Source organism: Spinacia oleracea, chromosome 6 (assembly GCF_020520425.1).
Source record: "Spinacia oleracea cultivar Varoflay chromosome 6, BTI_SOV_V1, whole genome shotgun sequence".
Lineage (NCBI taxonomy): Eukaryota > Viridiplantae > Streptophyta > Magnoliopsida > Caryophyllales > Amaranthaceae > Spinacia > Spinacia oleracea.
Window position 1 is genome coordinate 41,245,947 of NC_079492.1, and position 72,089 is coordinate 41,318,035.

The 72,089-nt window shown below is 37.5% G+C and overlaps 3 protein-coding genes and 2 long non-coding RNA genes across 8 annotated transcripts; 2 read left to right on the forward strand and 3 right to left on the reverse strand.

Moving 5' to 3' along the window:
- Positions 1 to 15,289: 15,289 nt before the first annotated feature.
- Positions 15,290 to 24,792, reverse strand: LOC110793281 (putative nuclear RNA export factor SDE5). Of its 2 annotated transcripts, none has more exons than XM_021998141.2 (12): positions 24,488 to 24,787; positions 22,249 to 22,966; positions 21,846 to 21,871; positions 20,325 to 20,387; positions 18,877 to 18,950; positions 18,125 to 18,336; positions 17,239 to 17,321; positions 17,072 to 17,128; positions 16,339 to 16,406; positions 16,151 to 16,269; positions 15,985 to 16,049; positions 15,290 to 15,746 (listed from the first exon to the last, which is right to left on the reverse strand). In XM_021998141.2, exons 2-12 carry the CDS (start codon positions 22,955 to 22,957, stop codon positions 15,630 to 15,632), a joined length of 1,593 nt encoding a protein of 530 aa, XP_021853833.1. In that variant the 5' UTR covers positions 22,958 to 22,966; positions 24,488 to 24,787; the 3' UTR covers positions 15,290 to 15,629. The 2 variants fall into 2 exon arrangements, 1 of the variants encoding a protein (XP_021853833.1); XR_008923421.1 differs by having other exon boundaries at positions 15,671 to 15,746; positions 17,072 to 17,121; positions 24,488 to 24,792.
- A 3,087-nt stretch (positions 24,793 to 27,879) lies between these two features.
- On the forward strand, positions 27,880 to 40,863 carry LOC110793276 (uncharacterized). 2 transcript variants are annotated; one of them, XR_008923536.1, is made up of 4 exons: positions 27,880 to 28,061; positions 28,487 to 28,652; positions 28,741 to 28,828; positions 40,483 to 40,863. It is a non-coding gene; the product is annotated as an uncharacterized lncRNA (long non-coding RNA). The 2 variants fall into 2 exon arrangements; XR_008923535.1 differs by having other exon boundaries at positions 28,487 to 28,639.
- A 3,554-nt stretch (positions 40,864 to 44,417) lies between these two features.
- LOC130462697 (uncharacterized) lies at positions 44,418 to 46,005 on the reverse strand. Its single transcript, XR_008923374.1, has 2 exons — positions 45,401 to 46,005; positions 44,418 to 44,778 (listed from the first exon to the last, which is right to left on the reverse strand). It is a non-coding gene; the product is annotated as an uncharacterized lncRNA (long non-coding RNA).
- Positions 46,006 to 49,277: 3,272 nt separating this feature from the next.
- LOC110777285 (glycine-rich protein DOT1-like) lies at positions 49,278 to 50,576 on the forward strand. Its single transcript, XM_021981890.2, has one exon. It carries the CDS (start codon positions 49,315 to 49,317, stop codon positions 50,308 to 50,310), a length of 996 nt encoding a protein of 331 aa, XP_021837582.1. The 5' UTR covers positions 49,278 to 49,314; the 3' UTR covers positions 50,311 to 50,576.
- Positions 50,577 to 51,263: 687 nt separating this feature from the next.
- Positions 51,264 to 61,831, reverse strand: LOC110777281 (uncharacterized). 2 transcript variants are annotated; one of them, XM_021981889.2, is made up of 5 exons: positions 61,281 to 61,831; positions 56,232 to 57,168; positions 55,600 to 56,124; positions 52,449 to 52,895; positions 51,264 to 51,913 (listed from the first exon to the last, which is right to left on the reverse strand). In XM_021981889.2, the coding sequence occupies exons 1-5, from the start codon at positions 61,766 to 61,768 to the stop codon at positions 51,605 to 51,607; spliced, it is 2,706 nt and encodes a 901-aa protein (XP_021837581.1). In that variant the 5' UTR covers positions 61,769 to 61,831; the 3' UTR covers positions 51,264 to 51,604. The 2 variants fall into 2 exon arrangements, with proteins under 2 accessions (XP_021837581.1, XP_056689118.1); XM_056833140.1 differs by having other exon boundaries at positions 56,232 to 57,198; positions 61,281 to 61,824.
- Positions 61,832 to 72,089: the final 10,258 nt, after the last annotated feature.

The window sequence follows — 72,089 nt, forward strand, 5'->3', positions numbered from 1 at the left end:
GACGATAATTAAACAATTAAGAATCAAGATATTAAAGAATCTAGGGAATAGGTTCACCAACAAATAACAATCCAGGACGATAAACAATCACGATATTCAACAAAATAATTAATTAGACTAGCATGCTCTCTCGAATCGATACTAATCATAGACTTAGAATTAACGGGCTCTCGCTACGTATTAACTCTAATTCCACTTATTGACACAAGCCTAAACATCAAATTGCATCTCTCGAATCTTAACTTGATAATGCATGACTATTACAATTAAATCTGCGCAAATCTAATTGCATAGTGAATTAAACCAATCAATAGGAATCAATTATAATGCCAACAATCAAAATCATTCAATCATCCCTTCATATTATTCATGGATTCCCAACCCTAGAAATTAGACTACTCAAGCATATTAACAATAAACAAATTGATAATCATAATTGAAAACATTATTAAAGCAATACAATTGAATAAAAATAAGAGCAATACCTAATTCAAGAACAATGGAAAATGAAAGCTTCGATTTTTGTTGAGAGTTAAACTAAGTGGTTGCATAAATTTTGAGAGAAAACTAAAGCTCAAGGAAAATAAACTAAGGTTCAATACTAGAAATAAAAGGTGCCACTAAAAATAAAAGGGGCTAGTATTTATAGTTCGCCCAAAATAAAGCCCAAAACCATAAATAAAAAAACGCGAAAAAGCATCAGGGGTTGGCGTCGCCCGATCGGGCGAAAGGCTGCCCGATCGGGCATTCTGCTCGATAGTCGGCCCGATCGGGCGAAATTCCGCCCGATCGGGCGGTTGCCAAATGTCCAGAACACCGCCCAGAATGACCGCCCGATCCAGATCGGGCGCCCATCCGCCTGATCGGGCGCGCGTATAAACTGCACGATCCTCTATCTTCAAAACGCCATATCTCCTTAGTTATTTGTTGAAATTAGGCGAGTGACCACTCGTTGGAAAGCTATTGAAGTCTAGGATCCAACCCAATTTGAATTACTTTATTTAAAGTTGTAGAACTAGAGTTATGATTAAAATAGTGGACTACAGTCATTTTTCTACTTCTTTCGTTATTCGCTTTGGTTCAAAACTCTTCCAACTTAATGTTTGTGCTGAAGGAAATAATGCCCTTGGTCCAAGTATGCATTTAATGTTAAGTCTAATAAATGCGGTTCAGTATTAATTAACAAGTTAATAATTCAGTGAGATCAAGTGAGCTGAATGGCTAGCTAGAGGCCGCTTCAGTTCAAGTGGAATTAATGATATTAATCCACAACTTACTCTTGACTGAACCCGTAGGGTTACACAAATAGTACGTAAACGGATCAAGTATTTAATGGCATTAAATACTCCATCTATGGATATTCGGAATCGGCGGATCTTGGTTTCAGTGGGAGCTGAGATCGTCAAAGGCAAGTAAATGAATACTCCGGAAACGATGATATTGCCGGAAACGGAAATATGGATCGTATTGGAAATATAAATATTATCCAAGTCGTAGATGTTTCCGGAAACGAAAACATGGTACATATCGGAAAATATTATCGGAAATGGAAATATTATCGGAATCAGAAATATTGCCGAAAACGGAAATATTGTCAGAATCGGAAATATTATCGGAATCGGAAAATAATTCCGGAAACGGAAATATTAAATATTTGTTCGAAACGGAAATTAATTCCGGAATCGGAAATGTTAAATATTGTTCGTATCGGAAATGAATTCCGGAATCGGGAATTTAATCGGAAGCGTATCGTACGAATTAGCATCGGACGAGGCTTGCTAGACGAAGGCCCAACACGAAGCCAGGCCGTCGCCCAGCAAGCCACACGCATCAAGCAAACACGCCAAGGCCTCGACCAGGCCCAACGCAAGGCCAGGCCCAGCCAAGGCTTGGCGCGTGCACACAGATCAAACGAATGGGCTGCAAGCATGGGCCAAGGCGTCGTGCGCTCAGCGTGAGCCGCGAGGCATGCGCATGGGTGTGCGGTGCTCGTGCGGTGCTCGTGTGCGTGCTATACGAATCCTAAAGCTATCGGAATTCGTGCATTGATTAAATCTTAATCCTAAAAGATTAATTTAATTATTTAGAGTTCTAAAAGGATTCTAATTAATTAATTAGTATTCTAACAGGATTGGAAATCCTTTTCCATGGTTCTATAAATATATGCATAGGGTCATAAATTTATACACGAGTTTTTTAACAAGTATTCATACAATAAAAGCAGTGATTTTTGAGTAGAAAAATCAGTCACATTCTTGCCCATAATAGCCGAAAATTATACTACCTTAAGGGCGATTCTAGTTGGTCAATCTTAAGGCGGATCCGGACGTTCTGTGGACTATCTACGGAGGGACGACACTTGGAGTCCTAAAGACTTGTTCTTGTTCGGTTCGGGCGCAGCTAGGGAGGGCACGCTACAAAGTGTATGCACCTAAATTATGTGTAAATAATATGTTTCTTGGCATTAAGGTTTTCCGCATGATTTATGTTTTTTCATATGTATCATAACCTAACATGTGCTCTCGAAAGTACATAATCTCTTGTATTGATTCAAATGAGTAGGAAATGCACAAAAATATGTTAATTTCTACAATGATGAACCCGAAACTACAAACACACTACAAGGAGCACATTAGTACTAAAAATCGCTCCGAATAGCTCATTTGAGATCAAAAAGTACTAAGGGACGGGGGTAAAAACACTATAAAATATGAACATATCACAAACCTAACACCAACAATATTTGACAACATTTATCATACACCATCTCTAAAATGTCACTTTGCAATTAAAACGCCATATATAAAATGTCACTTCGCATTTTAAAAAAATAAAATAAATATTGTTTGGTCCCTTCATTAGCCACAAGTCAAGTCCTCCATACATGATATTGGGTTTCCATTTGGTGTTGATGAGCAACAATTCTAAAATGGTTTCACTCTCTCTTCTTTTCTCTCTCATCTCTCTAAATATTTTATTGTATTTTATTCAATACTATCTCTTGAACGCCAAAAATCAGTGTTTGATAAACATGTTCTTACTCCTCCTCCACTTTGTTCTCGTCAGTTTAATAGTACCACCATAGTTGTTATATCCAGCCTAGGGGTGCTTATGAGCTCACCGAACTCGCGAGTTACTCGAACCTGACTCGGTCAAAGCTCGGTCAAAACTCGACTCGAATCAGCTCGACTCGAGTTCGAGATCGACTCAAAAATTTAACGAGTCGAGTCGAGCAACTTGATACTCGACTCGAAAAACTCGAGAAGCTCGAATTATATATATACAATATAAACTTTATGAAAATACAAATGTTTTATTTTATCATTTTTATTCATCATTTTATGTTTTTTTGTTCCTTAAAAAAATATACTTGTTTTTTTTCTTACTAAAATGGATGACTAAATTATTAAGGACAAAAAAAAAAGTTCCAAATCGTCCATCTAAATTACACTATTTGGCAGTAAAAAAGTCTTCTATAGTTACTCCAACATTGGTATATAGATGAGGGAGGAAAGAAGGAAATAATTATATTCATTTTGTCCCACATAGGTAAATAAGTGGGGGAGGAAAGAAAAAAGGTTATATTATCTTTGTCCCACATTGATAAATAAGTGAGAGGGGAAAGGAGGAAAGGGTTATAAGTACTACTCTTTGAGTGTGAAAGTGTACAAATCACTTCCATTGGGCTTTCGTTTGGGCTAATGGATATAATGATTTGGGGTATAAACTTATTTTTTATAAGATTCGTATTTGATTTGAGTCGAGCTTCAGCTCAATTTTGGGTTTACAAGTCCGGTTTTGGGCTCGAGCTTGAGTTTTCAAGCTGATTTCGTGTCGAGTTCGAACTTGAGTTTAGTTTTTGAGCTCGAGTTTGAGTTTTCGAGTTGATTTTGAGTCGAGTTTGAGCTTGAGTTTAGTTTACGAGTTCGAGTTGAGTTTGAAAATTTTAAGCTCGCGAGTTTTCGAGTCGAGTCGAGCTTGACTATAAGTTTTCGAGTTCGAGTCGAGCTTAGCTAAACTCGAGCTTGACTCGGCTCATTAATTCCAGCCTTACTCTAAACCCCAATAATTTGTCATTCAATCTTTTATAATCTCCTCATGATCCAATTAAACTAGTAATCAAAACATATTTAAATCAAAGAATGGCTAATTGGAACAAGAAGAAACCAGAATATGTGAACGTATATGGCAGGAAAGAATTGTTAGGTTATGATACATATGACAATTCATAAATCATGCGGAAAAACCATTTAGCCAGGAATACATATTATTTACACATAATCATATAGCATAGTTTAGATGCATACTCTTTGTTGCGTGCCTTCCCTAGCTGTGCCCGAACCGAACAAGAACAAGTCTTTAGGACTCCAAGTGTCGTCCCTCCGTAGATAGTCCACAGCACGTCCGGATCCGCCTTAAGATTGACCAACTAGAATCGCCCTCAAGGTACTAGAATTTTCGGCACTCTTAGGTAAGAAATATGACTGAATTTTTCTCTCAAAACTCACTTTGAATACTTGAATTAATCTCTTAAAACTATGTGACCCTAGGCACGTATTTATAGAGTTATGGAAAGGGAATTGGAATCCTAGTAGGATACGAATTAATTAAACTTAGAATCCTATAAGAACTCTAATTAATTAATTTATCCTTTTAGGAATAGGAATTTAATCATATACCAAAACCTAATAGCTTTAGGAATCGTGCATGAACACAAACACACACACACACGGCAGCCACGAGGGCCGCCCATGCGCGTGCGTGCGAGCAGCAGCCCACGCAGCGAGGCCCACGCAGCCGCGGCCTTGGCGCGCGCTGGGCCTGCCTTGCGGTGGGCCTGGGCGCTGCCTTGGCTGGGCTTGTGGCGCGCGTTTGGCTTGCTGGGCGATGGCTCGACTTCGTGCTGGGCCTTCGTCCGGCAGGCCTCGTCCGATGCTAATTCGTACGATACGCTTCCGATTAAATTCCCGGCTCCGGAATTCATTTCCGATACGAACAATATTTAATATTTCCGATTCCGGAATCAATTTCCGTTTCGAACAAATATTTAATATTTCCGTTTCCGGAATTATTTTCCGATTCCGATAATATTTCCGATTCTGACAATATTTCCGTTTCCGGCAATATTTCCGATTCTGGTAATATTTCCATTTCCGATAATATTTTCCGATACGTACCATGTTTCTGTTTCCGGCAACATCTACGACTTGGATAATATTTATATTTCCGATACGATCCATATTTCCGTTTCCGGCAATATCATCGTTTCCGGAGTATTCATTTCTTGCCTGTGACGATATCAGCTCCCACTGAAACCAAGATCCGTCGATTCCGAATATCCATAGATGGAGTATCTAATGCCATTAAATACTTGATCCGTTTACGTACTATTTGTGTGACCCTACGGGTTCAGTCAAGAGTAAGCTGTGGATTAATATCATTAATTCCACTTGAACTGAAGCGGCATCTAGCTAGGCATTCAGCTCACTTGATCTCACTGAATTATTACCTTGTTAATTAATACTGAACCGCATTTATTAGACTTAACATAGAATGCATACTTGGACCAAGGGCATTATTTCCTTCAAGAATAATTGGGAAAAAAATTTGTCGATTGGTGATTGATGATCTTCATCATCCCTATTTCAATTATACTGGAGTACAATACATATTTACGTGTTCAATTAAGAAAAACGTAATAGAATTTGACATTATCATTTTATACTGGCTATGGATTTTTTTCTTGGCGTCGATCTTTATTTTAGCCTCCCCGTTTTCAATTCATCTACCTCTCATAAATATAACAAGATTAATTTCTCTGGTCAACAAAGAGTTGGAGGAACAAGATCTATGGAGCTACGTTGAAGGAAACTGTGCTTTTCATAGATTATTGAAATGTTGATATGACGATATGTGAGGACACGATCCCAGATTTGAATGAGAATCTTTGAGATTTGGAGGATAGAGAAAGTGAGAGGCAAAAGTGATTTGAAGATGAGAGATAAAGTGATGCAGAAGAGGAAGATAGATTAGGGAGGAGAGAGAAAGTGAGCTATGAGGAGGGAGAAAGTGAAAGGCATAACCGCAGAGAAGAGGGCTTTAAGAGAGAGAAAACATGTGGGTGACGGAGAAAACCAAAACCATTTTCCTAAAACAACTAAAGTAGTTTGGACATTTCCATTTATGTTTTGTCAAAAAAGCCCAAAATCGATTTAAATGGTTTTACCGAACAAATTAGTTTTTTTTTTTTTTTTTATAAAAAAAATGGAAACAAACGAAACCTTAATGATACGGGAATTGAACATAACCTAAGATTTTTTTTGTTTTGGTTTGGGTTGGCTACATCCTACATGCCTACATGTGCGCGTCGAATCCGGTCATCAGATCAGTATCATATCTTTTAAGGCCACGTCGAAATTGCATAATATCAGGTCAACGCTTCTATTCGAGTCAATCCGGGATGTTTTCATATATTTTTAAATTCGATAAAGTCGGGTCATATATTGTTTCAGATTTGATTTGGTTTCGGATCGGGTAATTTCGATCGGGTCAATCTCATGTTCAGATTAAACCAATTTTGTAGGTTTGATTTGGTTTGGGTCGATTTTGGTTCGGATATAAGTCTTATTCGGTTATAATTTTGACCAATGCACTGCATGTCTACAGGTAAATCTCATGTCCGAAGCCGATAAGTCTCGAGTTCGAGTCATGTTTGGGTCAGTTGATCTCGGGTTGGGGTCAAAGTTCAAGCACGTATCTCATGTTATACCTCGTATTTTTGCGTATAAATATAATTTATTATATTTATAAATCATTTTTATGATTTTTAGAATTTAAATCTCATTTAAATATTATTTAAATGTATTTTTACTAATTAGAATATTTATTTTTTTAATTAATTACGAAACAAATTAATATTCAAAGTTGGGAAATTATTTTGGTTTCGATTTTAAAAGGTTTGAATTAATTACAAAGTCCAACTCGTTTTCATGATTAAGCCCAATCAAAGAATCCAATTTGAAGTCTTAATTCAAACTCAATCCTTAAATGAAAGCCCTATACCCAACTTCCTAATCCTAGCTTCTAAGATTATAGAAGCCTATAAATACCCCTTGTATGTCAATTAGATCCCCACTTCATTAAACCCTTAATATTATTTTCTCTCTTTTCTCTCCTCTCATACCCAGCTCATCCCACTCCTCTCTTTGCTCTCTCCCTTGCGTCGTGCCCAGCCGAGCACACCCGCCCTTGCTCTCCCCTTCACTCGACGCCCATCGTTGCCCCTGCTCGTGTGCCTCGCACACTCATACTCCCTCTCCTCTCGTCGTTGCTTCCCCTCGTAGGCCGCGCCAAGCACCCGAGCACTCGTGCTCTCTCTCCCTCGGTGCTGCTGCCGTGCCCTGCTGCTTCTTGTTGCCCGCGCACCCGCGCACCTGCACAGCACAAGCAAGCAACAACATCATTTCTGTTGTGCCGCATGCACCATACTCCGTATATTTTTTTCCTTTTGCGCCCGATCACACTAATTCGTGATCGTACGGTGCCTGCTATAGGTCGTTCTGGTATAATTCTCTTCTTCTTAACCTATTTTATTCAAATTATGTTTTTAATTATGGATTTTTATTATTATTGAATTGTGATTGATTATGTTGTTGGGATTGGTCATGAACACCAAATTTGAGGATTTATGTGTTTAGATTATTGAAGGATATTTTGATTTGAAGTATTTTAATTTTCAGATTCGAATTATTAAATAAAGTGTTGATTTTTAAAGATTTAAATTGGTTTGAATAGTGATTTAGGGTTAGGGTTTTAATATTAACCTAATGACAAATTGATTAGCATAATTAGATGATGATTTGAATTATGATAATCAATTTTATTTTTCAGACTATTTTAAAGACCTAAAGTGTCAATTTCTAATGGTTTTTGGCATGAAAATAAATTAATTTTATGCTAGGGTTTTAGTTATTTAAATGAGGCTATTATTTTATTAATAAACGGCTAATTCTAATCAATTCAAGTGTTTTAAGAGTTAATTAATAAAGTTGCTGGAAATTTAATGAATAAGAATAATAATTGAATTTCATTATTTTAATGATAGGAGGAGATTTCTAATCTAGAGACTTGAATCACAAAGTGACCCCTGTACTTAGGTATTCAAGGTACGTACATGTATAGGGTGACCACCGTTTTCATGAGGATTCATGTGATATGTTATTATTTTGATTCATGCGAATTGAATGGTTATGGATTCATGTTTGATGTAATTGTGAACGAACATGGAATTGTATTACTATGGATGCATGTTTGATGTCGTGAACGAACATGTTTGGATTATTATGGAATTATGGTTTTTATTCAAGCATGTTTTGATTATCTATGATGGTTGAATTTAATGTCAAGCATGTTGTTCAAGTATTATATGCATGTATGGGTTGTTTCACATGCAAGGGATTATTTTGATGCTATCGTACGTAATGTCTAGCATATTTTGAGCCAAGTATTCGTGCTTCGTTGCACTATTTATTCTACCCTGTTTGCAGGGTATGTTTTGGAAGTCTATGTGAATTGAATTAAGGATTTTCCGTGCCTAGTGCACAACCCCCATGTTAACAGGCATGTCATGGAATCTCAATAGTATATTGAGAAGGAACAATGGGAGTATATCATTTGAGTCTTGAATGCTTAATCAAATTCCAATGGATTAAAAAAGAGTATTGTTTGGTTGTCTGTTTATTAAATGTCTTGTTGTGTGTCTTGAGTTCACCTTGAAAATAAAATATTAATAAACGTAAAGTGCAACCAGAACACGCTTCAAAACTCTTGGAACATATATACCGTGAGTATGAACAATAGGGGGAGTCTTGCCGGAAAACTTGTACTCCTACTAATGATACAAGACGTTGTTTCATTTCATTTACTGCTTTTATGCGCTGGAATTCCGTCAGTATAGTCCGACAATTGGGTTATATTTATTATTATTTATTTTGGTGGTTCCAACACCCTTCCTTTAATGAATATTTTCTTTTAAGGCCCGTTCGAAACTTATTCTTAATTAATCTATGAGTCAAGAATCGTGTCAAGTGTCGAGTTTTGCCTTCATGATTATTTGTTTATTAATTGGCTTTTGCATGTGGATTATTTTGCTGTGAGTGAAGCATATTAATATATACTAGGATTTTATTCTAGCTGCTTCATGTCTTTTTGGTCATGACCTTCGCCTCAATGACCCTATGATGATTCACCATTGCATTTGCGCTGTTGGGGAGTAGATTTTTAATAAGCAGGTTTATAGAGATAACTTGCGGGAGAAGTTATCTAGCATGGGATTTGTTTGAGCGATGTTTTCTCCTGCATACTAACTCTATTATTTTCTATTAGTCTAGACTATTAAAACTGATTAGTTAATGGATTTTTAACGGATTTGGTTTTGGGCTGTTATGGTTCCAATTGTATGGAGGTCATTAACTATTATTAAATGTTTTGAATGTTAGTTATATTTTCGCTGCGTAATTCTGGTATTAGCCTTAACCGTTATCACGGTGGCAGTAATACTTTAGTAATTCCTTTATTTTAAGTTGGAAAATGGTTTTATAAAGGCAAAGAGTTATTAGGGTGTTACATATTATATTCGGGTTAATCACAAATTGCATTCTTGTGTTCTACGGATGGAGTGACTCTCAAGTCCACTATCAAATTTGGATAACTTTATTATTCTAATACTTATACTTAATGCCAAATAAAGATTTTCGTCATTTGTTGTCGTAGCACACCTGCTCTCCTCATCCACGAGCAAAGGATCATCCCACACATTGATGCGCAAGCCGTTACCCACCCTACAAACAAGCCCCTCGCGAACTCTAGATGCTATGCCATGAGTGACTCGGACAAGGGCTCAAGAAAGCTTCAAGAACCGACGAGTTGGGGTAGTACTTTACTTTAAGCACACGGCTCAACAGTGAGCTTTCATTGTTGAGAAGTCTCCAAATTTGTTTATCCAACAAAGCGTCATTAAAAACATGCTATTTGAAGCCCATCTTGGGCCAACTGATGATTGGGACGAGTTGGGGAAAATTATCCCCCTCAACTTGACCCATAACCAAGATCTCTCAGTGAACTCCACTACCTCAAGCCCAAGCAAAATAAGCCCAAACAAAATGAACCCAAACACTCTTAGCCCATTCTCACTTAGCCCAACTTCGCCCTCTCTATTTATCACACCAGCTTTTAACCTCACCCAAAACACAATTCCAGTACCACCACCACCACCTAACTCCCCAGAATCTCAGGACTCTTTCTTTTCTTCGAACTCTACCCTTTCCCCAAGCTCGCTGTTCAGTTTGGAGGAGGAGATGAAAAGGTTGAGGGACCTTAATGTCGCCCCTGGTGATTCGGGATCTGGTGATGAGAAGGATGATCTATCTGAGGGGGAGAGCACACCCCGACAGGGGTCAAAGAAGAGGGGGTATGTTAAGAGGGCTACCTGCAGGAAGAAGAGAGTCTGTATTAGGAGAAGAGAATGGAACCCAACTGGAATGCTGGCTGAGAGAATGATGGTAGTGAGTAAGGGAGAGATAGAGGCACGGAAAAGGGTCACTTGGGATCTTAACATTGCAACTGAGATCACAGATCCTGCGGCGGGGGTAAGCTCTCAAGGAATGGCGAGAGAGGAAGATGAGGATAGAAAGAAGAAGCAAAAGAAATCCAAAATCTATCATGGGTTTTGGAGCAAGAAACTGGGACTTTCTGATGATGATCTGGACTGCTCAGGAGATAGTGGGGACTTGGAAGTTGAAGCTGCTCCCAAGACTTCGTGCCTGTTCTCGATGTGCTTTAATGGTTCCGTGGCTGGCCAGACCAAGCCACGGGGTATTTAATGAAAATCTGGTGCTGGAATTGTAGGGGAATGAAGTCCGTTGTAACCCCTACTCTTCCATTTATTAGTAGTGTAGTTAAATCTTTGCTAGTCGATGTTATTTTTCTGTCTGAAACAAAGTGTCCAAGCATAGACTTGGAAGCGTCGTTTTCTAGATTAGGATTAGTTAACTGGGCAGGGGTAGATTCAGTTAATGCGGCAGGGGGTCTCTTTTTATGTTGGTCCAACAATGTCAGTTTCAAGGTAGTCTTTTCCTCCACCAATATCGTGTTTTGTAAGGTGGAGGAGACCCCGGGTTCTTCTATGTATGTTTCTTTCGTCTATGGCTCACCGTACTTAGAACTTAGATCTTCAGTTTGGGACCTTTATGGAGGCCTAATTCAATCTCACTTAGGAAAACACTTATTAATTGGAGACTTCAACCAGTTGGAGTTCTCCACCCAAAAATTAGGGGGTAGTAGGTATATCAAAGGGGCGAACAAATTTACACACTGGAGAATGGAGAATAATCTGCTAGAAATTCCGGCTAAGGGAGTTCAGTTCACGTGGACAAACAACAGAGACAATGGTAAAGTGGTTCTTGAACAATTGGATAGAGGCTATTGCAATGACGAGTGGAGACAAACACACCCAAATGCAGTAATCTGGAACTTTCCGATCTTTCTTTCCGATCATGGGCCAGTTTTACTTGACACTTCACCTCAACCGGGGAAGACCAGGCACCCTTACAAGCTTGAGGCATGGGCATTATCATTACAACCTGTGACTGAAATTATTGATGAAGAATGGAACAAGCACACAAGTGGTTCTAGACTTTTTGTTCTCCAACGTAAATTGCAAAACATCAAGGTCCGCTTGAAGCATTGGTGTTTGAACTATAAAAAAAGGCATAGGTGTTCAATGGGATGACTTCGGAGATAAATTGCAAAAAGCTCAAGCCTCCATCCCCAATCTTGACGAGGCACATGTCGAAGCAGTAACAAGACAAGAGACAGTGGAGGCTGCGGTACTACAATGTGCGTACTGGAAACAACGTTCACGATCAAAGTGGGACTCTCTGGGGGACCAACATACCAGTTTCTTCTTCAAATCGGTCAAGGAACGAAGGACTTTCAACCGAATAGATGCCATAAAAAATAGCAATGGGGATTGGAGCTTTGATTCTGACACAATAAAGAGGGAGTTTGACTCCTTTTTCCAGTCCATCTATATACCCACCCACCCCCCCCCCCATTATCCCCACTAGTGCCCCCCCCCCATGCAGGTTTGTTAACTCTCTGCAACAATGAAGAAGCGTTGTGCCATGACTGGCTCGCCATCATCCCCCACATTTCCTTAGCCCAAACACAGCACCTCAATTCCCCTTTCTCAAACACAGACATAAAAAAAGCAACCTTCTCTATGCACCCATTAAAATCTCAGGGACCGGATGGCATACCACCTGCTTTCTTCCAAAAATCATGGGACACGGTGGGGGAGGAGGTGTGTGCAGCGGTTCATAGTTTTTTGGGAAGTGGCCACCTCTTACTGGAAACTAACCGAACCTACCTCACCCTCATCCCAAAGGTTGACAGACCAGAAACGGCCTCCCATTTTTGACCCATCGGCCTTTGTAACACCTCTTATAAGATCATATCGAAATGTCTTGTCAATCGGTTGAAAAAAGTGATCAGGGAGATAGTGGGTGACTACCAAAATGCCTTTGTCCCGGGTAGACTATTGGTGGATAACTGCCAAATTGCTCATGAGATCATCCAGTTCGTAAAAAAGAGGAAAAAAGGGCGAGTTTATGCAGGGGTAATGAAGATCGATCTCAATAAGGCTTATGATCGCATTCGGTGGGACTTTGTAGAAAAGGTGTTGCGAGCATACAGATTTCCGGAAATTTGGGTAAATTGGATAATGCAATGTGTTACGAGAGTCTCGTATTCGATTTTGGTAAATGGAGAACCATCATCTCCGTTCAAGCCAAAGTGCGGACTTCGCCAAGGAGACCCCCTCTCACCTTACATCTTCATTTTGTGTATGGAAGCCCTTTCTCATAAGATGATTCATCTACAGGCCATAAGAGCCATCCAAGGCATTAAAATCGGTAGGCATGCCCCAAGAATAAACCACCTTTTTTTTTGCCGACGATGCTCTATTTTTCTTCAACGCCACACCGGAGTCTTGTAAGTTGTTGAGAAGCACCCTCGATGAATTCAGCACGATCTCCGACGAGTTAGTAAGTGCGGAAAAATCCTTTATCATCTTCTCGCCCAATACACCCTCCTCTTTCGTGAACCACCTTAAGGACCCCTTGGGAGTCAAAGTAAAAAACGAGATGGGTCTCTACCTTGGCTGCCCGTTGGATGTCGACGGGCGATCCTCCACAAAGTTCAATTTCATTTATGAGAAGATCCTCAAACGGTTGTCCTCTTGGAAGTTCAATATGCTCTCTCAAGCTGGAAAATTGGTGCTTATCAATAGCATTGTGGTTTCTATGATTACTCATGTTCTGTCCCTCTACCTGGTCCCAAAGTTGATTCTAAAGAAGATCACAAGCCTCTTTCTAAAATTCTGGTGGAGCTCCTCTATTGCAAAGACCCCCATTTACTGGAGAAGTAGGGAAATACTAGAAAACCACAAAACAGGAGGAGGTCTTGGAATGAAGAACCTGGAAGAATTCAACTCAGCTCTTATGTACAAACAAGCCTGGCGTATCCACAATAACCCACAACTCCTGGTTAGCAAGTTGGTCGTGGGGAAGTACAGATCCTCACCTATCACTAGTGTAAGGTCCAACTCATCTCTACAGGGTGCTTCTTGGAGCTATAGAAGTATGTGCAAGGCAGCAGGGATTATGAGTGAAGGCACTCGTATGATCTTTGGCAATGGACAAGATACAAGCATCGATCAAGATATATGGGTGACCAAACATACGGTGCGGCGGAAGCGGGATGGGGAGACTCAACCATGCAAGGTAGCGGACCTCATTGCTCCTGATAGAAAATGGAAGTCAGGTGTGATTTGGGAAACATTTGATAAAGTAACAGCAAGGGAGATTTTGGCCATTCACCTGGGTGACGAGGAGAGGAAGGATGAGTTAGTTTGGAATCACACTAAGAGCGGCAATTATACTACAAAATCGGGATACAGGTTTTTGCTCGAGAGGAGACTTGATCACCAAACCTCCAAACCCTTTTGGAGGAATTTCTGGAAAATGGATCTCATCCCAACCTGGACAATGTTCTTATGGAAACTAATTAATAGGGCTTTGCCCTCGTGTACCAACCTCAGAAAAAGAGGATTGGGTGTTGATGATTTATGTTGTGTGTGCAGGATAGAAGAGGAAACTACCGAACACCTCTTTAGAGATTGCTCGGTTGTACAACACGTCTGGAGAGCTAGCTCACTAGGCATTAACTCAGGTTCCAGCACGGTCCCAATAGGCATATGGGTCTCTAATTTCTTAACATACTTGTGGAAGCATGATTCGGAAGAAGAAAGCAGAAGCCTTCGGTTTATTGCTACTCTTTGGAGCATATGGATTCACAGAAATGAGGCAGTATTCAAAGGAAGACCACCAGACCCTATGAGACTAATTGATAATATCGAAGAACAAATGACCAGAGGCTTGCGAGCGAGTAGTAACAATGTGACGGCCCCCCATGTCAATCTGGGGGGCGAACCAAGGGCACCCATACTGTCGGTTTTTTTTACAAGGGGGAACACATCAGGAACCAGCCCCATCACAATCCAAACAGACGGTGCATGGAAGAAAGGACGAGGAAAAAATACAAATTGGGTCGCGGCAGTAGGATGGCAAGCCACTGAGGGATTGAGGGTGATAAAGGAAGGAAGTCAACGTGTGTTTGCTACAACTCCTTTTCAGACGGAACTGGCAGCAGTTTGGTGGGCTCTCAAGGATAATCACCAGACCTATACCAAGATTGAAGTTCTCACGGACTCACTACAGGTTGTTCGAGCTTTCCATGAGAGGGAGGAAGTAAGCATCGAGGCGAGAAGACTAATTGAGGACATTAGGAAAATTATTAATGGTTTAGATTATTTCTGTATTTCTAAAGTGCCTAGAACTGTTGTTGCTAAAGCCCATGACCTAGCCCAAAAAGCTAGGAGGGGGATTAGCTTTGTTGTTGTTGTTTTCCTGTTGCCAAAAAAAAAAAAAAAAATCATGTTATTGGTTCATGTCATGCCTTACCTTCATGTGATGAACCTTGCCTTCTTTGAAAAAATCTACAATAAACTTGGACATAGCTTCCATGTATGCCCAACAAGCGCTACGCGTAAATGCGTAATACAGAGAAAGGGAAATGGATTCCTTCCTCTTCAAATCCTCTAATCCAAACATAATTGTAAGGAACTATCGTCGTATCTTCTAACCTAAAAAGCAATTACCAATTACTCGTATTAATGTGTTAACTTCTTTCATTACATGAGAAGCTTAAGATATACAAACAACAAATCCTATTTCATCTATTACAACTCTTATACTCAAACTTTGGGCACTTCTCATGCCATTTACTTACAGAGTGCAATTCAAGATATCAGTATTTCTTTGAAGCAAATTGGACGTATAAAACCTCGTGAAAGCTAATAAGTATCGATCTGTACAGAGCCTTCCACCAAAAAAAATCACAACCTTCAAGAAGAACCATCTTTGGGTTCTTCGTAAACGAGAATAAAACACAAGACATAAAGGCATTTGGTTGAATTCCATGAATAAAAAACGATGTATTGATTTCGCCCATTATTTTCTACCAAAGCTAAGGCTTTCGGGATTGATTTCGTCTAAGCGTATTAGTATGGTACCGCAAGTCTCATCTTCAATCCATTTAATGGCTTCCTTCTGCAATAGCTTTAATATCTGTCGAACAAAAAAACAGAATGTCACCTTATACATCATCTACGTTCATTTCATTCACGCTATATAGATAGTAGTACCACTTAATAATCGAGAAAAGAATTCTGCAAAGAGATAGTAGTACCACTAGATACGGAAAGCGTAAAGAATAAAAGGGACGGAGGGAGTAAAAACTAATGCAGTTATGAAGACTTTAGACAACCAAAGAATTCTAGGCAGACTAACAGTAATCGAGGTTTACCAGTCGCTTGCGCTTTTCAACATCTTGATCAACATTCCCAACAAATATTTTCAGATCACGGACAACTGAAACGGTAAAAACATGGACAGTTAAGGTCATAAGATCACAGCTACATCCTAAATGCATTGTCGTAACAAGACAAATACGGGGAAACTGATGAGCTTACATGGTATGCCAGAGAGTGTACGAAGCTGAAGTTTTACAAGACGTATTGCCTCTTTAGGATCGTGATCTTGCAAGTCAAGAGACATTTCCTGTGGTATCTCGCCATCCCCACTACTATCACTGAAAAAACAAAGGTGGCATAAAAAGAAGAAGGCACACTAAAAGTCCAACTATTTTAACAATATTCACCTGGTCTCAAATATTTTTGTGGCGGATTCTTCGTCAGCTTCACGTGCCTTATTGTAAAAGAACTGTCCCTGTATTCAGAAATAGATGGTAGAATCAGTGGCGAATGTTAGTTATGCTTTGGGTGGGCCTGGCCCCCCAGGCGAAAATTTTTGTAATGTATTTTTAGTTACGTCCCCTCTAAAAATTTGTGTAAATTACATACTATATTGCTTAATTTTTCTATTGGCCCCCCTCGTAAAACTGATCAAGATCCGCCAGTGGGTAGAATCACTAACTAAAGCCAAATGCATTTGGTTTTAACTATTTAACTATTAGAATTTAACAACCGCCATGAGAAAAACAGTTCCATTCTAGAAAGAGCCAAATTGGATGCCAGACAATTTAACCAATGAGTTGCAGTAACAATAATCACATCATCGCAAAAATACACACATTTAAGCATTTCAAACACTATGTTGGACATGAGAGTAGCAAAAAGTTTCAAGACAGAGGAGCAGTCCAAGTGTTGAAGAATAATATTTCAAGTTCAACACTGTTATATACTGCCTCCTTTCTGTGTGTATTTACTAACCCCAAAGTGCGTGATAAATACAAGTTTCATGTCGATGTAAGTGTTGCCAATTGTGTGAGAAGCTGATTAATTCTTGTCCGAGTACATTAGTACCGTAGTTGCATATTTTTAATACATCATTGATAAACATACACTCAACCTAGACAAAGAAAAAATTCCAACCTTTTCCCGAAGTACGGTTGCTCGACCACAATCACCCCTTGCAAAAGCTTCTGCAGCCTTTTAGAAAATCATAAATACTAATCAGAATCAAGCTTCAGTTATCAAACGAGTAGATTGAGTTTATCAAAGATTTCATGGTTGTCCTAAATTATCAACAGAAAACTTACAGCTTTATAATATTCCTTCATTGTCTCGCGGTGTTCTTTTACAGCTTTGCGAAGGATATGGTAGCTACCTTCTTCAGCATCATCTACATAACAGAATATTATGATATAAATAACACTGCATGTGTTGCCTCCAGTATCAGGTACATATCACACAAAATAAAGTTAAAAGGGCTTCTAACTTAACACACTGAGATGCTAAACCTTCCATCAGATAGCAAAGCTAAATCAAAATGAGGCAGACAGCTATTTAGCCTGTTTACAATTTATTATGTACCACCACTTGAAAGAAAAATTATAATGGGCGATATTTCTATTTTAGGCCACTGCAAACTAATAGAACACTTTCTAAGTTTAGCAAGTTCAACTGTTCAACTGTGTACTTCCTGTATTACCTTAGTGACACCCTTAAATAAGAAGTCCAAAAAGAAGCCAAGAAGAGTTGCATTTTTCCTCACTTTTTTTTAAAAATAAACCTTAATCGAACGTGACCTATTATTTAGGGACGGAAGGAGTAAATAATAAAATAATTAGAATATATATACTCTGTATCTTTCAACACAAACTAAGATGAAAGAACTAAGTTAGATAATGCACAGTTACACAAGGGAGACGCAATCATAAATTGGATAGGAAGATCATAGCGTCACATTTACTAAAGAGGGATTTTGTATGGATTACTCAATGCAACAAAGCCGGATAGAGCAGCAAAATATTCTTGGCAATGCATAAAGTTAAGTAAAAAGTGGCCATATGTGGATTAACAAGGTGAATGTGAATTCTAAGTTTTAAACTATATAAGTCCAAACATATATTCCTTTCCTCTGACAGGTTATTTGATGCAAGTTAGAAATGGATATTCATACAGATTATAGAATACGGAAAATACCTTTCATGTTGTCAAGGTTAGGACTTGTGGTCATAACACTGTCCTCAGAAACGTCCTTCAGAGGCTCAGGAACCACTGCCCTGGTTGCCCTAGATCTTGTAGCTGATTCCAGTACTTCCAGTACAGGAGAACTGACATACAAGTCTGCTCGTTCATATCTCTCACTGGTTTGCCTTGATGGGATTGAATTGGTTCTCGTGGTTCTCCCATTGCTGCACAGAACAACCAAAACTCGTTACTGAAGCTCAATAATACCTCTACTTTCCCAACGTGGAAGATGTACCCAGATACTACTCCCTACGTTCCTAAATAAGTGTCCACTATTCTATTTCGGACGTTCCCTAATAAGTGTCCACTTTCTACTTTTGAAAATACACTTCTCCAACTTTTCCATAAATCATGATTGTTTTTTCTTACACATTCTACACTTTTCCCACTTTTTCATCCCCACATCCACTTTTATTTGTACTTTATCAATAAACAATTATCTACTTTATCCCTTTCCCAAAACCACACTCACAATCATTGTTTTTCTTACACACTTTTCAGTTTTCTTAATTACCGTGAATTCTCTCAAAGTGGACACTTATTTAGGAACGGACGGAGTAGTTGATAACTTCACACTGTTAGCCTAGGGTCATTAAGCAACCCAAATCAGACTTCCCTGTGTTCAAGGAAAAAATAGAAAGGTGGGGCAACTTCATTCCCTATATTGACCTAAATAGTGGGTCTGGGGAGGATTAGGAGTAGACCTTCCAGCAGACTTTTGATTTTGCACTTGGTTCTCAGATGAAAGACTTTGTGAATTGGAATGCAGATTACTTCCCTGTAGATTGTAAGCAATTAAAAAGTCAAAGCATAGAATATGAATTCCAAATAGTCTCATTCATATAAGCAGGAAAACCATAATGGAAACTGAACGAGAGATGCTGTAGAAAACCACATTCTCAGTAATAATACAGTCATCGCAGCTCCATTAACATTGTCTATATGTAGGATTTAATTCAATAATCTTTCATGACTAGCTAAAAGTAATATCATCTGACATCTATTTTCTGAAATTGGACTTTTGAAAATGGTCCAAGAGCCAAGATACTAAACACACCATTGGATGCACATTTGAAATAGCTTACACTTATTGGCATTCCAACAGCTTTCTTATTTTCTTAGAGGTACTGGGTGAGCAATGCTTCGAAAAAGAGAAGAAAAAGGAGGGGAAGAACGTGAAAAGCTAGTGAAATCATCTATACGGAAGATAGCAAAAGATACTCCCATCCCACATCTACCCAGATGTCATTGCATTAACATGTACTGATGTGTATCTTACACTTTCCATATAGCTAAGATAGCTAATCCACTTAACGCATCCATTCCAATCAACAAGCTTAATCGATACAAGATCTAAAGCTAGTAATAATACAACTAGTGACTAGCTATAAGGCTACCCAACTAGCTTAGCTTACCTTTGTCTCTGCCAAATAGAGACTCATTACATTGCTTCTTAGTCTATAATGTCACAAAGAAGTTACTCATTCAACTAACTCACTGATCTTTTGCAACTGGATGTGTGTTCCAACTTATGAAGATAGTAACAGGGGAGAAGGACTTAACAAACCAGGGGTATACAAGAATGAGAAACAAAACTTAAAGCAGTTGGGGTCAAAGGATGACCGTTTTTCATACTTAAAGGAACCTTGATATTCTGGTTAAGAAAAGAAGATGATTCGACATGGGAGCTAAGATTTTGAGAAATAGAACTTTTCCTAAAAAAAGAAGAAAAGGGATAGTCCCTTTATTTCCAGAATGGTCAAGAATGAGTACCCTACTTCCTTCCTTTTTTAGCTTTTCCAATTGAAGACTTCACATAACAGCCTCCACTATCCAAACAAAAAGGTTGCATACATCGTACCCTCTCATTTCGACCAAAGACACACTGGATATTGTCATCACATCAACAACAACCTAAATACTAATTTCTCTTTCTAAGAGCATTGCATGCAAATAAAAATCAAGGGTTACAATTTTACAATTTAGCAATTCAGTTGCCAGTCTTTCTAAAATCCAATTCTCTAAAGCCTTAGCAAAATGTAAACATAGTATATCAATAAAACCTGAACACTGTTTTGGAAAGTATTCTCCACAGTCTAGTGTAGTCATTAGTCTGAATCAGTGGAAAAAAAATGTCAAATAATCTACTTACCTCAGACATCGTATTTCTTCTGTCGAGAGTTACAGCCATAAGATCTAACAATGTCTCCATGCTCTGCAATTTTTATCAAAACATACACATGAATTACCATTTAAAATAAAACTAAACATCATTTTGCAGATTTTGGGACATTAGAACAGGTATTGAGCAAGTAGTTGAAGAAAGAGCTAGACTAAACAGCCAGAAGCTTCTGCTACAAAAGCTTGGGATAAGCAATCCTGTAAAGTTAATTATGTCCAAGGGTAATTCAAACACAGAAGAAAAAAGAAATATTGGCCTTTCGACCCTTCTCTTGTAGAAATACTACAATTTTCATCCAATGATAACCAGCAGTAAAACGAGACATGACAGGTGACAACCCTTGCTACAAATCTACAATTAACAGTTCCACTTCTGTATAGTCAACCAGACCACAACCATGGCAGCATAAGCCTTTTTCCAACTGTTTGGGAAGTTTGGGTACTTGGTCGGTCAGCAGACCAAGACAGAAGACAATGGCGACCTAGATTTGTGTGTTACTTAATATGCTCATTTACCCCTCTTACTACGAACTGAGTACACCCGTATTACGTACTGCGGATTAGTATTTTGGAACACTTTGGACTAATTTAACATATTCAGGTTGCGAATTGTGTGCTCATACTTGTACCGTGTACTGAAGCGTACTGAGTACTTGGTAACACTGCTATAAGTAATCGACCCAAGTGCCACGAGTTATCTGAATAGTCATCATAATAACTTGGCAGAGTTGACACCTGTCAACAGCAGAGGTTCAATACAAGTGGTCAATCCCTCATTGACCTCCTTTTCATGCCAATAAATTGCAACCAAGGATAAAAATTGAGGCAAATCTCTTATTCCAGAAAAAAAATAGATGTGAATTTGCTCTCTACTTCCCTCGAATAACATCCAAGCTTAAGTTATGCATATGAGGGGGTTTTCCTCAAACTTATCCTCGAGGCCCGAAACTGTTCATCTTGCAGGCACCTGGTCATCCAACTAGCACCAGCATCAGCCCGTCCCCTGCACACTTTACCTCACTAGCCTTATGATTGTTTCAAACCCGAAAAAGAAAGTTTGATTTAAACTACCTTATGAGGTAATTATCTAAAAAATAGTTAAATGGTAGTTCTTTGAATAAACAAGGTAGTTTTCATTAAAAATTTCCTTTCCTATAAATTCTAAAATATTTAGGTTGATGTTAATTTACACCTCTTGAATGATCTATAAATTTTGAGATACGCATTACGCCTCCGCATGCAGTTCATATCATTTACTTTTGTGGTTGACAGGCATCAATAAAACGGGTGTTAATAACAGTTGAAACATCATGGATCCATGCTCAAGAACATAGAAAATGCTTCACAGTTACACAGAAAAAGAAAAAAGGTCAATTGTCCATGAAACTTTGGAAATGAACATGCATCATAATGACAGATGGATAGCCTTGTGGAGGAGAACGTAAATAGATAGAGGAGAAGAGGCATATATAACCTGACACGTAATTCATACCTTCTTCATGTCATATCCACAATGACCTGACATTCAGATTAAATAGTAATTAGTAGCTTCACATAAACAATTGCTCGAGTGATTTCTCAAGGGGACTGAACAAGAAGAGTTCGAAATATGCTATTGCAGAAGCCCAAAACAAAAACATTTCAATCATAGACATTAACAGCTATACAAAAATTTAAGACAACGTCCAATAAGTTACGTGTAATATACTCAGGGAAGTTAAAAACTGATAAAGATAGAAGATAGAGGGATACCTAAGAATTAAGATTAATTACAGGATTACGGTATACTGCTCAATTTGGGTTATTTCAAAACTTGATTCAGTGATGATGAACCAATTTGAATAACACAAGGACATCCACAAAAATAAAATGATAACTAGAAGAAGAAATGTTACCTAAAACTTCTCGAATAGCACTTCTTTCCAGTTGAGATCCGCGTCCAAGCATTTCAAACAAAAAATTCTCAATGTCATCATTCAAACTGACATCACTTGATGATGAGGATCTTTCAGAAGAACTCGAATGGATATCCCTTGAAAGTAAGGGTTCATTAGAAATATTAACAGGTATTGCAAAACTCTTTGCCTCTACTTTCAAAGGCTTTGTCCCAGTTTGAGTTCCATTTGATCCGGCAATGCGCCAAACACAATTTTTCTCACGAACATTTGAAACTGTAGCCACCGAAGCCGCCTTTACTTTAACAGGCGTTTTCTCGTCAGGAATTTTATTTGATCCAGCAATGCGCCAAACATAATCTTTCCCAACAATATTTGAATTGGTACCCACTGAAGCAGGATTTCTATTCAACTTTGACGCTAAAGAGTTGTTCCTATTTGTATAACGTGACTTGTCTGAGTCATTATAATTAAGAACTTTTGAAGAAGTTTCACAATTTCTCAATCCTTTATATACATGGTTTGCATCGGCAGATAGGCTTGTCTGCATCCCACGCAGAATATCACCAGCCAGGGTAGCATCTCGGCCTGCCTTGCAAAAAGCAGAAGCAATCTCCTCAAGAGAAAATGCAGAGCCAAAAGTATCAAGCAGACTTTTCAATAACTTATCTTCATTATCAATCTCTTTTGTAACCAGCGGAACCTCCATTCTGACAAACTTCAGAACCGCATAAAAATAATATTAACTAAGTTGAATAACAAACGTCAAAGAAAAATTTATAGAGTACTTCCTATTCAAACACAGACACTCTCATCTATAGTTCACAATTGCATATCAATAGAGCAGAAATGACACAGGAACCCATATGAAAACTAAAGAACTGAGCAACCACAAGTATTGTCATGAACTAACTTAGATGGAAAAATAAACATCTAAGTTAGTTTATTCTGATATCTCCGAAGACACAGCATTCCCACAACATATACAAACAGAAAACAGAAAACAGAACCTATGGTGGATGGTGCTAGACCATTTCTAACACTCCTTTGGACCACCCTACTCACTTTAAAAACATAGTGGTCAGAACAAGACTTGCGATGTGAGCGGGCTACAGAATCTTAAATGGGAAGTAGAATAACATGCCACTTAAGGAAAACAAGGAAAAGTTGGAGCAACAAGTCTTTTAGCCCTGACCAGTAAGTTACTATGAATTGCAACATAACATAATGAGAATTCCCGCACTCCCACATGTCAGAAGTAGGAAAAAGTCTGAGACACACCCCGAAAATGCAACAAAAGCCAACCAAATGTCCCAAGCAATCCCCTTACCAGTGAGTGTAACATCACAAAATCTTCATTGAAATAAAGTTTAAGGGAAAAATAAAACTAAAAGCAAACTCACCAAAATGGCACGATTACAATGAGATATCAGGCAATCAATTCAAGACTAATTATTTACATTTCTATTTGACTTGCTTACTCACCCTTCCTTTTATTCCTCTTCATCTTCATAGAGTATAATAAGTGGAGAAATCATTTAACCATTTATACTCAGAACATCATTAATGCTCCTTAATCAAACGTTGCAATGTCACAGAAAAGAATATAGCAAGTCAAAACCAATTGTCAACCTCAATATCAGTTATAATTCTCAACATCTCCAACAAATTTTCTGACTTCTATACACTAGTATTATCAACCATCAAAAATCAAAAGTCGTACATCTAATTATAACATACAATTATTAGTCATTGAACAACAATGCAGACCACCCCCAGGGCCAGAATTGGTTAAAGTCTTGGGAGTGATACCCAAAACCTCGGATCGAATCTCCTCTAAATCAAGACCATTGGTGGCTATTTATACACCAACAAAAAATAAGGCATTAAATTCATCAGATACTTTGTAATGAAGATGCCATACATACATACAATTGACATTTTATGCAAAACCAACCCATAATTGGAAAAACCCAAGAAAGGGAGAGTCCCACTTTTACAGTAACATATAATTGCAACAAATTATAACCAAAATAAGAAATCCAAATCCATAGTTAAAAAGAAACAACATACTTCATTTATTACAAAAAGAAATTCAAAAATGATTGAAACCCCTGATCATCAATTTCACATTTACTGCAACCATCTGTAGTAACTGAAAAACTGAAAAGAAAATGCAACAAAAAAAAACAGACAAAATGGGAAATTAAAAGAAGTGAATTTGAAGAAAGATGCTTACTTTCTGATACTAGGGCTCCAATCTTCAAAGCAAAATTAGTAACTTTGCGGACAAAAACATGTATTGAAATATTAAACCAACAATCTTCTCCAAAAAGAACAGAACTTTGAGGGTTTACTTGACGATTAGAGGATCAATTTGTTAGGCAAGAACACCAACTTCTGTTTTCATGATGAATTTAATTGGGGTGTTTAAACCTTTCTCCAACGATGGAATATTGCGACAAGTGGTGAAATATTCATGACAAACAGAAAGCTATAGAATCATGTTAGTGGTGTTGACCGCGATTGACTCACATTGACCCATCATAAGTTCAATTGTCCATACAAAAAGACGGTAACGGTAACTAGAGAGTTCAAAAGTTAACCCGCTGCGAGTCGGCTGCCAGTAACACGACACTAACCGGATAAACGAGTATCAAAATTTTAGTAGGTTTATTTAAGCAAGTTAACATGAGTTTAACCATTTATGTGTTTATTTAATAATTAGAATGTTTCTCTCAAAAAAATAAAATTAGAATGCATTCATGTTAATGCTTGAATGCTAGATGCCATTATGAGTTTATTTTTAATAATAAAAAAAACTAAAGTATTATTTTAAATTTTTAAAGTGGAGTATCGAGAAATGTTAGGATGGGGCTTGGAGGATTGTGATTAGGGATGGACATGGGTCCAGGACCTGGTCCAGTCCCGTTGGACCCGGCCCATTTTTAAGGGTCTAGGTCTAGTTATTTGAGACCCAATGGATCTGGGGCGGATCTGGACCATGTGTTTAAAAACGGGTCTGGGTCTGGTCTAATATTCTCAGACCCAGACCCGGTCCATATCTGGCCCATGTGCCCGGTCAATTATTAGAAATTAGAAATTGGCTAATTAGATACATTCATGCATTAGTATTTTGGCACTAATTTGCGAAATGTGATGTTTTATGTATCGAATGTAAATATGAGATGGTAAATGACGGTTAAATTAATGGCGCGAAGGTAGTTTCTAAGACAAAAATTTTAAAAATAAAAAATAACACTAGACCCATTTTTGACCGAGACCCATTAGACCCATTGGATCTGCGTATGGGTCTGAATTTTTCAGACCCAATGGATCTGGGACTGATCTGGGTCCGCCTAAAAAATATTGGTCTGGGTCTGGGTCTCACCAGACCCGGCCCAGGTTCGGCCCATGTCCATCCCTAATTGTGATAAAAAGTTTTAAAAGTTGCTAGGATAGGAATAGTTGGCTTAGGGTTTTTGATTGAAAATTCAAAAGTAATGTCTTTATTCGCATAACTTAAAAATAGGATAATTTCATATTTTGCCACCTTTTAAATTTTAGGATTTTGTATTTATCACCTTATAAAATGTAATTTATATACTTTTGGGTAAGACGGTCTACCGGTTAGACCACTTTTATGCACTGAAACCAATTAGTTATGCACTTTAACTAATTAGTTAACCACTGAATCAATTAGTTAAGTCTGAAATAATTAGTTATGCAACCGAACCAATTAGTTTTTGTTTTTTTTTTTTGATAGGAAGCTTGCGCGGGCATTTTATTAATGTAAATCAATTTCCGCTATAGTTGTTATACTTTGCGGAAAAGAGCCAATACAAACATGTTCTGTATGATTACTAGTATCCCACCTTGCCACTAAATGAGCTACCGTATTACATGCCCGTCTAATATGAGAAATATTAAAAGATTAAAAAAGCAAGCTATCTTGTCTAATGTCTCCGTAGATCAGATGGATTGGGGGAAAGACCCCTACTTGAACACTTCGTCTCATTGACCACATTTATAGCATCGATCACATTCTATCAATATACGATCAAAACCAAGTCGTCTAGCCATTTGCAAACCATACCGTACCGCCAAAGCTTCAGCAATCTCTGGAGTTGTGCAGCACTTACTACCAAACCAATTAGTTAAGCACTGAACCAATTAGTTATACAATGAAATTGATTAGTTAAGCAATGAGATCAAGTAGTTAAGATTTTATGAGTTTTAGTTAATAATAAGTTTGTTAAAAAATAATAAATATTCGACTCATAAATTTGACTATTTGTCTTTATACCTTAACTATTTTGTTATTCAATTAGTTATGAACTAGTCTTATATGCACGCTATGCGTGCGAGATTATACACAAATTAAAATTGTGTTATTATAATTAATCACCACAAATAATAAGCAAGAAAAAATGTTTACAAAGTTCGATCATCAAAAGAATTTTATTTCCTACGAAGTATATATATGAACCCTTTTTGAAACATTTTTCGATGCATTTTTCAACTTGAAGGCGAGAAAATAGTGCATTATACGCCCTTACCCTACCAAACAAAACACACACAAAGAAAAAATGTTACGTTATACAAAAATAACATAATATAAATTGACTAATATAAAACACTAATTCCGCATCGAAAAAAATAATTACCCTGTATTCTTAGTTGTTCCTCGATTACTGTAATTTAAAACATCATAGGTGCAAATCAGTGGAGCTCTGTAACAATATTTGAGAATAAAAATACAATTACATAAACTTACACCATATATGAATATCTATATCACAAAAAATATTAAGTTATGTAGATGAATAAATTAGTTATACAGTGATAGAAAATTAATAGTTCTAAGGTAACAATTTACACGCGACATTATTGTAAAGTAAGTATTTAAAATAAAAATGATTGAAATAAGAAATACAATTTTAAATCTCTTTGCATAATTATAAGACCCAATTCTACTACTCTCTCGAATGAAAACCCTGATAATCGTAACTCATTTAATTTAATATAATTGCATTTTAATTGAAAAGTAAGATTCACTGTTCAATCATAACCACACTTATTTTTGTTGGGTGACCTAGAAAGCTCCGTCAACTACAGAGACTCCAAGAACTCTCCGGTTCACTCTCATTTCTCTTTGGCCCTATTTGGTTCAATATTAGTAAAGGAAGGGAAGAGAAGAGAAAGGAAGGGAAGAGAAAGGAAAGGAAATAAAATATATTTTTCCATGTTTGGTACGATGAAAGAAAATGATAGGAATCCCATGTTTGGTACAACATTAGTAAAGGAAGAGAAGGGAAGGAAAGAAAAAACGTGTGTTTAAGCTTTAATATTTTGTTTGACAGATTTAATTTTTTCTTTCCTTCCAAATTCCTCCAATTTTGGGAGGAAAGGAAAGTGAAACTTTTATACAGTGAACTTTCCTTCCAATTCCCTTCATTTCCTTTCACTTCCCATATAACTTTTTGAACCAAATATAAGAAACGTTATTTTTCCTTCCCTTTCTTTTCTTTTCCTTCCAATTCCTCCCAACCAAATAAAGCCTTTGAGGTCTTTGTCTCTCTCCTCCTATTTCGTTTCTCTCTTCTGATCAACAAAAAATGGCGAATATCTGTTCCTCTCTCTCACCTCTTTATCTAATTCACTTGTACACGCGATGCTCTCCAACCACTCAGAAGAAGATCTGAACAAAAATGGCGAAAATAGGAGGAACTCAGCTATATCCACACTCTCTCCTCCTATAGTTCGCTTGTCTTTGCTATCTCAATTCGTAAGAAACGTCGTCGATTGCACAGGTATATTCCTCACCTATTCGTTAATTAACTTGTCTATGGTGTTGGGGTTTGTCTATGGTTCAAATCGCCTGATCTGTAGTTGATTTAGCGATTTTTATGATCTCTTGTATCTTGGTGTATACCTATTATTTTGGTCCATTTCATTATTTGGTTGGGGGAAATGATTGGGTTTTTTTGGGTTTTTCTCGGGTTTGTTCGAATGATTGGGGTTTTTTTAGGTTTTGTTCATTATAAGATACGCCCGAATGATGTTTTTGGGGGGTTTTAATCGTTCATTACTTCATGCACAATCTTGATTTTGTGGAAATGAGTTCAAGGTAATATCTACTCTGTCGAGTTCGTTTGGGAGTTGTTGATTATAAAATCTAATTTTTGTAGGATGATTTGATCTAATTTTTATTTTCGTTTACTGAATTTCGTGACAGGTTGTGCAATTGTGTGAAATTGGCAGAAGATTTGTGGGTTGAGGCAGCAATGGGTGGATTCCTTATTTTTGACGATCGTAAATTTGTTGATATTGCCAATAACGTAAGTATGAAGGGTTGATGGTCGTAAAATTTGCTGATATTGGCAATAACGTAAGTATGAGGGGTAAGAGATCATAATTTTCCTGTATTTCAGTTTTAATGTTTTCTTCTTTCACTTGCCTTCTCTGAGCTTACCACATTGCTTGTTTCAGAGGTATTTATGGCATTTTGGATTGGACTGACATAACCAATGCTCGCATTATATCAGGACCTGGGATTGTGGATGGACTGAAGTTCAAGGTATGATTTCTAGAATATGATTGGCTTTTAAGTTTTAATCAGAAATCATGTTTCCTCCTGAATTTCGTTGTTAAACTTGTGTTCCTCCCTGTAATTATTGCTCTTAATTTCATGTGAATCTTTACTTGTAGCTGTTTCATATCTATTCCCGTTTATGATTAGGTGATATTTTTTTAAGATGTTTGTGTTAGGTTATGATACATATGACAATTCATAAATCATGCGGAAAAACCATAAAGCCAGGAAAGCATATTATTTACACATAATCATTTAGCATAGTTTAGATGCATACACTTTGTTGCGTGCCCTCCCTAGCTGCGCCCGAACCGAACAAGAACAAGTCTTTAGGACTCCAAGTGTCGTCCCTCCGTAGATAGTCCACAGCACGTCCGGATTCGCCTTAAGCTTGACCAACTAGGATCGCCCTTAAGGTACTTAGAATTTTCGACACTTATAGGCAATTGTATGACTGAATTTTTGCTCTCAAAATCACTTTGAATACTTGAATACTCTCTACAAAATAATGACCCTAGGCCTTTATTTATAGAGGTATGGAAAGGGAATCGTAATCCTATTAGGATACGAATTAATTAAACTAGAATCCTAATAGAATTCTTATTTAATTAATTCATCCTTTTAGGTTTAGGAATTTAATCATTAGTCGAAACCTGATAGCTTTAGGATTCTTATAGCACACCAACACACACGCACGCACAGCAGCCCACGAGGGGCGCCATGCGCGCGCGCGCAGCCCGCGAGCTTGCAGCCCATTGCTGCGCGCGCTGCGCGCGCTGCCATGGCCTGCTGGGCCTGGCCTTGCGCTGGGCCTGGCGTGGCCTTGGCTGTTCGTGTGGCCCGCTTGGCTTGATGGACGATGGCCTGGCTTCGTGCTGGGCCCTCGTCCGGCAGGCCTCGTCCGATGCTTATTCGTACGATACGCTTCCGATTAAATTCCCGGTTCCGGAATTCATTTCCGGTACGAACAATATTTAATATTTCCGATTCCGGAATTAATTTCCGTTTCGAACAAATATTTAATATTTCCGTTTCCGGAATTATTTTCCGATTCCGGCAATATTTCTGATTCTGACAATATTTCCGTTTTCGGCAATATTTCCGATTCCGGCAATATTTCCATTTCCGATAATATTTTCCGATACGTACCATGTTTCCGTTTCCGGCAACATCTACGACTTGGATAATATTTATATTTCTGATACGATCCATATTTCCGTTTCCGGCAATATCATCGTTTCCGGAGTATTCATTTCTTGCTTTGACGATCTCAGCTCCCACTGAAACCAAGATCCGTTGATTCCGAATATCCATAGATAGAGTATTTAATGCCATTAAATACTTGATCCGTTTACGTACTATTTGTGTGACCCTACGGGTTCAGTCAAGAGTAAGCTGTGGAATATCATTAATTCCACTTGAACTGAAGCGGCCTCTAGCTAGGCATTCAGCTCACTTGATCTCACTGAATTATTAACTTGTTAATTAATACTGAACCGCACTTATTAGACTTAACATAGAATGCATACTTGGACCAAGGGCATTATTTCCTTCAGTCTCCCACTTGTCCTTAGGGACAAGTGTGCATTTCCTAATTCCTTTGTCGCTCGATGCTTGCTCTTGAACATAAGGTAAGAGTTGTCATCCTTATTATGTCCAGAGGTGTTCCTCGGTTTCAGAGTTCAACTGATCAAATAAACAGATAATCATAGCCTATGATTCATCCGAGCACGGCCATGCATTTCACAGTTTCTAGCTCTCCGAGTGGCCTTGTACAACTTTTAAGCATCTCATCCCGATTTATGGGAGGACAATCCCAATCTTGCGATCTTGAGATTAGACTTCGTTTGATAGGTGATTACCTGAGCGTTGCCTTTATAGCCTCCTTTTACGGTGCGACGGTTGGTCAACGTCAAAGCAACCAGTTCTCAAACAAGTAATCTCAAATCACTCAGGTATTGAGGATTTAGTGTCTAATAATTTAATGAAATTTACTTATGACAGATTTTCATCTCTTACAGTAAAGTTTCATCGGTCTTGTCCGATACTAGTCTTCCCAAAGTAAGTATCTATGCAAATGATTATGACATTGCCATGTCCACATAGTTCAAGAAACAGAACTACTAGTCATCTTGCATTCTAGTCGTCTAACGTTTTCTATGCGTCCAATTTTATAGAAAACTCCGACCAGGGACCATTTTCAACTTTTGACATTCAAGTTCACTTGATAGACATTTCTTAGTCACAGGACTGGTCCTGGCAGTCTATCTTGAATATATCGTCAAATTGAAGGGACTCATCATTTAATACTAAACCAAGATTAAATGGAATATGAAAAATACATTTCATATACGATAAATGTTCGACCCCAACGTTTTACAACCATGGGCCTTAAACCCATCTTTAAAACAGTTCATGGAATTTCAAAGCTATGTTTGATTTCCAGTGCTACAATGTGAGTGTTGCTTCTCACTTGTTGCATAGGTTTAGTTATCATGATTTGCCAATCTTAATATCCTTTTCATCGAATGTTTTTCGAGATATGATGATAAGATCTTTTGAGTTTGTTTATTATGTGATCTAGTCTTTCTTACTTCGATAGTGGTTCTACGCATTTTGCAATGAAGAACCATCAAGTTAGCAGACATGTGATCCACCCAAGTTCAATGAAGAACTCATTAATATAAACAACTCTGTTTTATTGCTTCTTAGGCAATAAGTACTTTTACTTCAACTGTTTAGGTTGCTAGTGATGCTTTATTTGGATTTGCTTATCCAAGCAGTTCACAGATATGTGGAAGACTTTCCAACTGTATCTTAGAACATAGAAATTAATATTTTAATTTCCCACGCAACAACTCATGGTCTCCGATCCATGTTGCCATTTCAAAACACGATGCTCTATAGCTCGTCCTTATCAATGGTTAACTCCAAAGGGTCTTGCTTGATCCTTTGCCAGTGTTTATGCGTGTAGCATCAATATTTAGCATATCTTTATTTCCTTGAATCAAGAACTATTCCTATGTACCTCTTCAAGTACCATAAGTATTCTTGATCTCAATCTAGTTGATCTTCACTTAGATCAATAGAGATTGGTATATGTTCGTCATGCCTAAAGTCATACGATACGTTTTTGGCGATCCTCATATTATATCATTCATGATAAATTCTTTTGCAGAATAATTCCCAATTGAATTCTATTCATGTAACTTTAGCTCATCTAGTTTCATTAGATACTAAATCAAGCTAAATTCTTTGACATATAATATAGGTTAAGAATCTTACTTAGATTCTTTGATGTTTAACTTAGTAAATGCTTATACATAGTTCAAACATTCTTTACTTAGATTTATTCACATGGGTCGAATATCTCCAATGGAGTCTTTCGTGTTTGATTTAGTAAATGCCATTACTTAATCCAAAACATTAATATAAGATCTTTGTAAATAGATCTTAATACCCAGTATGTACTAAGTTTCGCCTTGGTCCATCATTGATGAATAATTTCAAATCTAAGTCATTAGCATTTGAATGTTATTTCACAATAGAGAGATATGTGTGTGATACACATAGGACCAATTAAGTTTTATGTACTCCCACTAAACTTCTTATATATCTATAAGAATCATGTACATTTTATGAAACTAAAATACTTATTAGCTTCACTAAAATACAATTCCAATTCCCAATTGCTCGCTTAAATCTGTACTTAGATTTCACAAGCTAGCATTCATTTCAAGCATTATTTGGATCCACAAATCCTATGACATACCATGTACATAGTTTCTTCCAACATTTGATTGAGGAATACGTTTTGTCATCCAATTGCCATATGTATCAATATGCAATCATTGCTTGAATTATAGACTTAAGCATTACGATTTTGCATGAGGTTTCAACACAATCCACATCGTGAATTTGCTTGTAACCTTTAGCAACTAATCTAGCTTTGTGTGTGAATACAATTTCATGTTTGATGGTTTTTATCCTTAAAACAAACTTGCAACCAATAGGTGTGAAACTATTCTTGCAAATCAACAAAATTTTAATTTTTTCATCAAAACATTGAGTATGTTTTATGGCCTCTAACCATTTAAAACATTTGAGTCTATATATGGCCTCTAACCATTTTAGGGAATCTGGGTTTCGTCATAGCTTTCTTACAGGTCACAGACTCATTAATCTACTTGATAATAGTTTGACTGCAAGTTGTAGGTTTCTTCACTATTTAATAAAAGAATTGCATAGTTTCAGTGACCTGAACTCCATGTTTCTTCACTATCTAATAGAAGAATCTCATAGTTTCAGTGATTTGAACTCTATGCCTACTTGGGTATCAAACAATAGAATATCAATAGCCACTTGAAAGTCCTTTGAATATTCTGTTCTCCTTGAAGCACTTGTAAAGTCTTCTAAGAGATGTCTATTCTTTAAAGCCACTTGTAAAGTCCTTACAGAATAAGTTCGGATTTTCTGAAGCACTTCGAAAAGCCTTCGGAATGTCCGTTTATGTTTGTTGTTCGCCTCGAAGACTTTCGAGGTCTATTTTCTCCCACTTGTCATTTTGGAAACGAATCTCCAAAAGGACATTATTTCGAGCAAACAAACATTATGTTCTCAAAAATTCGTGGTAGAAACAATACCCTTGTGTCTCATTTGAATAAATCACAATGAAACATATATCTATACTTGGGCCTTAGTTTGTCGAATGACAAACACTAAGCTCCCACTGAGTTTTGCAACTCTCTAGATATATTTTATGAAAAGTTATTCTGAAATTACTTTTCAATAGCTTTGACGAATTTGGTTTAGTTTGGTGGTAGTTGAGCATTTTGTTTTAGAATTTATAGGAAAAGTTTTTATGATTCATCATTAATCGAATCAAGTACTAATTGACTTCGATTATTCCAACTAAGATATGCCATATCTTATGGACCTAGATTGTGAAATTACAACACACAATCATTGATGATCATATTTGGTCTCAAGTAATCATCAACATGATCTAACCTAGATCTTTATGATTTCTTGTCAAGTGGATTTTATACTTCTGAAACTTTGAACTAGCCAAACAGATTCAACTTATATCACATTTGAGTAAATAAACCTATATTTACTCAAATCCATGTGAAATAATAAAGTCATAAAATCTTTCTTTAGCTTTGAACTCTATTGTCTAGGCGTTCTAACAATAGTTCATATCTTTTGTTACTTTCAACAAGTAAGACTATTCGTCTTAGATTGATCTAGAAATCAATGAACTTTCAAAAGTCCATCAAAATAGAGCTTTTGAATGTTAACTTGTTGATATGGTCTAAGCAACAATGCCAAAGATTAGTGGAACTCAAATCAAGGGTTTGATTTGAACCTAGTAAAGTTCTTTAAAGAGTTGTTTGTTTTAATCAAGCATATTGACTCAACCTGTAATTGACCATTTCATTCAAATAAACAAACAAACATTGTTTTTGTTTTTCTTGAATGTGAGTCTTTCTGTGTTTGAAAACAGAAATTTAGGTATGTTGATTATGGAACAAAATAGCCATTAAGTTCCAGCCTTTGAAAGGACTTAAAACAAACTAGATGACCCTACAACTAATGTAGCATTGCCATGCTTCATTTCCCACTTGTAGGTCATTAGTGTATCCTAGCTTCCATTGTTTGAGTTATTACCGAAGTAAGAACCTCAAGCGGTATATGATACCAAGGAAGTTTGATTGCTAGGTCACTTCTCTTTAAACATAAACTTATAGGTAGAAACGGAATCGTAAATTCCTTTCATTTGTTCCTCGTTTTCCTATTTCTTGTACCCTTTCTTATAGTCTTAAGAATTGAATTCTTTAGTGTTGACTTTTATACTTTGTTAGACATGTCCAATGTCACCAACAAGGTTCTTTACCATTTTAATTTATGTTGAATATTTTGTTTCAACTAGATGATCTTACCAGAAGCTTCTAAAGTTCTCTAAGCATCGATCTATTTTAATGTCTAGGGTCTAAACTCATTCGAGAATTACATGGAAAAAGATATTAGGTTGTTAACCATTGGTAAAGCTGAGCGTTTAAGCTCAATGCTTTATGATCTCAAAACTACATTGTATTTTGAATTCACAAGCACCAATTGGTTTGCCATTCGACTTTGATACTCGAAAACAACCATAAAAGTCGCTAAAAGAAACGTACATTTAAATTGCTCATTTTCTCTCTTTTCCTTGAATCGTTCTTGGATTCACTACCAATCGAGGAAATTTACTGTTACCTTTCTAAAAGGATTTATTGCAGTGCAAGATATTTAATTATAAACAATAATTAAAACATACATTGAAGCATGCAAAGTCTAAACATTTATCATGAGTAATAACTTGAAAAGCAATCATGCAATTTTAACAAGTTATTAGCATTTTATTCGAATTTATTGTTCCGGCAGGTGTGAATAAAATGATTCCAAGACCCTAAAACCATTGAAGAATTAAGCACAGTTTGTCGACTCAATTCTAAAACATTTTAGGTAAGCAAAAGCCTTTTGCTAATAGTCTAGAAACTACTCTTGGTTGATAGGTACATCTAAGAACTTATTAGGTAAACCTATCGATTTTGCCACGACATAAAAGGACTCCTTACTTATATCGTTGAGTTTCACCAAAACTAACATGTACTCACAATTATTTGTGTACCTTGCCCCTTTAGGACCAATAAGTAACACCTCGCTGAGCGAAAACTATTACTAGATTGATGTAAAGGATATCCAAGCAAGTGTATATTTTGGCATGGCACCTTATAACTCAAATTTTAAGTTTGGAACTTAAGGCTCTTACTATGTTGGTTAGATTTTAAGTGAACTAAAATCCTTAATCATGCAACATAATCAATCCACAATCTCATGCATAATTAAGACATATTTAAAACAATAAATAACTTAAAGCATGCATAAGATAAATGTGATCTAGTATGGCCCGGCTTCATCTTGAAGCTTTAACTTCAAAGTCCGTCTTGAAAATCTCCATGGGAGGAACCATTTTCTTCAAATAGGATAAGCTATGATTAAAACTAATTACAACTATTTGATGGTACGCAGACCATATTTGAATTGAAAAACAACTTTGGTACTTTAGACCAATTACATTCAAATTAATGGTACGCAGACCATATTTTCTATCCTATTTGCGCCATACTAGTCACTTCATAACCTGCAAAACAGTACATATACAATATATACCATTCACCCATTCATTATCATGAATGGCCCACACAGCTGGTTAGTAAAACACATTATGCATCACATAAACATTTGCAGCAATTAATCAAGGGCACCAATAATCTACCAATTATTCAGTCCTTATTAATTCTAATCAAGTTGTTTTAACCTTAAGGATTTGTAGACCTAATCAAGAGTATATGACTAAAAAGGGCTCCCACTTAAACCAATAAATTCATATGCTTTACTAATTTTAAACATAAAAATGTATTTCTAGTCTAACCGGAAACATACAAATTTAATTAAAATTTAAAGCTCATATAAATTTATAATTGAATCCAAAAAGTTTAATTTAATTTCAGTCGTATTTAAATTAATTCATGATTTTAATTTTAGTAAAATAATTAGAATAAATAAAATTTATTATAATTACAATATTCAAAATTAAAATCCAAGAAAATAATTTAAATTATTAATTTTAAAATTGACTAAAATTACGTAAACTGAAAATTTCAAATTAAAATTTCAAAACGATCTAATCGCAACGCAACAATCCCACGCAACGCACGCCCATGGGCCACACGCACACAGCCATCGCTGGCCATGTGCGCGCAGCCAATGCGCTGCGTCGCATCGCTGTTGCTCACCATCGCAAGGCATCAATCGAACACGCGAGCTGGTGCTCGCTGCGCGCGCCAGCGCTCGATGCACGAGCATGCTGCCGCAGCCCATCGCTGGGCGCAGCATTCGTCGCACGTCGCAACAAGCAAGCTGCTTGCCATCGCTGGGCGCAGCGCTCGTCGCACGTCGCAACAAGCACTCGCACGCCATCGCTAGGCGCAGCGCTCGTCGCACGCACAACAAGCACTCGCACGCCATCGCTGGGCGCAGCGCTCGTCGCACGCACAACAAGCACTCGCACGCCATCGCTGGGCGCAGCGCTCGTCGCACGCACAATAGCGCTCGCTGCGCGCGAGCGATCGATGCTTGGCGCAGCACTCGTGGCACGCGAGCTTACGCTCGCTGCGCGCGAGGCAGTGCGCGCTGTGGCGCAGCTAGCTTGCTGCCCACACGCGACAGCTCGTGCCTTGCTCTCGCCCTCGCCCATTCGCCCATTGCACATAGCCCACGACACAAGGCAGGGCTGCTGCCTTGTGCTCGTGCACTATGGCCTTGCTCATTGCATTCGTACCGCATGGGCGACGAGCTCCCTTGCTCGTCGTCACATGCCCACATTATACAACACCCCTTAAGGGTAACACGTAGCGTCCATTGCTTTGTGCGTGCAAGTTATATGAGCGAATCGCATAAAAATTTAAAATTTATATTCAAAATTAATGACAAATTAATAAATAATATTAATTTCCTAATTTTAGGGCGAAAAATCGAAAATTTATTATTCAATTGATTTCCGATTAACATGGATTCAAGTCTAGGTCATAAAAATTTAAAATTTAACATAAATTTACAATTTTTATGGTGGTTTTTAATCATAGGTATCTAATTAAATTATAATTAATTATGAAAATCAAATTAATTCTAAATTATTCCAATTTTCAACAAATTAATCATAATTACAAATTAGATTGCATAATTAACAAGGCTAGGCATTCAAACTTGTTAAACATATACAGTAGGTCAATCAAAAATTCAAGATTTATCAACAAGAATCACAAATATTTAATTTAACATCTTAAATTTACGAAATTTTGCATTCGAAAAACTAAAACCTCCGAAAAGTCATAGTTAGGCTTCGAATTTGAGAATTCTGGGTTCGGCCGAAAAATATTAAATTTGTCAAAATTTTAGAATGCCTTTTACATGCGGAATTGACACAAAAATCACTCGATTTGGATGAGTAATGAAGAAACTGCCGAAAAACTGCGTACGTATAATTAAATAAACGCAATTTGCAATTAATTAACAATTACGAAAATTAATCACCCCTTTTAATTCTTGCAAATTTGTAATATTTAACCATGTTCATGCAATTTAGATTATGAAAATAATAAGAGGCTCGTGATACCACTGTTAGGTTATGATACATATGACAATTAATAAATCATGCGGAAAAACCATAAAGCCAGGAAAACATATTATTTACACATAATCATTTAGCATAGTTTAGATGCATACACTTTGTTGCGTGCCCTCCCTAGCTGCGCCCGAACCGAACAAGAACAAGTCTTTAGGACTCCAAGTGTCGTCCCTCCGTAGATAGTCCACAGCACGTCCGGATCCGCCTTAAGCTTGACCAACTAGGATCGCCCTTAAGGTACTTAGAATTTTCGGCACTTATAGGCAATTGTATGACTGAATTTTTTCTCTCAAAATCACTTTGAATACTTGAATACTCTCTACAAAATAATGACCCTAGGCCTTTATTTATAGAGGTATGGAAAGGGAATCGTAATCCTATTAGGATACGAATTAATTAAACTAGAATCCTAATAGAATTCTTATTTAATTAATTCATCCTTTTAGGTTTAGGAATTTAATCATTAGTCGAAACCTGATAGCTTTAGGATTCGTATAGCACACCAACACACACGCACGCACAGCAGCCCACGAGGGGCGCCATGCGCGCGCTGCCATGGCCTGCTGGGCCTGGCCTTGAGCCGGGCCTGGCGTGGCCTTGGCTGTTCGTGTGGCGCGCTTGGCTTGCTGGGCGATGGCCTGGCTTCGTGCTGGGCCCTCGTCCGGCAGACCTCGTCCGATGCTTATTCGTACGATACGCTTCCGATTAAATTCCCGGTTCCGGAATTCATTTCCGATACGAACAATATTTAATATTTCCGATTCCGGAATTAATTTCCGTTTCGAACAAATATTTAATATTTCCGTTTCCGGAATTATTTTCCGATTCCGGCAATATTTCCGATTCTGACAATATTTCCGTTTCCGGCAATATTTCCATTTCCGATAATATTTTCCGATACGTACCATGTTTCCGTTTCCGGCAACATCTACGACTTGGATAATATTTATATTTCCGATACGATCCATATTTCCGTTTCCGGCAATATCATCGTTTCCGGAGTATTCATTTCTTGCTTGTGACGATCTCAGCTCCCACTGAAACCAAGATCCGTCGATTCCGAATATCCATAGATAGAGTATTTAATGCCATTAAATACTTGATCCGTTTACGTACTATTTGTGTGACCCTACGGGTTCAGTCAAGAGTAAGTTGTGGATTAATATCATTAATTCCACTTGAACTGAAGCGGCCTCTAGCTAGGCATTCAGCTCACTTGATCTCACTGAATTATTAACTTGTTAATTAATACTGAACCGCACTTATTAGACTTAACATAGAATGCATACTTGGACCAAGGGCATTATTTCCTTCAGTTTGTGGGGTTGCGTGTTATATTGTTTGTGTTATTGCGAAATTAATCATAATTTCTAAAATATAATTGATATTTTCTGAGATGATGTTATATTTAGGTGATTTTTTTCAAAGATTTTGGTTGGATTTTGCGTTATATAGTTTGTGGTATTGATATTTTCTTAGTTGATGGGTTGTTTAAGTTGTCAAGAGAAACATATCACAGCCATTGGAAGGAAAATTATTGTATAAGTTTAACTGAATTCCCTCAAATTCTAGTGTATGGACTAACTGAGCTGCAATCTGAAAGTGTCCTTTATCCTTACGGATATCTTGATTAAAAGACTGCAAGTGTGTTTAATATTAGCTTCGTGTTAGGAGATTCATCCTTGGATTTTTTTCATCTCCCAGAGAGACCATAAAAAACTTAAGGAGGCATTAAAACATACAAAGTATTATGGGTAGCTAGGTAGATTCTCATTTGACCCAATTGAAAAATCTCATTATCGGTACATTCCAAACTTTCAACTGTCGTGCCAGTAGGAACCTTTGAAATTATCCTGTGGCGAATACCTCAAGCTAATGCCTTTAAGGTTTCTAATAAGCTGTAGGATTAGAGAAGTTAGAGACGAATAAGACTTCTCCTAAAATATTCTTGTAGTATATGTTGCCAAGAGAAGCCTAAGAGTAGCAAGTTAGAGGGGCTTATATTAGCCGTCTTATAAATTGAGTGGTGGGGTTGGACATCTTAGTTTTTAGGTATGAATATTGAGGATATTGTGTGTTCTTCATTTTCCCAAAGTAATTAAACAAATAAATAGTATATTTCTCATTCCTTGAATTGTGATGCTAAGGATATGCGGAGAAAAAGACTATATTTTTCATACTTCATTGAATGTTAATGGAATGTTTTCATTATACTAAAGTTAGAATGAGGCTGATTTTTTTTCAATTAGGTTCACTTTTTCACAAAATTACTTTCCTTTGTTTATTTTCAATTGGCATTCAATTGGGTAATTACAATAATAATAGGGTTTATTGGTGTCGGCATATACTTTTTAATTTAACTTTTTTTTGGGTTAATTTATATGGGTTTTCTGGGTTATTGTATTTGCAGAAATCGTATTCTGGGTTTCGATCATATTGGGATGGATGACTGTTGATGCAACTGCTGACGATAAAAAAGTTGGGTTTTTTTCTCTCTCTTTCTTTTATAAACTAATAAAATTTGAAATTATAGATTAAAATCATATAACAGCTTATTTAATTAAAAACATGATGTAAAATCTGTAATAATTAATTAAAATCAACAGAAGCATGCATAATTGTACGGGGAGCATACCTTGTGTCGTTGGTAATTGTATATATGCGTGATGAACTTAAAACCGAACGTAAAACCTGCAAAAACCATTATTTATTTCAGATTTTCATGATTTTAATGAAATTATAATATCTCAAATTAAATTAAGCACTCTGAAAATTGGTAAATTGATTATATTATAAAAAATATTATAAACATAAGTAAATTGGTTTGACAGATATGGACATTAATCAGATGTTGGTAATCAATTTATAAATTTTGTAAAAAATTTATAAATTGATAATCAGTTAATAATTTTGTTTGAGTGATATGGACATTTAATCAGATTTAAGAAAAGATAAAAGCATGAATAAAAATCTGAAATAATTAAACAAAAACCGAACTTAAAATCTGCAACAACCATTAAAATTATTTATTTCAGATTTCTTGAATAATTAAAAATTAATGAATAATCAATCTCATTGCAATAACCAATTTCATCTGCAAAAAATAATGAATAATCAATTAGGTTGCAATGACCCGTTTTCTATATAAAATTACAAATCGATGCAAGTCATGTATTTTTCAGTCGAATATTTCCATTAACACAAATTTTTGTTTTTATTTTGTGCATATGAATCAAGGAGAAGAGTGTACTTACATGTATTGGCAGTGGTGGAGCTTGCTATCAACGAACTCTCTGATGGAACTCGGTTTACAGTGATTTGATGAATGAGAATTAGATAATTAGTAATTTTAGAAATTGTAATCAATTTATTATTTTGTTTGATTTTTTTTCCCTGACGTGAGAGGTGAAAGATTGCAGGGATTATTTTTTGGAAACTGTAATCAATTTGTAATTTTATTTGGTTCTTTTTTCTTTAATGACGTGAGATGTGAGATTAAAGGGAGAGATTATTGGGATTTTTAAATCCCTTTCCTGATTTGGCGAGAGATTACAGGGAGAGATTATATGCTAATTAAGGTTTCCTTATTGTTAAAATTTCAGTTTTCAAAATTGAGAAATCTGTTTAAAAACGTGGAGGGTAGTTGGGTGAGCATGTGAAGGGTGTTATTGTAATTTTATTGGGGGACACGAAAAGTTAATTTACTAAAAAGCCCTCAAGGGCTGGCTTATATAATAGAGATTTATTACTTTTAGTTATGTTTTAGTTTAGTTAGTACCAAATAAGTGGTCTAACCGTTAGGCGATTTTACACAAAAGTTTATGTAATTTCACATTTACCACCTTAATTTTACGAAACCTTTTATATTTACCACCTCTTGACGAATTTCATCCAAATTTCCGTCAACGTAGGTCCTAATTACCTAACCTTTTTAGTTGGAAACCTAACCATGAAGAGGAAAATTAAAATAAATTGGTTAAGTGGGGCCCACATTGACGGAAAATTAGATGAAATCTGTTCAAAAGTGGTAAATACAAACGTTCCATAAAATTAAGGTGATAAATATGAAATTACATTTTATAAGATGGTAAGTACAAAAATATGAAACTAAAAAGGTAGTAAATATGAAAAAATAAAATTATAACTTGATCGCGCAATATAATACGGCAACTTTTGTGTAAGACCGCCTTACCGAAAAGACCACTTTGATTGTTTAACTAATTGGTTGCATTGCTTAACTAATTGGTTTAAGTGCTTCATTAATTAGTTTCAATACTTAATTAATTGATTATAATGCTTAACTAATTTGTTTTATTGTTTAACTAATTGGTTTCATTGCTTAACTTATATGGCACAGATGTGATCTTTTGTGTAAGACCGTCTTATATAAAAGTTTGTAAATATAATATTACTCCAACTTATATAATCTGGATTGAGATAATAGTAAAAAACTGATCTTAAGTGACTAATTTGTAGAAGATTATTTGACATTATTTCTACTTCAACATAATAAGTGTAACTCAATCTGTTTAATCAAATACGTCACGCAAAAATCAATCGAGACATGTTTAGTGTCAACGGCTTTTATCAAGATTTCTATTTGACACGAACACCAATTACACCGTGTTTTCTTGATTTGCCCTGTTCACTCTCCGTATTATAAAGATTTTTGAAGGAGAGAGAAGCTGGAGGTAATTATAAGGGACTAGGCCCGTTTAGTTCGCCTTATTTCTCCTGATCTGATCTGGTCTGGTTTGGTTTGTTTCGAATTTATTTTTTCTGATCTGAACTTATTTTTTCTGATCTGATCTAGTTTGATCTGATCTGATTTTTCAGAATTAAGTTTAAACAAAAATCTACATTTATTAATAATAAACGACTTACGTATAAAATATATGTTACACAAATTTATAGTATTGTTATTATTTATTTGACTTTGCTCGTGATTTAACTATTCCTTAGATTAGATAGACCTGGACATGATCTAGGTAGACCGATTATGATCTGGGCATATCAGTTCTGGTCTGGATGTGAATTATACAGATCGGTTTTGATTTGGGGATGATATGTACAAATTTGGTTATGGCCTGCATATGATCTGGACAGATCGGTTCTGATATGGACATGATCAGTACAGATCTGGACATGATCTATACAGAGCAGTTTTGATCTGGACATTATATGGACATGATATGTACAGACAAGTTCTGATTTGGACATGATCTGGACATATCGCTTTTGATCGAAATAAGTCGGTTTAAATTTGGAAATGATCTGGACATACGGGACATGATCGGGACATATGGGTTTTGATATGGACATGATCTTGAAAACTCAATACAGATTTAGACATGATCTAGATAGTTCGATCCGAATATATGGGTTCTGATCTACAGGTATGGGTTCTGATCTGGACATATCAAATCTGATCGGGACATGATCTATACAGATCAGTTCTAATCAGGTGATGATCTTTACATATCAGTTCTGATCTGGACATGATCTGTACAAAGTCGATATCTAGACCAGTTCTAATCTAGACATATCGATTTTGATCTGGACATGATCGATCTGTACAAATCGGTTTTGATCTAAACACATTGGTTAAGTAAGGATCGGACATGATTTGTAAGGATCAGATCTGATCTAGACAAGATCTTTGCAGATCTGAACATGATTGGACATGATCTGTACAGATCAGTTATGATCTGGACATGATGAATTTGAATGTTTTGTATGCCTTAAATAATAGACTTTAATTGCACCGACAACAACATTCTTTTTTATTAAAGCAATAATAGTAATAAAATAATAGTAATAAAATAATCGGTTTTTTCATGAAATGCCCCTGAGGTTTGCAATAATGCACCAAATACCCCTGCGCGTTTCAAAATTCATAGAATACCCCTATTTTTTCAAAACTGTTCACCAAATACCCCTATTATGACTTTCCGTTAGTCCTCCGTTAAGTCATGTTTAAAATTCATAAAATACACCTACATATAAAGTTTTTGCATAGTATACACCTATTTATAAAGTTGTTTGCACCAAATACCCAAACTGCTTTTAAACTGCAGAATTTGAATCTAACGGCTATTTTGCATTTCTAATTTTCCTAGCAAAGTAACAATGAAGTAGAGCAGTTTGTAACAAATTTCCATTAATAAACAGAAGAAGTTTGCAATGCAAACCAACTTTAATTAACCATTAGACACTCAGTTTCAAATTCAAGTACTTAGAAGAGATAGAACAAGTATTAATTGTAAGTTAAATAAGACATAATATACAAATGGCTACTGCCACAGTAACTGGTAGTACATAAATTAATTGTAAGTTAAATTAGGCTTTATTTTTCTTATACAACATGAGCAAACTCTTAATACAGAATACGGTATAAGTAGATATATGTAAGCCCTCGTTGCATCTATATCTAAAACTCGCTTTTTCCCACTCGCCCACCAAAAGTGTTTAACAAGAAATACAAATTACATAACCTTCCTTCAGTGCCTTATGATATGTATCTATTGCCAAAGAGGACTCAGAGTTCTCTTACAACTGATCCTTCTTTCTTGACCCGCCTTCTCCATACCACCTTCCTATAAGAAGTAAGTAAGTTGCTCATTTCTTGACCCTCCTTCTCCATAGAGCTCCTTCCACTGCTTTAGTTCGTTCAGTACTGCACCCTCATAAGCAAAACTATCAGAAACTGCAGTACAGGAAGTGCAAAGTTGTAAGATTTAACATTTTATATAGTGTTTGAAATAAATTTTCAAGTTCATATTCTTGGATTTTACAATTCATTACTTGATTCTTTGCTTGCCTCAGATCCTCCATGTTTAGAGGCCTCAAAATAACCAATTAAACCTCTGAATAAACAAACATTAATACGAACTCCTGATAACTCACAAGTAAATTACTAATTAGGCTTAATCCACAATCCAGAATATCAATATTAAGGGATCTGTAGACAACAAATTCATTTCTGGAATCTATCATTAAAAGGAAGGAAAAATAGACAAAATCAAATTATCATGTTAAATTGAATTAAATTTCCACAAAAATTCATCTCAAAGTAACACAACCCAAAAATCTCATTCTCAAAAACTAAACTTCAAATTTCCAATAATCCCACCAATCTCAATAAATATACAAAATAATAAAAGCAATTTGCATCTCAAGTACCCCTAAATTTTTTATTCCCTGCAAATTTGCAACCACAATTACAAACGCGAAACCAAGAGAAAGAGAAAAAAGAGAGATTAGCAGAGAATTGACCATCTGGATCGAATTGAAAATGAAGGGAGATGTTCTTGGAAGTTTCAACCCACCAAACAGGACCCACTTCTTCAACCTTCTGCAACTTCTCGGGTTCCTTCCTCTTCTTGGAGTTTGCGGAATTGGCCAGCCTTCAACCTTCGTCGGCGACAATGGTGGATTCGTCGGACTTCCCACCACTTGCACCACCAAATCACTGGAAGAAGATCAATGGCTGTTGATGAATTGGGGGTGAGATCGAACCCTCATGGAGCCTTGTGTTTCTGAGTAATTTGAGGTGAATCTGCCATTGATGAATTGGGGGTGAGATCGAAATCGCTTCAAATATCCCCTTTTTGTCCCGAATTCACCCAAAGAACACCCAGATTTTGTAGCGTTTGAGTAGAATTCAAGGAAGAAGAACAGGGGAGATGAGAGAGAAAGCGAAGAAGATTGAGATTCTTTTTTTTTTTTTGATTTTCTTTAGGGTTTTTCATCCTTAATAGCCCCAAATATGAATTAAGGGTAGAATGGTAAAACACAGCTAACGGCAGGCTAACGTCCGTTAAGTACAGGTGCATTTAATGAACAGTACGGAAAAATAGGGGTATTCTATGAATTTTGAAACGCGCAGGGGTATTTGGTGCATTATTGCAAACCTCAGGGGCATTTCATGAAAAAACCGTAAAATAATAGTAATACTAACAATGGTATAATGTGGTGATCATGCGGTGTCATGTTCTGCTTGTTCCAGGGTCTTTGCGGGAGACATCTTTGGTGATCTTGCGGTGTCATGTGCTGGCATGGTGGGTATTAAACATCGACATAATGTGGTTCGGGATACCCTTGTTGATGTTTGTTATCGGTCTGGAATTTCGGCGCGGAAGGAGGTTGATATTGGTCTATCTGGAGGGAACGACGGAGCTCTCCGACCAGCAGACGTGTTGCTCTACTCTTGGGATCAGGGCTGTGATGTGTGTGTTGCCTTGACGGGATCATCTCCTTTTGACACAATCTGGGCTGTCTGGCTTTGCTCCTGGCCGGGTTGTGACTGATGGCTGTTCGGAAGCGGATCAAGTACGAAGCACGTTGCAGGGCCATTGGTTATGGCTTTCTTCTGTTCTCTTTCTCTTCTTTGGGGGAGCTGGATAAGGATGTTGTTGCGTTGTTGAAGCGGATTCAGAAGTTTTCTAGGACACAGGACATTGGAGCTCGTGCTGCTGCTCATATTTTCACCAGGATAGGTTTTGCTATAGCCAGAGGAGTGGGAGCTCAGATTGTATCTCGGCTTCCCACTAACTATTTGTAAAATATTTGACTTTGTTAGCATTTGATTTATAATAATAATAATAATAATAATAATAATAATAATAATAATAATAATAATAATATATTATATAATAATAATAATAATAATAATAATAATAATAATAATAATAATAATAATAATAATAATAATCCGGGTCTGATCTGGTCTGATCTGAACTTATTTTTTATGATGTGATCTGAACTTATTTTTTCTGATTTGATTATCTAAAATAATTAATAAGGTCCTGAAATCAGGGTCTAACACACAACTCCCCAAGTGAAATATTTAACGGTTGCGGTGGGAGGGTTTTTAAGTGGAGTCACGTGACCCCACTTGCCAAAAAAATTATCTAATTTTAGTTTATTTTTCAATAATATTTTTTAAAACTTAATTTCAGTTAATATTTCATTAATTTTTAAGGAGTGACCCACCACCTATACTTTCTGAAATCGCCACTTTATTGACGACTTTCTTAAAATAATCTCAACTATTAAGAAATTATTTTCAAGTACATTAGTGGTAGTACAATATAATAATGTCAGAAAACCATGGCCTAAGCATCAAGAATCCCATTAAAAACCGATTGAAGAACAAGATAAAGAGTCTGCAAAGAACAATAATCAATAATCATATTGGAAGCAAAAGAATGCACTTTACCTAACAATTTCTTAGAAATTAACTACAAGTGCATGCAAAGAATGTATTACTAATTTACCATCCAGATTGATCTTTTACTTTTTATATAAGAACACCCCCAAAATCACAATAATCAAGGTAAATTAATAGTAATACAATGACAGGATTAAGAAGAAGTGCACACTTAGGCTTCTTGTTCCTAATAAGCTCCCATTTGCTGCATCTTTCTTCTGCACAGAATCAGAAAAACCAACACCAACCTTCTACAATTCCTGACATAGATGTATCGAAACCTGGGTGGTCATGGACAATGCCTCCAGGTGCAAAACCCGAGGAACATAAAAACCACCACCACGGCGATGGAGGTGGTAAGCGTGAAGAATGCAACTGCAACTGTAATTGTGATTGTCAGAAAACTGAGTGTAAAAGTAATGAGCACGAGCGTGGTCCTGTGGTCTGCCTGCCTATGACCTGTGATGGTGTGAAAGGGTGCCATTTTGGAGGTGGAATGAACGTTGAAGCTGCTAACACTTTTCAAATACCGCAGTTTACAGTAGCAGGACTCGGACAAAATGGACAACGTACATCCCCTGCAGAAATGAATGCCACAGATACAGAGCATCAGTGATGAATGATGATAACTATCTATACAACAAATTCACAATGGAATAAGGAGAACAATTGCATTTTGTAAGGTTGAATTATGTATAGGGGTATTGGTTGAATTGATTATGTTTCGCAGTTTGCATCGTGATTGTGGTTTTGTATAGTAATTACTTCAATTATCAGGATGATGAAATGACATAAACATATAATAATCTGTAGTCTATAACATTATCACCTACCTAACAGCCTAACAGGTGACCCCTTTTCTTTGATCTAAAACCTAATTATGTAGTGTGAAAATCTAATCTGTCTATTCCCCAAAACCAGAATTGAACCTCAACAATTGGATGGCGAGTATTTTAAACTGGATCCTCAAAAATTCATCGACATTCAAGTGATGGATGATATGAGATAACAAAAATAAACAAATGAATTAGTTAAGCGACCAAATAATATGGAGCGTAAAAGTAGCAATCAAGTGAATCAACATTATTAAATTGCCAAGTGTTTATGCTACAGGTCTGAAACTCTGAATTGATATTCATCCTTAACAGAACTAAAATTTCACAGTGCTAATGTAACATCACAAAAATAGTCTGATAATGACATCCACAGTATTTAACTGAGCATATAAATAACATGTCAGGAATATTATCACAAAAATAACAAAAATAATAAAATTGTGCTAGGTGAGTATCTTTTTTAAACTTCTGAAGTTAGGTGTTTGAACTTCAGGGATATCCTAAAACTGGCTAAAGAATCTGATTTAGGTGAAACCAGCTTGAGTAATTCAGCGTATTTGGTGTGTCAAACCTCACAACTGTACTTACTACGGAGTAATTTTCATAAAATAATTCAAAATCTCTTCAAATTAAATCATACGAGTAGTAGAAAATACTTCCTATGTTTCAAAATAGTTGCACCATTTCCACCGCTCTGCTTGGATTTTTAAGATGAAAGAGGTTAACTAACTGTATGACAAGTCACAACATCCGAGAGACCCACAGTTATTAACCACAGGAAATAGTACTAGAATAGATGGAAAGTAATCAATTTCTAACAGTATATAGTCTCATTTAAAAATATATGGTGTTTGAAAAAAAATAAAAAGCAATTGCCAAAGTGGCTCCTGAAAATAGTCAGAATACTTGTAAGTTTTCGACCTTCAAGTACCAGTCTTACTCACCAAACCTTCATAACGAAAGCACACACAAGATTTTCTGAGATAATTTGCATGAACAAAAACAGCATGATCAACAAGAAAAATAACTTGATTCTTTCCTACCACCATGCATCCGGAATGAATCCAGATTTTAAGGCGAACTGCAAGAAAACATGGACAGTTACGGACATCAATCTTCCACCTCTAAGCTACTGCTACTACTATTTAAGCCCTTAATAAATCTATAGCAGAGCCCAGAGAGCTATTAGCTGAATATGGCATCATCAAAACAGGCTTATCTTTCTCTGTTGGTTTTAATACTTACCTCATCCCTTTTTCTCTTTTCTGCTGCAAGACCGTTACCAGAGGACAAGAAAACTGACAATTCAAATGGTAAAGGTACATATCCTAAGATAATAATATCAGGAGGTGGGTTCGGAAAAGGCTTTGGCTTCGGAAATGGGCGAGGTGGAGGAGGCGGAGGAGGGGGTGGTGGCCGCATGGAAATCCCCATCTTCTTCCCCATCCCTGGGTTTAGTATCCCTGGTTTTGGCATCCCTGGTTTCCCAGGCTTACCCCCTGTCCCTATTTTTCCTTATGCTGGTCCGGGTGGGGAATTTGGAGGCAGTGGAGGAGGTCAAGGTTGGGGTAAAGGTGGTTCAGAAGGAAGTGGAAACGGTCAAGGTTGGGGTAAAGGGGGTACAGGAGGAAGTGGAAGCGGTGAAGGTTGGGGTAGTGGAGATTCAGGAGGAAGTGGAAGCGGACAAGGTTGGGGTAGTGGTAGTTTTGGAGGAAGTGGGAGCGGAAAAGGTTGGGGTAGTGATGGTTCAGGTGCAGGTGGAGGGAGTGGTCAAGGTTGGGGTAGTGGTGGTTTAGGAGGAAGCGGAGGAGGTCAAGGTTGGGGTAAAAGTGGCACAGGAGGAAGTGGAAGCGGAGAAGATTGGGGTAGTAGTGGTTCAGGAGGAAGCGGAAGTGGACAAGGTTGGGGTGCTGGTAGTACAGGAGAAAGTGGGAGCGGATATGGAAGTGGTTCTGGAGAAGGTAATGGTTGGGGCGGCGGAGAGGTTAGCGTCGGAGGGGATCCTGATGAAGGTATCAACGTATATGGAGGGGGTGAAGGGTCGGACTGGGGTGGGGGCAATGGTTCGGGTGGCTTCCATGATCAACCTCCCTACTTTAACAATATGTTTGCTTCTGCTAGTAAACATATGGATGGCCATGAAACAGAATCAGAGGGAGGACCTGTACAAAGAAACATGAACGAGCCTTAATGTCAAGTATATGCCCTGGAAGAAGCAGCAGACAACAGTATGCCCTGTTTCTATGATGTATACAATAAGGCGTAAATCCTCCTATTTATGGTAGACAGACGAGTAAATTAACTTGGTTTAAAATAAGGTTGCTCACATAGGGCCCAAAACATTCTGAACACTTTTAATCAACTGAATTATATTCATTGCACTGATTCAGACTATCAAATATGTGTAAACAGGACTCTGACTTCACAATTTCACAATACATTAAACAATTAAAAATCCTCCCAGCTAGTATATTATAGCATGGCATGGCATATATTACCGACATAACTTCAAGCCTGAAGCCTACTATCTAGGCAATTAGAAGATTGTTATCGTTTTAGACAAGTTTAATGAAAGTTTAATGCTCTGATCTCAAGTTCTCAACTCCCAGATTTTCTTGCATCCATAATTAAAATAAATAGCTGATGAGAAATATCAAACCAGCTCAATGATTCTCAGTTTTTTACTATCGGTCTTCTCCCTCGATGATTGTGGCTCCGGCCCAGTTTGCAGTACTCGACACACAAGTAATGCTCTGAAGTTTCTCAAAACCTGAAGTATTTCCATCAGCAACTACGCAGGTAATTACTTTCATATTGTGTGCAGCTTGTTCAAAAAGGCTTGAGCCTGTTTGCAGCAAGATTACATGTCCATCAAATCATAAAGTATCAAAGTCTAAAGTTAAAACTAAAGCGTTATCACGAAGGTAAATCCTGACAGAGATCAAAACCATAAAGAATATCCGCCACTTACCATGCACATTAAAAACAGAGGAGCATACCATCTGGAAATTGAGCAGAGCTCCCGCACGCTTCTGTTATTACTTTTGCATCATCATAAAACACAGATCCTACCCCCATACTGAAGCGGCCTCCTTCATTTCCTGTTGAATTCATAACATAGCAAGGCTGTTTGACACCTAATAGTGAAAGCTAAGCTAAGCATCATTAAGGTTATATTCATTTCATCTGAAAGACATAAGTTTCAGGTCTAATGACTTCGGACTTACTACTGAAGTTGTTACAAAATGATGCAAGAGCAAGACTTCACATTAATAAAGAATAGGGCAGAGCAGATTCTGTCAATAGGGAAAATTATGTACACGCAACAAGTTACCAAAGAAGATATCGATGAAAAGACTTCCTCTGTTGTACTGAAAAATATTCCATAAGATCTCACTGTACATGGAGAATTCTAAGGTAAACCAAACAATTGTTGCCTTTACTCCTGTCATATTGAAATTGTCGATTGGGAATGTACAGAAGTTTCACTTGATAAATGCAACTGTGCAGCCGTAGTTCATTGGACTTTCTTGTTCAAACTTATCAATACGCTGATGGTTCCTTAGCATCTCAATCACACATTCTTTGAGTATTCCAGTGCCCATTCCATGTATTATGAATAGGAGAGAGCGAGATTCCCTTGCTGCAATCGCCATACTGAGTGTATGAGAAGCTTCCTCCACCCTCATTCCTCGAAGATCAAGAGTATTCTTTGAAGTCTGTACAATTGCCCCATAAGGTAGTTCGTCATCTTTCTTTCCACCTATATAATTTGAATATCCCGGTATACGAGCCTGCATAGACAATAGCCGATAACATAAAATACAACTTAATCAACTATTCCTCACAGAAACATGAATTTCAATATCTAGCACCAGCACAGGTAGCTCAATTCAGTACATAACACCACAGCCAATACAAATGAAAAAATTATACCCCCTCCATCCTTTACTATGTTAAACATCCCTTCCTTGTCCTAAAGTATGTGTTAACAATCGTATAATCTACAAAGACGTAAGGGAAATGGAATAGATCAATCTCCTCGCTCTTTTTTTTTTTGCATTAAATTATATTAGTTAGACATCATTCATAAAAGTGATATCCGTGGACGGTTGCGATGATATTCAGGAGTTAAGATCAATAAACAAAAATGCTAAACATCAATTGATGCACCATTCCAATTTCTGCCTGAAACGAAAGTCCAGTTATTGCTCCTTGTTGAACAAAATTTATGTTAATTGTATGGTCAAGGAGAAAATGAAAATTGTAAATGATAGAAGAGGGGTTCACAAATAGTGTAAGCAGGAATCATGCCTCGTACAGTCGTACCTGCTTTTTCGAATGTGAGCGTGAGCCAGCCGTGGTACCTTCTATAGGTTGGATACCACTTCTATCCACGCGGAATCTTACTTTCCCATGCTGGATGAGAATAGTTTCATCATCTTCGGATACCTCAACCACAGTGGCTAGCTTACCTCCTAAACGTTTCACATGGACCTGTTCACCAGGTTGAGGTGTATGGAGAACTGCCATATCTTCAGAAACCCTATCCAACATAGGGCGATGATTTTCTACCAAAGATCCGATTGCTGATTCAGCCTTCTTTACGAGAGAACCATACTGATCAATATCAGCTATCCGTAATTGATTCTCAAACTCCTGGACCACTCTATCTAATTTCAACTTCACAAGATCAAGTTCTTCTTCAACTTGTTGGGTCTCCTTTGCAATCAGAGCCTTTTCACGCCATTCAAGATTTTGTGATTCATCTTCAATCTACATAGATTCAAGAGAAATCTTTGAAGTAGTAGATGAGATTTGAACACAGTTCTTCGTTTTATAGCAGATAGCAGACAGACAAGTTCAAGCGTAAACTATGCCAAAAAATTATTCTTTGTTTACGCTAAAAATTCGTTGATTTTATTGAGCTCAAGAAGTATCACGCTCCCACAATTCAAACACATCCCTTTCATGGGAAATCCTAATAAAGACTGTATATGGATTATAGTATCCTTCAATTGAAGGAACTTAATACTTCATATAAGAAGCCCACTCTTCAAGAATTCAAAAAAAACAAAATTATCATTTTAATCTATTATTATTGGGAGAAAAACCCAATTAACTGGAAAGAAAAGTATCAATTATTAGAAATCTATTACATAGCAAATTATCATCCTCTTGAAAATATAGCAAGGTTATCTAAAGCATAAGTACAAGTGTATAACCATGGAAAGATAACTCTGTATTGAAAAGAGTGGAAATGGAAATTTGTGTAACAGCAAGAAAGTCAATACTAGAGATTTAGAAGGGTTTCATAAGTTGTAATCGCTTAGAGTTGTTGGTTATTTTTTGGCTGAGTTTTCTTAGCCTTCTGGTTTGCTTTGTGTATGTTGAGACTTTCTGCCTAGCAGACTCTTTCTACTCCCTTTGCTTGGTGTAAATTGGATTTGGTGATTAATAACATCTGAACTTGCTTGCCAAAAAAAAGTTTTCACTTGCTTGTTTGTAAAGGAAACTTGAAATTTTATAGTTTAATTGATTTAGTTCAAAATTCAAGAGTTTCGTTCCAATTTTATTGTTGTTGTTGTTGTTGAAACGGGGAGAAAACAAGGAAGAACGTTAGTGGTGGGCCCTTGGAATCATATGGGTAGCTTTTGTGAGAGAAAAAGTAAGAGTGGGAACAACAACAAAATACACCCCTAAAAGGGAAAGATGGAACAACAAATTTAACAAGACTCAAGAAGTATAAGATGCTTTTCTACACAATGATTCCAACTATTATGAAGATAAAAAGCTGCTATAAAAGATTCTACACAATGACTAAGGCTTTACCCTTTTCACCTCCATACCCCTTAATCCCTTATGGAACTAATTAGCCCTTCACATTACATATAGTCGTAAAATGAACTTGAAAGCCCTTGTTGACCTTACCTGAACTTATTGATCCTAATCTAAACATATATTTTCTGAAACTTATTTATTCAAGGTGAAAAGATGTTTGTCACCTATCAACAACAACAACAACAACAAAGCCTTAGTCCCAAAATGCCCAAGATGTTTGTCACCTATCACCCAATAAAAAATTTAAAAGAAAAAAAAAACTTTTTTTTTTCTCTTGTAGTCCCAGTTTAATCTATGCTTCACATGCTTTTAGGAAAATTTTAGACATTTTGTTAGGTGGCTAACATGTTAACTTTTCAAATGTTAACCTTCAGAAAAGCCACCGACAAAGAGATAGACATTGCATAACCATCATTAAGGTAAAAGTGTAGGACCATGACGAAAAAATATACTTCCTCCGTTTTTTATTATTGCACCATTTGCAATTTTACACTGTTCACACATTCTCTTTTATCAATATTTTGTGATTTATACATAAGAAATTATATAGTAATGTGGGATCTTGTTAGATTCGTCTCGATATGTATTTTCAAAATATCAACTTTTTACAATTTTAGCTTATGCATAATAAGAGATGTTAATGGCTAAAGTTTTGGATTGGCAAGCATGAAACATCAAATGGTGCAATAATTAAAAAAAAACGGAGGAAGTATAAACTTCGTGTTAGATTTCAATAGATCTCAAATTTGATCATGATACTTACTGTGCTAAAAACACACTCCAACAAGGATACTTGACACATCATTTTATATCTGGGTCCAATACTTGGCATAAATCCTTGTACATACGAGTATGTGGAGTAACCGAGTTTGAGTAACATACTCTCAAAAAACAAAAAAGGCAAATTGCAGAATGTATACCTCTATGATTTTAAACAAAAATAGTTTTCCAAATAGAAGTTCCCAAAAAGAATTTTGATTATATTTGGAGAAAAAAGTTTCAAGGGTATTTCAATCCATTAGTGTCGATTCTTCAACATATACAAGTACTAGTGACTTATAAACTAGTAATTGTTTTGCTCTAGTTTTTATGAAGTTGTACGAAAACTGCTTTTGTTAGAAAAAAATTATTTCTCAAAGAAGCAGGACAATTATGCTAATTAAGTGTATAAACTTGTTCTCCGATTATTATTGTGTTATTGGTAGAGTTAAATAGAAAATTTGAATGGAATTTATTGCACATCGTTTATTTTAAGGCAAGCATCTAGCTCATGCTAATTTACATGCTAATTCCCCCAAGTTTCCTTTCTACCTTTGTTAAATAAAAATCTAGCTCGTGCTGATAAATGTAGACGCATTGTTGTTTTAAGCATTTACCAAAACAAATCACAAGTTTCAAGTGGCCAACTACTTGTGCAAACCATCAACTATCAGAAGAAGACTTCCTCTACCCACATCACCGACTTAATGACTGATGTCTGGACCCAAACCAAACAAAATCACCAAACTCAACCCACGGAGTAAACCTCGGTCATTAGCCTCTTGTCTCTACACGAATACACATTAAAGCAATTGGAAAATGGACTTAACTAAAAAGAGTCATACAGATGCCTAACAGGAGCAGAGCTCATTTTTCTTACCTCATTATAAAGATCCATTACATCAGAATGAAGGGATGCTGCTCGTCTAGCCTGCTCACCCATCCTGTTTCTCTCCTCCAATAAAGACTGGTATAGCTGACCTTTCCTCTGCGCCTGCTTTTCTGGCATCAACTTCTCGAGCCAGCTTTCTGCATGATCAATAATCTTATCATTAAAGCCAATTCTCCTAGCAATTCTCAAGGCATTTGATTCACCAGAAGTTCCCCATAACACCTGAAAGGTAGGTTGTAGTGTGTCCAGAGAGAACTCCATAGCTGCATTCTCAAATCGAGCATCCATGTATTTTAGCCGGCTCAAATCAGCATAATGGGTAGTTACAACAGCTAAACTCACTCTGTCTTTGAGATACTGTAAGATGCTGGAAGAAAGCGCAACTCCTTCTGAAGGATCAGTCCCACTCCCAATTTCATCAATTAGAACAAGTGAATCTTTTGAAGCCACCTCCAAGATCTTGCCAATCCGCAAAATGTGACCACTAAAAGTAGAAAGGCTTTGTTCCAAGGACTTCAATTAGAAAAGGCGGGAAACAGAAGAGTTTTAGAATGAATGTAGTGGTGTAGTATTTATGACACAATCAGCTGACATTAGAAGAGAAAATAAAAAAATCTTACCTGGTGGTCTCCTATATCTGCTAGAACAAAATCGAACCAAGGGAGCTTGGGAATGCTTTTAGCTGGCAAATACAGGCCAGCCTTTGACATCAGGGACACAAGTCCAAGAGTTTTCATGGAAGCAGTTTTCCCACCTGCATTTGGCCCTGAGATGATAACCACACTCGTTTTACATCCAATTTTAATGTCTATTGGAATAGGAAACTTATGCTCTTCATCAGGAAGCTCTTTGAAGGACATTACACCAGCTTCCCCATTTAAATTCTCAGAATTTCCTGAACTGGGTCCAGGTACATCCTTCAAGCTACCTAAACACGGTTCGAGCAGCAAAGGATGCCGTACCCCTTCGACGTCTACCAATAAAGCATCTTGATCAGTAACTGGATATAAAATAGGACAGACTGCACCCAACCAATTAGCATAACCAGCTCTTGCAACTGCAAGATCAACCTCCTGGATTCTGTATAACAAATCGTTGATATCTGCTGCTGACTTTCCTAGTTCAGAAGCAAGCATGCTTAAAATAGCCCGTTCCTCATCCCTTTCAGAATTTGCCAGCCAAACTTCCATGTTGTTCAAGTCCACTGCCTCTTTAGGTTCCATGAAGTATGTTGCTCCAGAACTACTAACATCTAAAACAACTCCACCGGGAAGCAAAGATCTATGAGAGGCTTTTATACCAACACACATCCTTGATCGACGATTTGTGACCACAGCTTTGTCAATCCCCCCAGCCTGAAATACTTTATGTGAAACACTTCTTAAAAGAGAATCTAAAGCATCCATGTTTTTCTTCCTTTCCGACCTAATGAACTTCAAGTCATCGCTGGCTCTATCCAGCACTATTGAAAGTTTACAATCTACACAATATTCTATCTTCTGCTCCAATTCAACCAAGAAATTGCAATTCTGAAGAATTTCAAGCAAAGGATAGCTCCTGTTCCAACATAACCAGCTAAGAAATCCCCTATGGATAAGTTAAAGAAAATAATGTATTGTAGCAGACCAATTTTACATAAACTGTCCCTTCAGCAAGACCATCTACATAAAGGAAGCAATACTAACTCTTTAGAAGGCATGAGCCACAGCAAAAACATTGCATGTGGAAACAACAAGCAGGTGAGAGTGTGAGACACTGAGACTATGCCACTACGGGAGGAAAGTATTCAGCATATTACCATTTACCCGATAACAAGAACCCTTTCTGTAGAAAAGTCAAAGACAGTGTCCTTTTTCACGAAATTTGGTAATATCTATAATCTTTCACATAAGTATACTCTGTAATGGTACTTTATGATTGATTGAGATACCCAATTACCAATCGGATAGGTTGACGGGTAGAGTGTGGAAACGGCACAACTATTACGTAAGGTCTTTAAGAAATACGAAAGGTTAGGAAATCATACACATTGTGACAATTACTCAGGACCGGGAGACGGGGTCATAGTTAATTTTAGACGTGTTTGGTTGAGGGGAAGCTATTTTCCGAGAAAAAGAATTTGATGGGTGAACGAGAAGATGTACTTTTCTCTTTCCTAGGTGTACCTAAAGCTCGGGTTCTAGCTGTTAGTGGTAGGAGATCGATGGAATTGTGGCACAAGCGGTTAGGACATCTGTCAGAGAAAGTACTTAGGAAGGTTCCTAATTTGAGTACTTCTAGTGGCTTGAATAAATATGGTTGTGATGTATGCTATCGTGCAAAGCAACCAAGGAAAAGTTTTCCGGTTAGTAGTAGTAGAGCTAGCTAAATTTTTGAACTCGTTCATTGTGATTTGTGGGGTCCTCATAGGACTCATTCCTCTTGTGGGTCGCGTTATATTTTGACAATTGTCGATGACTATTCACGAGCAGTTTGGGTTTATTTGTTATTTAATAAATTAGAGGTTGAATTTTCCTTTATGAATTTTGTGGCTTTGGTGGAACGACAATTTGATCAAAAAATAAAGCGAGTTCGTAGTGATAATGGAACTGAGTTTAAATGCTCTAACAATTATTTTGTGAAAAATGGCATTGTTTTTGAGACCTCTTGTGTGGGTACACCGTAACAAAATGGTTGAGTGGAGCGTAAACATAGACATATATTGAATGTAGCACGTGCTTTACGTTTCCAGGGACACTTGCCAATGAAATTTTGGGGGGGAATATGTGATGGCGGCGTGTTTCTTAATTAATCGTACGCCTTCGAGTGTTCTTAATTTTAAAACACCACACGAGTGTTTGTTTGGCACTGAACATGATTTAAGTAATTTACGAGTGATGGGGTGTTTATGTTATGTACACAATCAAAAATCAAAAAGGGACAAATTTGGTAGTAGGAGTCGATTCTGCATCTTTCTTGGTTATCCATTTTCTAAAAAGGGATGGTTTCTATATGATTTAGAGAAAAATGAATTACTTGTTTCACCTAATGTTGATTTCTATGAATATGTTTTTCCTATGGCCGGAAGAAATATGGACCATGGCTCCAATGTAATTGCAGGTAATGAGGATTTATTTTGTGATGATTTTGATGAAGTAATGAATAATGGGGACCATGTGAATATTGGTGAGCAACATATACCTGTTGCCCCTGGTAGTGAAGAGGTGCGGACAACATGGGATGGTGAGATGGGAGTGCGGCAAGGAGACGAAGGGGAGGTTGGTGTGTTAATTGGTTGCGAAGTTGCAGGCCCTAAGGGAGCAGTATTGGGCTAGAAGAGACGTTTGTACAGGCAAATACGAGTAATGAGGAGGAATAAATGGGAAAAGAGAAAAGAACTAAATTCCCATACTCCCGCTATCGTGAATTTATCATACATACAGTTGTGAAAAAGAAAAGTTCATTTGAAAATTCGCCCCCTTCATCAGCTACCTCAGGTACTCCTTATCCTATTTCACACTTTGTTTCTTGTGAACGATTTTCAAATGATTACAAAAAATATGTAGAGGCTATTAGTGCAGGAAGTCCACCTAAAACTTTTAGAGATGCAGTAAAACAGGAAGGCTAGAGAAAAGCCATGGAAGAAGAAGTTCGAGCATTAGAAGATTAAGGAACTTGGGTATTGCAAGAGTTGTCTCCCGGGAAGAAAGCTCTAGGCAGCCAGTGGGTATATACGGAGAAAAGAGATGAGAAAGGGAATTTAAAGGGACTGAAAGCGAGACTTGTGATATTTGGAAATCACCTGAGGGTATTGACTATAATGAGACTTTCGCTCCCGTGGCTAAGATGGTGACGGTTCGAACATTCCAGGTTGTTGCAGCAATCAAGAATTGGGAAGTTCGTCAAATGGATGTTCACAATGCATTTTTGCACGGCGATCTGGAAGATGAAGTTTACATGAGGATACCTCCGGGGTTTGAGAAAAGTAGCAACAAAAGTATGGTGTGGAGAATGAAAAAGTCGTTATACGGCCTGAAGCAGGCCCCTAGGTGTTGGTTGCTAAACTGACAACTGCATTGAAGAGTTATGACTTCAAACAGTCATATTCTGATTATTCTTTGTTTACATTATCTCGGGATAGAATCCAAATCAATGTTCTTGTTTATGTGGACGATATGATTATTGCCGGTAATGATAAAGTGGCTTTTGGAGATATTTAAGGATTATCTTGGAAAATGATTCAAGATGAAGGACCTAGGAACGTAAGGTATTTCCTTTGGCTGGAGGTGGCGCGAAGTAAGGAGGAAATTTTTTTGTGCCAACGAAAGTATGCGTTGGATATAATATTTGAGACGGGGTTGTTGGGGTCAAAGCTTGCGGGACTTCCCATGGAGCAAAATCACAAATTGGCATTGGCTAGTGGAAAATTGCTCGAGAATGCAGAGAGTTAAAGGAGTTAGTGGGTCGTCTTATCTATCTTGGTGTGACTAGACCAAATTTGGCTTATTCAGTTCACATTTTGTCTCAGTTTATGCAAAATCCACGGGAAGAACATTGGGAGGCTGCATTACGAGTTGTTCGATATTTGAAGAAGAATCCGGGACAAGGTATATTGTTGAGAGCAGATAGTGAGTTGAGTTTGGAGGGGTGTTGTGACTCGGATTGGGCTAGTTGCCCGTTGACACGAAAGTCGCTGAGTGGATGGTTTGTGCTACTTGGTTATTCCCCTGTCTCCTGGAAAACGAAGAAGCAACACAGTGTCACGATCGTCGTTGGAAGCAGAATATCGTTTGATGGGTCTATCACTTGTGAGTTGAAGTGGTTAAAGCAATTGCTTGGGGATTTAGGATGACAACACAAAAGGGGGATGAGACTATATTGTGACCGTCATTCGGCTTTGTATATGGCACAAAATCCTGTTTTTCATGAGCGAACTAAACATATAGAAGCCCATTGTCAATTTATTAGAGATGCGATCGTAGAGTGTTTAATTGGCCCATCGTATGTGTCTACAAAGGATCAGTTGGCAGACATATTTACAAAGGCGTTGGGAAAGTCGAAGTTCGAGTTTTTGTTGGACAAGTTGCGCGTTCGGAATTTACACGCTCCAACTTGAGGGGGTGTTACGAGATATATATTTTACCATAATTAGTAGATTTTGTGATACATTATATACATTATTATAGGAGATATTTAAGGAGAGTTTAGAAAATTATTGTTAGGAGATTATTGTTAGGACGTGCTTTACAATATGTGATATATAACTGTTGAGATTAGGAAAACTAATGATAGGTTTCCTAATATTATGCGTAGCTTCCTTGCTGTGCAAGAACTTGTAACATTATAAATACTTTGCCATATTCAATAAGAAAGGTAGAAAAAGTGAAGGAGAATTTCTGAATTTCTTATCACAGTATGCACCTCATAGTTTTCTTCCAATTCCGAACCCAATAAAAAGAACTGCCTCCAACTTTCAACAAGAACATAGCAGAACAGTACAATGAGACAACCAAATCACTAACAATCAACTTTGCAAACTTACATACAGTATCATTAACACTAAATTCTGTTTTCCATTCCGAACAATAAAGCAGAACAGTACGAGAACTATAAATGACCAACAATCAATTTTGCAAGTCCGATCACCGTATAATGACACAAAATTCAATTAAAAAATTAAATTAACTGACCTCCCATCATCATCAGAAGAATACTGCAGCAACTGCTGCAACAACCTTTTCGCCGACCGCAATGTTCGCTTCACCGAACAAAGCTCACCAATGGACAAAACCACGCCAGAGGCAGCCGTTTCCACGATGTCAGAAACATCATTAACACCGGAGAAATTCAGAGGGCTGGGAAGGCCCAACGCAGCAGTCGTTTGGGCAAGGAGCCGCTGGCTCTCATCCAAGTTTCGGCCCATAGGTATGGAACCGTTTCGGGCCAAGGAGTGGCCCATGGTGGTGGAAATGAAGGGGGAGAGCTGATTGCAGAGACGATTCCATTCTAGGGTTTTTAGGGTTTCGCGTTGAAGCTCTTCGGAGAGTTCGGAAGGTTTGGAGGAGAGAGAAATACGACAGGAGAGTTTACAGTGGTTGTGATGGCGGCGGAGGAGAGAGAAGCGGTGGTTTAGACGGTGGGGAGCGGTGAAGTTGGTGAAGGAGAGTTTAAGCTCCATTGGTGGAGCCAAAATTAGGAGCGAAATCTTGTTTGCTATTTTGAATGTTATCCAATTGGTTGGTTGGTAGTTAATTTTGTTAAACACACCGTTTTATATATCAGATAGCCTAGAGTAACTACAAAACGCAGTTCTATGTCTATTTGTTTCTGATTCCACTACTTTGAGAGGGTTGAATCTTGTTAGTTCTAGAGTTGATCAAAATTGTCCCAGATCGATTTGTTGAGTTTGGGGAGAACTTTTCCAGCTTAAAATGTCACCTATGTAAAACGTATCATTAGTATTACTTTGTTAATTAGATAGTTTCGACTCAATTTTGATATGTTAGGGCATAATTTACGAATGAATCTACAGTAAATGACGTGTACTGTGAAGGAAATAATGCCCTTGGTCCAAGTATGCATTCTATGTTAAGTCTGATAAATGCGGTTCAGTATTAATTAACAAGTTAATAAATTCAGTGAGATCAAGTGAGCTGAATGCCTAGCTAGAGGCCGCTTCAGTTCAAGTGGAATTAATGATATTAATCCACAGCTTACTCTTAACTGAACCCGTAGGGTCACACAAATAGTACGTAAACGGATCAAGTATTTAATGGCATTAAATACTCCATCTATGAATATTCGGAACCAACGGATCTTGGTTTCAGTGGGAGCTAAGATCGTCACAGGCAAGAAATGAATACTCCGGAAACGATGATATTGCCGGAAACGGAAATATGGATCGTATCGGAAATATAAATATTATCCAAGTCGTAGATGTTGCCGGAAACGGAAACATGGTACGTATCGGAAAATATTATCGGAAATGGAAATATTGCCAGAATCGGAAATATTGCCGGAAACGGAAATATTGTCAGAATCGGAAATATTACCGGAATCGGAAAATAATTCCGGAAACGGAAATATTAAATATTTGTTCGAAACGGAAATTAATTCCGGAATCGGAAATATTAAATATTGTTCGTATCGGAAATGAATTCCGGAATCGGAAAATTTAATCGGAAAGCGCATCGTACGAATAAGCATCGGACGAGGCCTGCCGGACGAGGCCCAGCACGAAGCCAGGCCATCGCCCAGCAAGCCAAGCGCGCCGCACAAACAGCCTCGCCAGGCCTAGCGCAAGGCCAGGCCCAGCAGGCTGCGCAGCGCGCACAGCGCGCACAACACGCGCAGCGCGCAGCGCGCGCGGGCGCTGCGTGGGCTGCTGCTCGCGCGCACGCATGGGGGCCCATCGTGGCTGCCGTGCGTGTGTGTGCAAGTGTTTGTGTTCGTGCACGTTTCCTAAAACATGCAGAGTTCGGTTAATGATTAAATTCCTAATTCTATTTGATAAATTAATTAAATTAGAGTTCTTGTAGGATTCTAGGTTTAATTAATTTGTATCTGAGTAGGATTTCGATTCCCTTTCCATACCCCTATAAATATGAGGCTAGGGCTCACAATTTATAACAAGTTTCAAAGTATTCAAAGTGAGTTTTTGAGAGAAAAAATCAGTCACACATTTGCCTATAAAGTGCCGAAAATAATTGTACCTTAAGGGCGATTCTAGTTGGTCAATCTTAAGGCGGATCCGGACGTGCTGTGGACTATCTACGGAGGGACGACACTTGGAGTCCTAAAGACTTGTTCTTGTTCGGTTCGGGCGCAGCTAGGGAAGGCACGCAACAAAGAGTATGCATCTAAACTATGCTAAATGATTATGTGTAAATAATATGTTTTCCTGGCTTTATGGTTTTTCCGCATGATTTATGAATTGTCATATGTATCATAACCTAACAGTGGTATCACGAGCCCCTTATTATTTTCATAATCTAAATTGCATGAACATGGTTAAATATTACAAATTTGCAAGAATTAAAAGGGGTGATTAATTTTCGTAATTGTTAATTAATTGCAAATTGCGTTTATTTAATTATACGTACGCAGTTTTTCGGCAGTTTCTTCGTTACTCATCCGAATTGAGTGATTTTTGTGTCAATTCCGCATGTAAAAGGCATTCTAAAATTTTGACAAATTTAATATTTTTCGGCCGAACCCAGAATTCTCAAATTCGAAGCCTAACTATGACTTTTCGGAGGTTTTAGTTTTTCGAATGCAAAATTTCGTAAATTTAAGATGTTAAATTAAATATTTGTGATTCTTGTTGATAAATCTTGAATTTTTGATTGACCTACTGTATATGTTTAACAAGTTTGAATGCCTAGCCTTGTTAATTATGCAATCTAATTTGTAATTATGATTAATTTGTTGAAAATTAGAATAATTTAGAATTAATTTGATTTTCATAATTAATTGTAATTTAATTAGAAACCTATGATTAAAAACCACCATAAAAATTGTAAATTTATGATAAATTTTAAATTTTTATGACCTAGACTTGAATCCATAACAATCGGAAATCAATTGAATAATAAATTTTCGATTTTTCGCCCTAAAATTATGAAATTAATATTATTTATTAATTTGTCATTAATTTTAAATATAAATTTTAAATTTTTATGCGATTCGTTCATAAAACTTGCACGCACGAAGCAATGGACGCTTCGTGTTACCCTTAAGGGGTGTTGTATAATGCGGGCATGCGACGACGAGCAAGGGAGCTCGTCGCCCGTGCGGCACAAATGCAATGAGCAAGGGCGTAGTGCACGAGCACAAGGCAGCAGCCCTGCCTTGTGTCGTGTGCCACGATCAATGGACGAATGGGCATGGGCGAAGGGCGAGCCAAGGCAGTCGCGTGTGGGCAGCAAGCGAGCTGCGCCACAACGCGCGCTGCCTCGCACAAGAGCGCGCAGCCTCGCGCGCAGCGAGCGCAAGCTCGCGTGCCACGAGCGCTGCGCCCAGCATTGCTCGCGCGCACAGCGAGCGATGTCGCGCGCCCAGCGAGCGATGTCGCGCGCCCAGCGAGCGATGGCTCGCGCGCCCAGCGAGCGATGTCGCGCGCCCAGCGAGCGATGGCTCGCGCGCCCAGCGAGCGATGTCGCGCGCCCAGCGAGCGCTGGCTCGCGCGCCCAGTGAGCGATGTCGCGCGCCCAGCGAGCGATGTCGCGCGCGCACTGTGAGCGATAGCTCGCGTGCGATGAGCGCTGGCGCGCGCAGCGAGCACCAATGCGTGCGGAGGCTTGCGATGGGGATGCAGCAGCTATGCGACGAGCGCATGGGCTGCGCGCACATGGCCAGCAATGGCTGTGTGCGTGCGGCCCATGGGCGTGCAACGCGTAGGGTGTTTGCGTTACGATTAAAGATCGTTTTGAATGTTTAATTTGAAAATTCCAGTTCACGTAATTTTAATTAATTTTAAAATTAATAATTTAAATTATTTTCTTGGATTTTAATTTTGAATATTGTAATTATAATAAATTTTATTTATTCTAATTATTTTACTAAAATTAAAATCATGAATTAATTTAAATACGACTGAAATTAAATTAAACTTTTTGGATTCAATTATAAGTTTATATGAGCTTTAAATTTTAATTAAATTTGTATGTTTCCGGTTAGACTAGAAATACATTTTTATGTTTAAAATTAGTAAAGCATATGAATTTATTGGTTTAAGTGGGAGCGTATTTTAGTCATAAACTCTTGATTAGGTCTACAAATCCTTAAGGTTAAAACAACTTGATTAGAATTAATAAGGACTGAATAATTGGTAGATTATTGGTGCCCTTGATTAATTGCTGCAAATGTTTACGTGATGCATAATGTGTTTTACTAACCAGCTATGTGGGCCATTCATGATAATGAATGGGTGAATGGTATATATTGTATATGTACTGTTTTGCACGTTATGAAGTGACTAGTATGGCCCAAATAGGATAGAAAATATGGTCTGCGTACCATTAATTTGAATGTAATTGGTCTAAAGTACCAAAGTTATTTTTCAATTCAAATATGGTCTGCGAACCATCAAATAGTTGTAATTAGTTATAGCTTATCCTATTTGAAGAAAATGGTGCCTCCCACGGAGATTTTCAAGACGGACTTTGAAGTCAAAGCTTCAAGATGAAGTCGGGCCATACTAGATCACAAATATCTTATGCATGTTTTAAGTTATTTATTGTTTTAAATATGTCTTAAAATGCATGAGATCAAAAGCTTGATTATGTTGCATGATTAAGGATTTTAGTTCACTTAAAATCTAACCAACATAGTAAGAGCCTTACGTTCCAAACTTAAAAATTGAGTTAAAAGGTGCCATGCCAAAATATACACTTGCTTGGATATCCTTTACATCAATCTAGTAATAGTTTTCGCTCAGCGAGGTGTTACTTATTGGTCCTAAAGGGGCAAGGTACACAAATAATTGTGAGTACATGTTAGTTTTGGTGAAACTCAACGATATAAGTAAGGAGTCCTTTTATGTCGTGGCAAATTCGATAGGTTTACCTAATAAGTTCTTAGACGTACCTATCAACCAAGAATAGTTTCTAGACTATTAGCAAAAGGCTTTTGCTTACCTAAGATGTTCTAGGATTAAGTCGACAAACTGTGCTTAGTTCTTCAATGATTTTAGGATCTTGGAATCATTTTATTCACACCTGCCGGAACACATAATTTGAATAAAATGCTTAATAAACATTGAATTATGCATGTATGCTAGAATTTAAGTTTATTAAGAGAAACTGTGAATGGTTATTTATTTGTTTATTCTTTTCAATTGTAGTTTTAATATGGCAAACAACAATCAAAACATCATCATGGGTTCTGAGCTTATGGTCAAGCTGAACCTGACAAATTTTCTTGAATGGGAAGCTAAGCTAGTTGAAATAGTCAAACTCAATGGACTTGAGTATGTACTGTCACATCCCATGCCAAGCTACTATGCCAGAGACATGACCCCTGAGAGATTTTACGCCTGGGATGCGGATCTCAAAAAGGTTATGAGTCTCATGCTGAACAATATCCCTGATGATTGGGCTAAAAGGTTTGTAGCCTATGAACCTTTTACGCTCATCAAGAATCTGAGGGATATCTGTCGTGGAAGTACGGAGGACAGGGACCTGAACGTCCATGAGTTGATTGAATCAATGTCTGGTCTAAAGGTTAGTTCTCCCAACAGGTGTTATAGGATGGAGGTCCAAGAAACACATGTTCAGCTCCTTCGCACTAAACAGAGGGTAGGCGTCCCACTGAGGTTCCATGTGGATCTTATGTGTTCATATTTTGATCGCCTAAGTCTACTAGGAACACCAATAAGCGAAAGGATGGCAGTCTCTGTCTTGCTCAATTCACTACACAGTGGGTTTGGTCGCTTCAAGCAACTATACCTAAGTGAACCAAGAGAAGAAACAGTTGCAGAATTTATTCACCTTGTCAGAAAGGCTGAAATAGTACTGGACTGTGAAGCCAAAGATTTACTCAAGGCTAGAAAGAGACCATTCAAGAAAGGTGGAAAGTCCAAGGGCAATGCTAAATCAAAGCAGGACAAGTCCACATCAAGCTATCTTTATTGTGATGGAATAGGCCATTACAAAAGAGAATGTCCAAAGCTAAAGGAAGATCAGAAGAACGGAACAGTCGTTCCATCTTCAGGTATTTTCGTTATAGACTGTATACTTGCTAATTCAACTTCTTGGGTATTAGATACAGGTTGTGGCTCACACTTATGTTCCAATCCACAGGGACTAAGAAGAAGTAGAAAGTTAAGCAAGGGTGAAGTCGACCTACGAGTGGGAAATGGAGCACGGATTGCTGCATTAGCTGTAGGAACTTACTATTTGTCGTTGCCCTCCGGGCTAGTTTTGGAACTGGAAGAATGTTTCCATGTTCCAAGTCTTACTAAAAACATCATTTCAGTTTCTTGCTTAGATGCTAAGGGATTTTCCTTTTTAATAAAAGACAATAGTTGTTCGTTTTATTTTAAAGAGATGTTTTATGGATCTGCTAGATTAGTCAATGGACTTTATTTATTAGATCACGACAAACAAGTATATAACATAAATACCAAAAAGGCCAAAAAGGATGATTCAGATCTCACCTATCTGTGGCATTGTCGATTAGGCCATATAAACTTGAAACGCTTAGAAAGACTTCAAAGAGAAGGAATTCTAGAACCATTTGACTTAGAGGATTATGGTAAACGCGAATCATGTTTACTTGGCAAAATGACAAAGCAACCTTTCTCTAAAGTTGGAGAAAGAGCAAATGAACTATTGGGTTTAATCCATACAGATGTATGTGGACCAATGAGTACAAATGCTAGAGGTGGTTTCAGCTACTTTATCACTTTCACTGATGACTTCAGTAGGTATGGTTATGTCTACCTAATGAAGCATAAGTCTGAATCCTTTGACAAATTCAAGGAATTTCAGAGTGAAGTAGAGAATCAATTAGGCAAGAAGATTAAGGCACTGCAGTCTGATAGAGGCGGTGAATATCTGAGCTATGAATTTGATGACCATCTGAAAGAATGTGGAATTCTATCAGAATTGACTCCTCCTGGAACACCACAATGGAACGGTGTGTCGGAACGGAGGAACAGAACCTTGCTAGACATGGTCAGGTCAATGATGGGTCAGGCCGAACTTCCATTAGAATTTTGGGGACATGCACTAAATACAGCTGCACTCACTATAAATAGAGCTCCGTCTAAAGCTGTCGAAAAGACTCCATACGAATTATGGTTTGGAAAGCCTCCAAATGTGTCTTTTCTTAAGATTTGGGGATGTGAAGTATACGTCAAACGATTAATTTCAGACAAACTTCATCCAAAATCTGACAAATGTATCCTTGTGGGCTATCCAAAGGAAACAAAGGGGTATTACTTCTACAATACATCTGAGAACAAAGTGTTTGTTGCTCGAGATGGTGTCTTTTTGGAGAAGGATCACATTTCCAAAATGACAAGTGGGAGAAAAGTAGACCTCGAAGAAATTCGAGTCGAACAACAAACTCTAGAGAATGCTCAAGATGACATTCAGGATGAAACTCAGAGATCTTTAGAAGAATCTGGTGAGAATCATGGTCAATCTAGAAATGTTACCCCGCGTAGATCGCAAAGATATAGATCTCAACCGGAAAGATACTTAGGTATTTTGACGAACGAGAGCTATGACGTTCTATTACTTGAAAGTGATGAACCTGCGACTTACAAGCAAGCTATGACGAGCCCTAGCTCCAAGCAGTGGCAAGAAGCCATGCAATCTGAATTAGACTCCATGTCTGAAAACCAAGTATGGGATTTGGTCGATTTGCCAGATGGCTACCAAGCCATTGGAAGCAAATGGGTTTTCAAACTGAAAAAGGACAAGGATGGGAAACTTGAAGTTTTCAAAGCTAGATTGGTCGCAAAAGGTTACAGGCAAGTCCACGGTGTGGATTACGATGAAACCTTTTCACCAGTTGCAATGCTAAAGTCTATTCGGATAATGTTAGCAATCGCTGCATATTACGATTACGAAATATGGCAGATGGATGTCAAAACTGCTTTCTTAAACGGCGTTTTAACAGAAACTGTGTTTATGACAGAGCCTGAAGGTTTTGAGGATCCAAAGAATGCTAAAAAGGTATGCAAGCTAAAGAAGTCAATCTACGGATTGAAGCAGGCATCCAGGAGCTGGAATATACGTTTTGATGAAGCAGTCAGTGACTTTGGTTTCATCAAGAACGCGGACGAATCTTGTGTATACAAGAAGGTCAGTGGGAGCAAAATTGCTTTCCTAGTATTATATGTCGACGACATATTGCTTATCGGAAATGACATTCCTATGTTGAACTCTGTCAAGATTTGGCTTGGGAAATGTTTTTCGATGAAGGATCTAGGAGAAGCACAGTACATATTGGGCATCAAGATTTACAGAGATAGATCTAAAAAGATGATTGGACTTAGTCAAAGCACTTATATCAATAAGGTGCTTGATAGGTTCAAGATGGCGGACTCCAAGCGAGGCTACCTACCCATGTCTCATGGAATGACTCTAAGCAAGACTCAGTGCCCAAAAACACTTGATGAGCGTAGACGAATGAATGGGATTCCATATGCATCATTGATTGGTTCAATAATGTATGCTATGATATGTACACGCCCGGATGTTGCGTACGCACTCAGTGCTACGAGCAGATACCAGTCAGACCCAGGAGAGGCGCATTGGACTGCTGCCAAGAATATTCTGAAGTACCTGAAAAGGCACAAAGATGACTTCCTGGTCTATGGTGGAGATGATGAATTAATTGTTAAAGGCTATACGGACGCAAGTTTCCAAACCGACAAAGATGATTTTAGATCACAGTCTGGGTTTGTCTTCTGCCTCAACGGAGGAGCAGAAAGCTGGAAAAGTGCTAAGCAAAGCACCATTGCGGATTCTACAACTGAAGCGGAGTACATTGCTGCACATGAAGGAGCAAAGGAAGCTATATGGCTAAGGAAGTTCATAGGAGAACTTGGTGTAGTCCCCTCCATTAAAGGACCAATAGCCCTGTATTGTGATAATAACGGAGCTATTGCACAGGCAAAAGAGCCTAGACACCACCAGAGAGTCAAGCATGTACTTCGTAGATTTCACCTTCTACGAGAGTTCGTTGAAAGAAAAGAAGTCGAGATAAGCAAAATTGGAACTGATGACAACATATCAGATCCATTAACTAAACCTCTGCCGCAGGCGAAGCACAACTCGCACACTGCAGCTATGGGAATCAAGCATATTGGAGAATGGCTTTGATGTCTCTGTTTAATGTTTTAAAATTTTAGAGTTTAAATCTTTGTAAAACATTATTGGTTAATCATTCACAATAAATGAAATGAATTCATTTTTCCATTTAATTTATGGTTTATTAAATGATGAGTCCCTTCAATTTGACGATATATTCAAGATAGACTGTCAGGACCAGTCCTGTGACTAAGAAATGTCTATCAAGTGAACTTGAATGTCAAAGGTTGAAAATGGTCCCTAATCGGAGTTTTCTATAAAATTGGACGCATAGAAAACGTTAGACGATTAGAATGCAAGATGACTAGTAGTTCTGTTTCTTGAACTATGTGGACATGGCAATGTCATAATCATTTGCATAGATACTTACTTTGGGAAGACTAGTATCGGACAAGACCTATGAAACTTTACTGTAAGAGATGAAAATCTGTCATAAGTAAATTTCATTAAATTATTAGACACTAAATCCTCAATACCTGAGTGATTTGAGATAACTTGTTTGAGAACTGGTTGCTTTGACGTTGACCAACCGTCGCACCGTAAAAGGAGGCTATAAAGGCAACGCTCAGGTAATCACCTATCAAACGAATTCTAATCTCAAGATCGCAAGATTGGGATTGTCCTCCCATAAATCGGGATGAGATGCTTAAAAGTTGTACAAGGCCACTCGGAGAGCTAGAAACTGTGAAATGCATGGCCGTGCTCGGATGAATCATAGGCTATGATTATCTGTTTATTTGATCAGTTGAACTCTGAAACCGAGGAACACCTCTGGACATAATAAGGATGACAACTCTTACCTTATGTTCAAGAGCAAGCATCGAGCGACAAAGGAATTAGGAAATGCACACTTGTCCCTAAGGACAAGTGGGAGACTGAAGGAAATAATGCCCTTGGTCCAAGTATGCATTCTATGTTAAGTCTGATAAATGCGGTTCAGTATTAATTAACAAGTTAATAAATTCAGTGAGATCAAGTGAGCTGAATGCCTAGCTAGAGGCCGCTTCAGTTCAAGTGGAATTAATGATATTAATCCACAGCTTACTCTTAACTGAACCCGTAGGGTCACACAAATAGTACGTAAACGGATCAAGTATTTAATGGCATTAAATACTCCATCTATGAATATTCGGAACCAACGGATCTTGGTTTCAGTGGGAGCTAAGATCGTCACAGGCAAGAAATGAATACTCCGGAAACGATGATATTGCCGGAAACGGAAATATGGATCGTATCGGAAATATAAATATTATCCAAGTCGTAGATGTTGCCGGAAACGGAAACATGGTACGTATCGGAAAATATTATCGGAAATGGAAATATTGCCAGAATCGGAAATATTGCCGGAAACGGAAATATTGTCAGAATCGGAAATATTACCGGAATCGGAAAATAATTCCGGAAACGGAAATATTAAATATTTGTTCGAAACGGAAATTAATTCCGGAATCGGAAATATTAAATATTGTTCGTATCGGAAATGAATTCCGGAATCGGAAAATTTAATCGGAAAGCGCATCGTACGAATAAGCATCGGACGAGGCCTGCCGGACGAGGCCCAGCACGAAGCCAGGCCATCGCCCAGCAAGCCAAGCGCGCCGCACAAACAGCCTCGCCAGGCCCAGCGCAAGGCCAGGCCCAGCAGGCTGCGCAGCGCGCACAGCGCGCACAACA

Excerpts from the sequence above, each read along its gene's own strand:
- LOC110777285 (XM_021981890.2), top strand. The coding sequence starts at position 49,315 with ATGGCATCATCAAAACAGGCTTATCTTTCTCTGTTGGTTTTAATACTT.
- LOC110777281 (XM_056833140.1), bottom strand. The coding sequence starts at position 61,768 with ATGGAGCTTAAACTCTCCTTCACCAACTTCACCGCTCCCCACCGTCTA. Across the intron at positions 52,896-55,599 it reads TAATGGATCTTTATAATGAG|ATTGAAGATGAATCACAAAA; the intron begins GTAAGAAAAATG and ends GAATCTATGTAG. Across the intron at positions 51,914-52,448 it reads GCTCACATTCGAAAAAGCAG|GCTCGTATACCGGGATATTC; the intron begins GTACGACTGTAC and ends TTGTCTATGCAG.
- LOC110793281 (XM_021998141.2), bottom strand. The coding sequence starts at position 22,957 with ATGGAGGTTCCGCTGGTTACAAAAGAGATTGATAATGAAGATAAGTTA. Across the intron at positions 18,951-20,324 it reads GAAGAAATACGATGTCTGAG|GGAAGTAATCTGCATTCCAA; the intron begins GTAAGTAGATTA and ends TACAATCTACAG. Across the intron at positions 16,050-16,150 it reads TACACTCTCTGGCATACCAT|TTGTCCGTGATCTGAAAATA; the intron begins GTAAGCTCATCA and ends TTACCGTTTCAG.